This window comes from Nicotiana sylvestris, chromosome 10 (assembly GCF_000393655.2).
Source record: "Nicotiana sylvestris chromosome 10, ASM39365v2, whole genome shotgun sequence".
Taxonomy (NCBI): Eukaryota; Viridiplantae; Streptophyta; class Magnoliopsida; order Solanales; family Solanaceae; genus Nicotiana; species Nicotiana sylvestris.
In genome coordinates this window covers 6,393,457-6,465,545 of record NC_091066.1, presented here as the reverse complement: position 1 = coordinate 6,465,545, position 72,089 = coordinate 6,393,457, and the positions used below count along the sequence as shown (strand labels likewise).

The 72,089-nt window shown below is 37.8% G+C and overlaps 4 protein-coding genes across 4 annotated transcripts; 1 reads left to right on the top strand and 3 right to left on the bottom strand.

Moving 5' to 3' along the window:
• Window positions 1-41,409: 41,409 nt before the first annotated feature.
• Window positions 41,410-41,748, bottom strand: LOC138878960 (uncharacterized). The gene has a single exon (XM_070158527.1). It carries the CDS (start codon window positions 41,746-41,748, stop codon window positions 41,410-41,412), a length of 339 nt encoding a protein of 112 aa, XP_070014628.1.
• A 14,633-nt stretch (window positions 41,749-56,381) lies between these two features.
• Window positions 56,382-58,261, top strand: LOC104228501 (cell wall / vacuolar inhibitor of fructosidase 1-like). The gene is made up of 2 exons (XM_009780971.2): window positions 56,382-56,803; window positions 57,981-58,261. The coding sequence occupies exons 1-2, from the start codon at window positions 56,513-56,515 to the stop codon at window positions 58,188-58,190; spliced, it is 501 nt and encodes a 166-aa protein (XP_009779273.1). The 5' UTR covers window positions 56,382-56,512; the 3' UTR covers window positions 58,191-58,261.
• Window positions 58,262-63,149: 4,888 nt separating this feature from the next.
• Window positions 63,150-64,769, bottom strand: LOC104228502 (scarecrow-like protein 18). The gene has a single exon (XM_009780972.1). It carries the CDS (start codon window positions 64,767-64,769, stop codon window positions 63,150-63,152), a length of 1,620 nt encoding a protein of 539 aa, XP_009779274.1.
• Window positions 64,770-65,553: 784 nt separating this feature from the next.
• On the bottom strand, window positions 65,554-68,310 carry LOC104228499 (putative ubiquitin-conjugating enzyme E2 38). Its single transcript, XM_009780970.2, has 2 exons — window positions 68,158-68,310; window positions 65,554-66,793 (listed from the first exon to the last, which is right to left on the bottom strand). Exons 1-2 carry the CDS (start codon window positions 68,171-68,173, stop codon window positions 65,784-65,786), a joined length of 1,026 nt encoding a protein of 341 aa, XP_009779272.1. The 5' UTR covers window positions 68,174-68,310; the 3' UTR covers window positions 65,554-65,783.
• Window positions 68,311-72,089: the final 3,779 nt, after the last annotated feature.

The following is a 72,089-nucleotide window of genomic DNA, read 5'->3' as shown; positions in this document are numbered from 1 at the left end:
GCTTTTGTTAGAATTGTAGCCGAGGGCCGATAGGTGTTCGTTTGAATGAGGTCGAACATAAGCTTTTGTTAGAATTGCGATCGAGGGCGGATAGGTATTCGTTCGAACGAGGTTGAACATAACCTTAACATGTAGAAGGCGTATTGATAAGCATAAATTTCTTATTGCTTTAATATTGCTGCTTTGGTTACTTACTTGGAGAAATTTACAGATTTTTTGGGTGTTTGCTGGAATTCCAGTCCCAGTCCAAGTCTATCTAGTCCCTTCATTAGTTGACCTGGACAATATTAAGAGGTCAAGCAGTAAAATAGCAATTATGACCCTACCTTCACACGCTTTGACTTGAAGTGTTCCCTTCATCGCCTCGTTAAAAACCTCCTTGAGAAAACCCAACTGGGACAATACTCAAGTAAGGGAAAAAAGAGTACGACTTGGGGGATGCCTTTTCTCTTAGAAGTTGAAGTATTTGAGGTGGTTGATATTCCAGTTGTTTGGTAGTAGCTTTACTTCCATTGTTTGTAGTTTGAATGAACCCTTATTTGCTTTTGCTGTGATTTTGTGCGCACCGTCCCAATTTGTTCCCATCTTGCCTTTCCTGGGATCTTTGCTCTCTTGAGTTTTAGCTTTTAGTACGTCGTCCCCGGCTTTGAGCGGCTTGACATTTCCTTTCTTGTTTTAATAGCGTTCTGCTTGTTATTTTTGGGCAACCATTCTTATATAGGCCATATCTCTTTATTCGTCTACTTCGTCAGGTCCATGCCTCCTGCTCTCGTCGTTACTCGTACCGCTCTCGTGGGAGTAAATTAGGTTAGGTTCTCCGATCTAGATTCGTATTACTACCTAGATCCCATAGACCAAAGAGCAGGGCGTCTCCCCTGTGCTCGTTTTCAGAGTGGTTCTGTAGGCCCAAAATACTTATGGTAGTATTTCCGGCCATAGTCCATTGGCATCTTCGAGCTTCTTTTCATGATGTTTAGTATCGACTTGTTAGAGGAATCTGCTTGTCCATTACCCGCGGGGTGATGCAGGGTCGAGAGTATCCCTTTGACATGCCATTTTTCGAAGAATTCAGTGGTTTTCTTTCCTGTGAACTGGGGTCCATTGTCGCCTGATTTCTTTTTGAAGGCCAAACTAGCAGATGATATTTTTCGATATAAAGGTGATTACATCTTGTTCTCGTATTTGGGCGAATGCCCCTGCTTCCACCCACTTAGAGAAATAGTCAGTTAAAACCAAAAGGAATATTATTACCTTACCTTGTTGAGAGGGGCCCCACGATGTCCATTCCCTATTTGATGAATGGACAAGGTGAGGTGACCGAGTGGAGATGTTCACCTGCTTGGTGAATCATTGGGCATACTTTTGGCATTGTTTGCATCTTTTTCCGAAGTCTGCAGCCTTCTTTTTCATGGTGGGCCAGTAATATCCTTCCCATATGAGGTATCTAACCAGTTCTCGATTGCCGGAATGAGCCCCGCAATGTCCTTCGTGAACTTTTTCAAGGACTCACCGAGTTTGGTTCGGGCCCAGGCACTTCGCTAAAGGGTCACCGTAAGTTCTCTTATATAGGTCGTTGTGGAGGATACTGTATCTGGCCGCTTGCATTCTCAGATTCTTGGCATCTTTTTTATCGCTGGGAGTGTGTCCTCCTGCAAGTATGTGATAATACGATTGCGCCATTCCTAAGACTTTTGGAGCTTCAAGTTTACAGCTCAATGCACTCAAGTTCTGCATATTATTTTGAGAAGTCAAAGATGGGATCCAATGGTATTAGAAGGAATAAGAACTGATGTTATATATGCTTTCTAATATATGTCTTCATTCAGTGGTATTAACACGTTTACATGTCCATCGTGGAGGAGGCACCGCAAAGCAGGCATGTGGTTTATTTTGCAGGATACACTATTTATTACAACTTATCTTGAGCAAATTGTATCATTACTAAGGCTCGTTTATGGTCCAAGGTGCAGGCATATTTGGGTTTGGGAAAGTAGCTTACATCATATATATGGTCTAGGTTTCTCATTGCATTGGTATTCTTCCTGGATTGGTCAACTCCAGAATTTGGTGGTGTTGTTTGGAGTTTCACATTTTCCTTGTCCGTTGGAACGAAAAACTTGGCGCCTGGTGAGAGCATTAAAGATGCTACATTGAGTTTTTGCACTTGGCTTGTGGATATACACATCATCCTATATGGGGAGTTGGCTATAAGATCATGTGTAATAGTTAGCATTTATCTTTTTATTAGATTTAGCTTAGCATTTTTGAGATTTTGTTGGACAAATTGTAAACATTGGATCCTTGTTTCTGATTCTTATTTATATACTCGCCACTAGGAAGTTTTCCTAGTAGTATATTTGCTAAAAAAAAGCTGTCCAAACTTCCCTCCAAACACAAGACCTCTGGGTCCTATACACCGATGGCACATCCAACACGTCGGGGTCTAAACTGGGACTCGTACTCGAAGTACCAACAAGAGAAGTAATTCGTCAGTCCATAAGGTGCCCGAATATGACTAACAACGAGGCTGAGTATGAGGCCGTAATTGCAGGTTTAAGAATGGCACTGAAGTATGGAGCAAAACGATTGAAACGATGTTGTGATTCCTAACTCGTAGTCAACCAAGTCACAGGGACATTCCAAATCAAGGAACAAAGATTGCAAAAATACTAGACCAAAATATGCAAGTTGTTGCCTGAATTCAACAAACGCCAGCTCGACCAAATCTCACGAGCACAGAATGTCGAGGCAAACGACCTCACTAAACTAGCCGCAATTACCAAAAGCATCACAACCGGAGACAAAAAATGTGGTCATCTCCTAAACTCATCACTAGACCAAGTCGAGGTAAGAAGCATAAACTTACTCCTTACAAGCAATATCATATATAAGTGTGTAAAGCACAACCCAACAAATAGCCAACATCATGCTATCCTTCCATTTAACATAGAACCAGTTGCATATTGCCTGCATTACAAACCAATCCCAAGTATTGCCATAGTATCTCCAGGTTGGGCATGTAACCATGCCAATACTACTGGAAAATACCATAACAGCACCTAGATCATCAATAGTAAACAACAAACAGCTGTTGGATTTCTGCTTGACTGTACTATTTGAGTCTTCAAAAACCAGTGTTATAAGAGGGTAAGAATAAAGCTGTAAGTCTGACCTTTTTCCCAGCTTATCACAATGTAACATATACCAGGAGTTTGGATTAAAAGACTGTGAATCCTTATGATTTCATTTATATAAAAACCAACTGCCTGCTTTTATGAATTGTTCTATACACCCCTAGTTCACTACTAGATTGAGCATGATAACATACTAATACCACTGGAAAATGACCTAGTAATATACAGAAACAAATACTAACTAGACATTAAGCAACATCTAACAATGAAATAACATACCTATTCATCAATCTGGAGCTTTCCTTTTAGCAACCCTAATCCTAAGATTATGGACTTGTGACTTGTAAAGATTAATTAGTCTTCTTCCTGCACTAGGCAGTTCAGAGAAGGAATGAAACTGAATTGCACTTACAAAAAAAACACAAGGTTAGCCAAAATATTTGCCACAGTGTTGCCCTCCCTTAACACATGCTGGAATATCACATTGACATGCTCCTTCATCTCCTTAATACTATTCACCTCAGCCACAACACACCATGGAGGATCCCATTCCCCATCTATAATCTTCCACATCAAAAGTGAAGCAGTCTCCATAATAAAAGAATGTAAGTCATGTTCTACAGAGTAATGTAGCCCATCTCTGATTGCCCTAGCCTCAGCTACTATGTTAGTTGTTTCCTCCAATTATTGTGCCCTAGCATACACCAAATCTCCTGCACTATCCCTTACATAAAAACCTAAAGAACTAGGTGATAACTAGGGATTGATACATTTTATACTCCTTCTTACTTAAGTTTTGATTAGAAATGTGTACAAAATAGTCCGAAAGGCTCATAAGTTGTGCTTGATTGCAGGTTTGATCAACAAGGTGACAAGATGTCAAAGATCAGCTCAAAAAGGAGTGAAACTTGCACAAGTACCAAGACAAGATAAAGCTCAGGCAAAATAGGGCCAGTGCGGCCGCACACCATTCTGTGCGGTCCGCACAAGTGAGGTTCAGAGAGGCTGTTATTCAGGAAAAAAGGCAATACGGCCGCACGAGGTTTTGTGCGGTCCGCACTGGGATCAATGCGGTCGCACTAGATTTAGTGCGGTCCGTAGGGAGAAGGATCAGAGAGTTGCCAATTCCAAGATTGAAGCCCAATGTGGTCCGCACTCCATTTCACGCGGACCGCACTAGAAGCCACCGCGACTGCACTCGATTTTGTGCGGTCCGCATTGCCTAAGTTCAGAGCTGGATATTCAAGTTAAGAGCCTTAGTGCGGCCGCACGTGATTTTGAGCGGTCTGCACTAGCCCCGCAGGGGTATTTTTGTCCAGATTTTTTAGCTTAATATAAATAGCTTCTTTTCCCATTTTAGGTCATCAGATAGTTTTGTACACTGGCTGCGCTCGTGACTTCGAATATTTTAGCTATTTTGAGTAATTTTAGCTTCATTTTCAGCATTGAATCTTCAAGTTTAATTTAGCAATTAATTAATATGAGTTTTTCTTTTTCTATTTTTTTTGTTTTCTTCTCTAATTATGAGTAGCTAGACCATAAGCTAGGGTTGTGGCTCAACCCTAGTATGGGTAATTGATGGGTCTTGTGTTTTGATGCTTGATTGTCTATGGGTGTTTGATATTTGGACTAATTTTATGTTTAATTGCTGAATTAGTGGTTGCAAACACTAGTTTGTGTTTAGTTGACTTTGGCTCTTCTTGAGAAAGAGAGCCTAAGTCTCTGAAATTGGTCCAACAAGAAATTGGAGCGTACTCAAGAGATTGATAGCCCCAATTAAAGGGTTAAACCTAGAGATAGTAATACCCGACTTGAACCTTGATTGCTTGTACAAATTTGCATACCCAATTGGTCTTGAAAAAGTCAATTCGAGCAAAATCACTCGAACTACCGAGAGGTGCAGAGTGAGTAGAAGCGTGCAATGGTTATATCATACTCCCCAAATATGAAAATTATATCTTAGACTCAAGTACCCGTCAATTGACCACCTAGGCGAAAGTCACTACCCTAGTGCCTTTTAATCATTTGAATAACTTGCAATAGTTTAATCCTAGCTTATTTTAGTTTAATTGATCATTGTAGTTCTATACAATTAGAAGTAAAACAAAACCCAAAATGTTTAGAAGTGCAATTAAGAGCAAATACACAACTCCACTTTAGATAGACACCCGACTCCAACTTCTAGCTCCCTGTAGAAATCGATCCCAACCTTAATCGGGTAAAAGCTGCTTCAATCTCTCTCGCTACTCAATAGTAGTGTAGGGTTGGTTTTTATCACTACGATCAGGGTTACCTCTTGAAGCCCCATATGTACTGCACTTGTACCAGCCATTGTATGGAAGTTGCCATATTACTCTTTTGGCCACAATAATAGGCTTGTACTCCTCCAAGTATCTGATTATATTCGGCTAAAGAAAAGGCATGTGAGGCAGCCAGTTATACCTAGTCTTGGCTAAGAAGTGCAGTGTCTTATTGATCTCATGAATAACCCTATGAACTGACATTGATACTCCATTCTTGTTGGTGTTTCTCATTTTCCAAAGCTCCTAGGTGATAATTGCAAGAGTTGTTTGATATAGAGGCTTTAACTTTGGACAAAAATTAGGCATTATTTTTGTGCTGAAGTCGACTACGAAGTCAGCGAGCACTTGCGACTTTATCATTGTTTGCGGCTGATATGTGATATCATGCTCACTCAGCTCGATGGCCTATTTGGCCAGCCTTCCCAATAGCTCGGGTTTATATAAAATGCTTCTTATGGGAAAATTTGTGACGACTGAGATGGGGTGACATTGGAAATATGGTCTAAGCTTTCGTGAAGCTACGACTAAGGCCAAAGCAAATTTTTTGAGGTGTGGGTACCTCGTCTCGTCATTGATGAGTGTTTTGCTAATTTAATAGATAGGAGACTGTGTACCTTTGTTTTCTTGAATTAAGTTTACACTTACGTCTACCTCGGATACGACCAGATAGACGAGGAGACACTCCTCCAGCTCAGGTTTTGAAAGCAAAGGCAACGATGATAAGTATGCCTTTAGTTATCGCAGAGCCTAGATGCACTCAGAAGGCATATTTACCGAGGCTACATCGAACACACACTTCTCCGGGTTCGGCTTCATTCCGTACCGTTTAAGTATGTCGAAAGTTTCTTTTAGATGATCAATGTGATCCTCTTCCATTTTTGACTTTACTAGTATGTCGTCTATATATACTTCTATTATTTTACCGAGCTGATCTTTGAACATATTTGTTATCGACCTTTGATAAGTAGCCCATGTATTCATTAGTCCGAAAGGCATGACCCTGTCGCAATATGTTCCTTGGTGGGTGATGAACGTGCTTTTTTTACTGATCTTCCTCTTCCATGAGGATCTGATTATAGCTTGAGTAGGCATTCATGAAACTTAGTAGTTCATGCCCGGCTATTGCGTCGATGAGTTGGTCGATATGAGGCAACGAGAATGAGTCCTTTGGACATGCTTTGTTCAAATATGTGAAATCCACGCAAATCCGCCATTTTCCATTCTTCTTTTTAACCATTGCTATGTTGGCGACCCATTTTGGGTACTTCGATTCCCTGATGGAACCATTTTCTAACAGTTTTTCCACCTCATCGCACACTGCATCATTAATTATGGAGTTGAATTTACGCCTGACCTGTCTCACTGGTGGGTAAATATGTTGACATTTAATTTTTGTGTGGCGATTTCCTTCGATATGCCTGGTATATCTGCATGGCTGAAAACAAATAGATATGCGTCAGCTTTTAAGAATTGACTGAATTTACCTGGTTCTTGATGTTTGCAACCGATATAGGCCTTCTTGCTATGGTCATTGTGGTCCAGTTGGATAGGGTCGAGGTCTTCTATGGTCGATCCTGCAGATTCGATCATGTCGGGGTCTTTGATGCTGCCCCCAGTCTCATTGTGCACCGAACTCGACCCTACTGATTTCTATGCCTCTGTAGCACCCCAAATTTTTTTTGAAGTGCTTAAGCTCTATTAAGAAAGTTGATGTGCACTAATTACATTATTTTGTGTGTAGGCAAGGACTATTAATATGATGAATGTTAATTTGATATGATAATAAGTGTACGAGGCATATTATAAGTGATTTGGGGTCTAAGGAGAGCCCTAAGTCCAAGTCAAGTTGGAAATTACATGATAGACTAAAGTTTCAAATGAGTGCCGCAAGACCTAATTTTGGACAATCATATATATATATATATATATATATATATATATATAGAGAGAGAGAGAGAGAGAGAGAGAGAGAGAGAGAGAGAGAGAAAGAGATATTAGTTATGTGATGGACAACCTATCAAATGAAAGATCTTAGAGTCTAGTTTCTAACTCTTCAAACCATTCGTCAGTAAGACATTCCTACAAGAAGTTATGATCAAATTAGTAAAGGCTGGCAGTGAGGTACTGTCATAGAATCCGAGTCCACATTCGAGCTTGGAGGAGGGGTGAACTGGGTACGCGAAGTGTCCGGGGCAACATCCGAAATCTAGAAATTTGGGCCTATAAGTACAATATCGGGGGAAGAGAATATTTTGAGTATTGGGGGTTAGGGTTCTTGAGGTGAAAAGGCAATTTTAATCTCAAATCAACCCCAACCAACTAAGGTAAGTTGTTAATGATATTTTGGGTTGATTCTTACTCAATATACATGAGTTCTAATATCATTCTTGCATCCAAATACTAGATTTCATCATCAGATCCTCAAAAATACAAAAATCATCAAATTTGTGATTTTTCAAGATTGATCTACTAGAGGTAATTCCAATGCTTCAAACTCGTTTATTATGAGTAGTTAGAAGTATTTGAAGCATTTATTACAAGTTTTAATGGCTGAAAGATTGGATTGTAAAACTCTAGTTCATGGAATGAATAGTACTTTTGAGAAAATAAGAGAGAAGATGACTAGTAATCTTGGTGATGAAGTTGATGAATACAATGAATCTATGGAATTATTTTTTAGCAAAAGTTGGAAGTGATCAACTAAGTAATCACCTGAATTGTATATATTGCAAGTGTTGATCATGGAAGACGATGAATAGTAACTTGGTGACATTGGACAATTGATGTAGTATCATTAATAACTTCGAATGGGTATTAAAATATAAGAATGAAGTTGAATGAGCTAGCATGTGGCTCTATTCGGAGATTTGAGTTGTTGGAGGATTGTAGCCAACTTATGAGCCATAAATGGATATTGATCAATTTTTAGGTCATACTTTGATGTGATTAGGATATCTAATTGTAGATATCGACTTATTGGTGATGCTTAAGCATTTTAATCAACACTGGAACGATAGAAGAGGATTGAAAGCTTGTGAATGTTAATAAAACAAAAGCGAGGTAAGTTGATTAGAACTTACTCTTCTTGAGGGATTTTCCCTAAAAGTATGTTTCGAGTTAATTCTAAAGATGTTTGCAAATGTGCTTTCGTGCTTGTGGGGACAAACAAGTACATATGTCTCCATGTAGTAAAATATTATGTTGCACATGCAGTGTCATATTGTTTTTTTATATAATTTTATTTTAAATCTTGTTGGTAAAATAATTCTCACGGTAAATGTTATAAGTTTTATAAAAATATATGTATTGATAAGAGTATACATACTTGAGTGCTAAAGATAAGTTTTCATGGAAAGTATTTATTTTGAAAATTGATAAGTATAATAGCACTTGTAGTATCTTTTAATGATTGATGTTAAATTGCCAAAGGCTTTAACATGTAAAAGGTTATTTATTTAGTTTTTGTTCAAATGGTTTAGATTTTCTTTTAATGCTATGATTTGATAAACATAGATCCTTTGAGGCTACTATACTATGAATTAAATTTTGAAGTATCAAATATTTTTTGAGTTACTTATGTTAACCGAGATTGACTCCGGATATATTGTATTCGCCGTTATGAAACTACACGTGTTGGTGTAGGCGTAGATGACCACTTTGTGGTATAGACTACGGCAGAGTGCTCTCCTTCAAGAGGGTACTATTTTGTGCTATTGTTAGCATGGATGAGTCAATTCTTACGGCAATACAATGAGACGACCTAAACAAGTAGGGTATATGATACTTGTCTCTAGGTACATAACCTAGTTGACCTTTTTATGTTGGTGATGGTATAGTACTCCCAGTGAAAGGTAAGGATGATTTTCTTATATTTAGGCCTAAGGAGCCGAAAGTGATTTCAATGACTTAAAGCAATTGGAATGATTTTGTATGATTTTATCCAAAATCTTGGGTTGATATAAATATTTTAAAAGTTTATATTGTGGGTTATATTTTACTTGGCTTTTATTTAAAATAAAAAGTATCATGAATTGATAAATTTCTTTATCATTTTATATCAAATATTGGTGTATTATTTTTATAAAGTTTGTCCCAACAACTTAATCTTTAGAGAGTCTATGACACTTATTGAGTACCGTTGTGATGTACTCAGCCCTTAGGGGGCCCTCTCCAGGGCCTCTCTTACTTTACATGTTTCAGGATGAGGTATGATACGTGGCATGCGGACAGGGCTAGGATGACTCTCTTCCTGAGGTATATGGTGAGGTACCACTCCTATTTCGTGGTAGCTTTCATGTTGCTTTCTTAATTTATGCTAGTCGGGTATTAGCCCAAGTATTTAATTCTATTCTTTGGTATAGAGGATATATAGATAGTTGTAAAAAGTTATAGTAATGGGGTTGTACACGACATACATGAATATATATTTATTTTACTTAGTCTCATTGTTATTATCATGAAAGACATTTTATGTAATTTTGAATTGGAAAATATTTTATCATTTAACTTGAAAATGTATATGATTTGAAAGGAGCTTCCACAGAAAAATCGATTTTCATGCATATGATTTGGGTGCATCACATGGTTTGGTTCGCTCGGTACGTTTTTGGGTCGTGATAGCCTCTTTTTTTGTCCTTTCTTTGTTGGGTGGTCGTGCTATCTAAGCCGATGCGGTAGCACTCCTGAGATGTACGTTGCTCTACTCATATGCTGAATATTCCCCATAGAGTTGGTAATTTGATGACTTGGTATAAGCTGGAGGGGACGACTTTCATGGGGTGTATCCATGGTCGTCCCACTCTGGCGTTGTATGCGGTATCCTGGTCCATGATGTGGATTGTTGTTTCTAGATTTACACCGCCGGCCAAATGGGGAGTGTGATTTCCCCGGATATCCGTTCAACTGCATTGTTAAAAATCAGTTAGCGTGATGCATCACGGTAGTATCTTATCTTCGAGTTTATTTAGGTAAGTACTCGGGGATGGATAATGCACACACCTCTCCCTTCATCTACCATAATGCGTTTAACATCGGTATTTAAAATTTGTAAAATAATAACGAGGGCATCATTGTGAGGAAAAGTCAAACCGTTGGCATCTGACTTGTCGAAGATGATACTTTCTTTGAGTTCGTCGTAGCATTCGCGGGTGATAGATCGCTTGAGTTTGTAGGTAGTAGTGAACTTTACATTGTTGATGGAGGCGTCATCATCGCCACCAATGATCATGTTGATGGTACGAGCTGGTGAGGGTGGCATAGGCGGTCCTTGGTGTTTGCATCCTCTAGCGAAATTGGTTCTCCCACTATCGCTTAGTAGCTCTTTAAGGTATCCTTGTCGTAACATGTTCATGATTTCATTACTCAGGGCGATGCAATCTTCAGTTTTGTGCCCTCGTTCCTGGTGGAAATCATAGAGGGCGTCAGATTTTCTAGTGTTTCGATCCGATCTCATCTTTGGCGGCCACTTCACTTTGGCCCGAGCTTCTCTAGGGCGTAGAGTATCTCTGTAGGTGACACACAAAAATTGTGAGCAGATAATGTCATGACCCGGATTCCCCACCTTTGGGAGTCGCGATGGCGCCTACTCGTGAAAGCTAGGAAAGCCAACCATTACGGTTTTACACATTAACATTCAACCTAAACAGTTATAAACAGTAAGTATAGCTAAACAAATGAAAGCGCGGAAGAATTAAAATAAATCCAAATACTTCATTACATGTCTACCCACGAATTTGGTGTCACTAATTCACGAACGATTAAGATTTTTACTATAAATACAAGTCTGGAAAGAAAAGTACAACTGTTCTCGAAATGAAAAGAGACAGTAGAAAAGCTAAACAGTGAAGGGGGACTTTAGGCTTTGCGGACGCCATCAGATCTACCTTGGTCTTTCTGGACAGAAGGCAGCTACCTCAGCTACTCACCGGGTCCGATACCGAAATCTGCACAAAATAGTGCAGAGTGTAGTATCAGTACAACCGACCCCATGTACTGAGTAAGTGTCAAGTCTAACCTCAGCGAAGTAGTGACGAGGCTAGGACACGACTATCAAATAAACCTATGCAGTTAAATCATATACAAACAGAATCATTATAACAGGAATCAACACAATAAAGTGGGAAAGGGACATGCTGCGAGGAATAACAGATTCTAACAATAAGCCAACAAAGAAACATTAATAACGAAGCATAATGAGCATCACATTTAAATCAAGAAGATAATGAAATGGTAACACGTGCATGACATCACCCTTCGTGCTTTTACTCTCATCCTCACCATATGAAACATCACAAATGGCGCGGCATCACCCTTCGTGCATTACCTCACATAATCATGGCATGGCATCACCCTTCATGCATTATTCCTCACAATATCGGCACAACATCAACCTTCATGCATTAACTCTCAAATCATGTCACGGTATCACCCTTCATGCATTAACACTCATAATATCGGCACGACATCACCCTTCGTGCATTACACTCACTCACAATATCATGCACGACATCACCCTTCGTGTTTTACACTCTTCCTCAACCAAATAATAGAACACAATATGTCTAATCAAGGGAATCAACAATATCAACAATAACATCCCGGCAAAGGAATCAACAATATCAACAATTACATCCCGGCAAGGGATTCAACTATACCCAATACCATTTTCGATAATTACTTTACAAAAATGAAACTGAACTTGTGCCAATTCTCAACACTAATCAAATACCAAGAAAACTTTCATAAGCTTTGTTCAACATTAATAGTCATCAATTTAAGCATGATCGATACATAATAGAGTCACAAAAATCATGATATAAGACTCACGGGCATGCTTAAAACCAACGTATAGATACTCGTCACCACACCTATACGCTGTACTCGATACTAACACATAGAAAATAGACCACAACTCTATTCCCTCAAGCTAAGGTTAGTCCAAACACTTACCTCGATTCCACAGACAAATTAAGCCTCAACTACCACTTTACCTCTCGGTTCCACTTCCAATTTGCTTGAATCTAGTCACAATGTACTTAATAACATTAATATATGCTAAATAAACCAATTCTAATGCATGAAAATAGGTTTCCATTATTTTTCCCAAAAAGTCAAAAATCGACCTCGGGCCCGCTTGGTCAAAACCCGAAGTTCGAACCAAATCCCGATCACTCATTCTCTCACGAACCCAAAGTTTGAAAATCCTAAGTTCTACCCAAAAACACCCAATTTCCCATGAAAAACCCTTGATTTTGAAATGAAATTATGTAAAAAGATGTTATAGATTGAAGAAAATAAGTTAGAAATCGTTTACCTATGATTTAGGGAAGAACTCTCGTCAAGAAAATCGCCTATGGGATGTTTAGGTTTGAAAAAGTTGGAAAATGAAGAAGAATCCCATCAAAAATCCCACTTAACTGGTCTTAGATGTCGCAATTGCGAACCCTTTGGAATCCTGTCATCTTTGCAATTGCGAAGGAAAATGTCGCATTTGCGATGGGCTGTCTTCGCAATTCCCACCCAGTGTTCGCATTTACGAAGAAGTCCTGCCCAGGCTTGGTTCGCATTTGCGACACTGTGGTCGCATTTTCCAAACCTGAGAACTTCGCATTTGCGAAGCCTAATCTCACAATTGCGAGATCAGAAGCATGTTACACAGCTACAACATACCAGCAATTCTCCTAAGTCCAAATTCACTCTGTGGCCTATCCAAAACTCACTCGAGCCCTCATGACTCCAAACCAATCATGCACGCAAATCTAAAAACATCATATGGACATGCTCGACGATCAAATCATTAAAATAACATCAACAACTACGAATTTAACCTCAAATTCATGAAATACCTTAAGAACATCAAAATTTTCATTTTCTTAACTATAGGTCCGATTTATATCGAACCAATTCCGATTCTTACTAAATTTCACAGATTCAACTTAATTATTATTTTAAACCTGTACCGGGCTCCGGAACCAACATATTGGCCCAATACAGTAAAGAACATGCATAATTTCATTTCAAAAAGTCTTTATATTTTCTAGCAAACAAGTTTCTTTAAAAAAATCTTTTCTCGAGCTTAGGACCTCGGAATTCGATTTCAGACATACGACCAAGTCCTATATTTTCCTATGGACCCTACGAGACCGTCCGATAACGGGTCCGGGTTCGTTTACCCAGAATGTTGACCAAAGTCAACTTTAACCAATTTTTATGACCAAATTCATTAGTTTTCCTAAAATTTCATATAAAAGCTTTTCGGAAAGGTGCCCGGACTGTGCACACAAATCGAGGTGAGACAAAAAGAGGTTTTCAAGGCCTTGGGACACAGTTTTGACTTCTTAAAAAGAGATAACCTTTAGGGTCATCATATTCTCCACCTCTAAAATAACCATTTGTCCTCGAACGGACATAGAAAAGTACCTGAGTCGGTGAAGAGATGAGTGTGAGCACATGATTTTTTCTTCACGAAAACTACTCCAAAAGAAATCAAAAAATAAAACAAAATTCTCTTGATGTACAATTTTTTTAGGATTTACGTGGCAATTTTGGATAATTATTTGTGTTTTGTCCGTAAATGTTTACCTTGTTGTAGTTAATTGAAAAATACGAAAACAAAAATATAAAAATACATGTTGTATGCATATTTAGGATTTAATTATGCATTTAGGAATTAATTAAAATCGTCAGTTTGCTCTATAAAAGAAAATCACAAAAATATGCGTTTTATTTTATCTGTTGTCATTGTGTGATTTTATTTTAAGGTTTTAATTTGTGTGTTAATTGTGGTAAATATTAATAAATATTTGTGTAGTGTTATTTTTTATTTTTTATTTATTTTTTACAATTTAATTAGGAATTGTTAATTAAAAGAAGAAAATGAAAAGAGTTAAAATATATGGCCAATCAGATCTGGGCCAAAAATTTAGACCCAAAAATCAGGCCCAAACATTCCAAAAGACCCGGTCAAATCCAGTCCACCTGCAATTAATCCAAATGACGCCGTATTGACGTCTCAAATTTGAGCCGTTTATTTGTTTCAATCAAACGGTCCAGTTCAGCCCATGCATAATTGAAACGATGCCGTTTTAGGTGTGTTTGATCAGGACCGTTCAATGCTTTTGATCTGATGGCTCCCAGGCCTTCCTTCATGACCCGACCCACTTCCATCTGAGACCGACCCAAACCCCTAAACAAAACAGCATCGTTCCCTTAAGTGAAGAGATCCTGGCCATCAATCTCACCTGATCCAACGGCCAGGATCCATTCCCCCCTTTTGTATATAAGCCCTCAATCTCACACCATGCCCCAAACCAAACACCCCGCCCCCCGTCTTCCTGTTAATCATCGTCTCTGAAGATGATGCCCCCCCCAAAAAAAACCTAGCCGCCCTAACTCCCCTTCGCCTGAAACCCGGCGGCAACGACGTCGCCGGCCACCAAAATAACACCCCTGAACCTCCTAACCACCCCTAATCCAAATCCAGTATCCGTTTGTTTCGAATCATCACCAACCTTCTCGAATCTTCAATCGAAGAGTTCGTCTGAAAACTCCACCTGTTCCGATGACCACCAAATTAACACCACAGCATCCCCTGACCACCCTCATCATGGATCTGTTAACCTTTTACTTCGAATCACCCTACAACCTCTCGAATCTTCAATCGAAGATTCGAGCATAACCTAAACCTACCCCAACCCATCCCAAATTGATACCTAACACTCCCCTGACCCCCCTTAGGCCTAAACCAACGAAGGGTGAGTTCGAATCTAACCAGAAACCCTCGAATCCCAAAAACACCCGTGTGAACCCTAGAAATCCAAAAGTTGGGGGTTTGTCCGAATTAGCGGGAGATTGAGGTCTAATAGACCTTAATCTAGGTGTTCTCAACTGAGAACACCCTGATTAAGGTCCATTCGACCTAAAATGGTCGAGTCCACTTGAGCCCTTGGTCCTTTATTCATAAGCTTTCAAAGATAAGTTTTTCTTTTCCTTCTATTCATATTTTGTATATTATTTGTTGTTTGTTTGTTAGTTTAATTGATGTGATTTTATATTTTTCTTTCAGTTCTGTTCATCTCCCACATATCTTTTATTTGGTTGGTTTTTTCTGTTTGACTGTTAAACATATCTGTATGATGAACTATGTGTTCAACTGGATTAAAACTCATTAAATGTTCCCTGATAAGTGTCCAAAAAGTTGAAGTCATTTGGTGACCTGTTTAGTCTATGTTGTTTGTTGATTAGTTGTTACATGTAATAGTTCGTATAGTCGATTAAATAAGTGTCGTCAATTAAAATCGATTAAAAAAATAGTGAAGCATGATTTTGTTCGTTTCAGTGTAATTACCAGCATGTTTTTCTTCTCTGTGTTTGTGAGCACGTGATTTTCGCCCTATATGAGAATCACTCCCAAAAATTCAAAATAAAACAATTTTCCTTTGTGTGCAATGTTTGTATTTTTGTGGTATTTTTGTATAATTATTTGTATTTTTGTCTGTGCATGTTTATTTGTTTAAATTAATAAAAATATAAAATATGTCGCATTTTCATTTCGTATTTATTTAAGTTTGTTTTACAAAAATGAGAAAATCATAAAAAAATAATGTACGTTGCATTTTTAGCATTTACGTCTAAATTGTGCGATTTTATCGTTAATTGCTATTTAAATGTGCGATAATAGTTATTTGGAATTAATTAGTATTTTTTATAAGTTAATTTAGAATTTTAGTTTTATTAATTAGAAAGTAGAAGAAAATAAAAAAAAATATAAAGAAAATCGGAATTGGGCCTGTTCTCCAAATTTCAAACCACAGGCCCAAAAAAAAAATACCCAACCTTCCCCATGACCCAGTCCATTTCAACACGGGTCGACCCGGTCCGCCCCATAACTAAACTATCCGCCCAACCCCCTCCCATTTTTCATTTTTTGCTGAAACCCAAACCTAAGAAACCCTAAACTACCCGCCCCCCTCTCTTTTTCTTCTTCCTCTCCACGACAACACCCCAAGCCCCCTTCCATGGCTTCCCATGGTTGCTGCCCTCCCCCCCCCATCCTTCACCTTCAACATACACCACACACACACACACACACAACACAACCACCCTCACCCCCCACGACGTCCCCTCGCTGCCATGGCTGTGTCTTCAAATTCGACGAGCTTCTACTTCAGTCAAGCTCCAAGCTTCTGCTTCAGCTGCTACTGCTTCACTGCTGCGTGGCTGCGTCTTCTGCTTTACCTCCAGCTACTTCAACTGCTTCTGCTTGACCTCGACGATGGAAGCAACGAGACTCAAGCTCGGGACGTAGCAGTAGGCACCAAATACCCTACTGTCCCATTGTTGCGTCTCCTGCTACGTCCAAATAGACCTCGCTGCTTCTGCCTTCATCTTCTTCGTCAAGCTCGAGCTTGAGCTCGACACCCATGGCTGCTGCTGCGTCTTCTTCTCAACCCCATCGCTACTACTTCATCTTCTTCAGTCGACCACCAATGTCCATCGTCAAACGACCACCCCCGTTGCTGCCTTGGCCCGTCCAGCGACTGCTTTTGCTACGTTGTTGCTGCCACGACGAGCAGCTATTTTAAAACCAAATCGTAGCTGCTTCACTTTTGTTTTCGTCGCCCTCAGTCCAAAACCAAAACGAGACCTCACCATTTCGTTTATTCGAGCTTTGGTCGAGGTCGTCATTTGTTGTTTTGAGTTCGTCAAGGTTAAAAGGAAGGTGGGTTTGTCGTTGAATTCAAGATCCGTTAGGTCGTTGGCAGTCTTGGTGCGACAATCGTTTCCGGACAGATTTGTTTTCATCCAAGTTCTTCGTCGTTTCGATCCGGTTAGTGGGTTTGAGTTTCATTTTTGTCCGTATTTTGTTTTGATATTCTCGAATCTAAAATCGGTAAATGTTTGATTCTTGTTTTGTTCGTTGTTCATCGTTTTGTTAATTTTTCAGTTTGTTCATGTGAAAATTGTTAGTTTAATTTTAATGTTGTTAGATTCAAATTGAAATTTAATTAATGTTGTTAGTTTAATTTTAATGTTGTTTCTTCTTCGGTTTGTTTTTATTTGTTTAAAAGAATTTAGTTGTAATATAGAAATATGTTGGTTTAATCATTTGGATCTGTCATGTTTGTTGTTTAATTCATGTTCATTTTGTTTGAAGTTCGTTTTTAATTTAGTGATTTAATGTGAGTTTATGTTTTGGTTTTTATTTTTTTTTATTTAGTTTGAATCATGTATCTTTGTTGTATTTTGTTGTATTTAATTTGAAGATCAATTGATTATTTGAGTTTAGTGATTTGAATCTGTTTATTTATTTTGTTTAAGTTTAATTTGAATTTGAGCTCATGATTTGAATATACTTATTTGTTATTGTTGTTGAATCGGAAAGTAGATTTGTTGTTTAAAGATTGTTCAATCAAAATAATTCTAGTTGTTTCTTTGTTGTTCATCATATAGTTTGAGTTTGTTCATAAAATCTGATTAGGAATTGGTTATAGCTGTTATATTTTGGTTAGAATTGATTAGTTGAACTTGTTATAGCTGACGGGGTAGATTGGTAAATTACAATGTTTTCAGGGTCAAAAATGGTAATTTCAGTAAGGTCAGAGGGGTATTTTTAGAATTAAAATTTTGAACAATTATTTATTTTGAGTGCTCTGTCCATTAAGATTAAAATAATATTAAAATAATCAATAATGGGGGACAAGATATAATGGTGAGGAATAATACAATTGTTTAATATAAGCATGGGGAACAAGATATAATGGGGGAGGATAATGTACTTGTTTAATAAAAAGTGGGGAACAAGACATAGTGGGATATCGGGGCTCAAGAAAAGTTGTTTAAATGAGTAATAATTGTATTTTTTATGTAGTAGTGGGTTTGGTAGGAGAAAGTGGTTGTTTTATTAATTGATTAAAGGGTTTGGGATGGAAGATAAAAAGGGGGACTTGATTAGATTTTAGGGGGGGGGGACAGAAAAAAGATATAGAAAAAAAAAGACAGCAAGAAAGAGAACAAAACTGAAAAAAAATCTTCTACTTTCCTTCATTGTTTGAAATCAGCATTAATTGCTATTGTTTCATCGAAGCTTGAAGCTTCTTTCTTGGGGTTACTACTCCATCGGTTTGTAAACTCTGATACTGGTCTATTACTGTTGCTGGACTGTTGTTACTGTGCTGTATTGTTACTACTGCTGCTGATTCTCATCTTCATCTTCTCTTGTTTCCAATACCAGGTACATGACTGTAATACTAGCTATTGCAAGCTAATAATGTGGAAGCATGAATACATATGAAGAATGGAATTTTGAAGTTTTAATTTCGCTTTTTCTTTGTTCCTTTTATTGATTGTATTTAGGCTCTTTCATGTATTACTGAATAATAATTGGAATAAGAGAAAATAACATAAGTTAGTCTTTAATGAATCGGTTTGGCGTAACGGGTTAATTCACTAGTTATGAAGGTTTTAAGATTATCGACAGTAGGTTAATCGTGAACAAGTAGCTAAATTTAGCTAAGGCATGAATTTAAACTAAATTTCGTGAATTAGGTATTAAGGCATGATTTGAGTTCAAACAAGATTAGAAGAACGTTTAAGTTTAATAAACTTTCTAATAAGCTTTAGTAGTTATGGTTAAATCTAGTTTTCAAATGGTTGTGAATAATTAATCTCAATAGTTTTTTTTATAACAATGCGAGTTTTAATCTAGCTATATTTGATTCCTTTTCGACAATATTTGTATTAATCTAGCAATTAGTACGCCATGCTTTCTTAAATTCTTCTTCTTCAAAAAAAAAAGGCTCGTAATTAATTAGGATTTTCTTTCTTTATTTTAGAGACTAATTTTAATAGAAAAATGTAGTCGCTTTAAGATTTGTCCATTTAAAATAAATAAGATGAGTCTCGCCTAGTAAAATGTATAGAATGCGGGGCCCTCACAAATGTATGCATTAATTATTTAGAACATCGGAGTTGGCCGTCTAGTGAAATTTCACGGCCTTTCCCAGAACAACAATACGCTAGTCGCTCTAGGCGCGTTTTTTAACAATTTATTTTCTTAAATATGGGTGTGCATTTATGTAACCCAAATCCAAATCTCAACGGAGTCGAAATGTGTCGATAACCACGGGTGCATTGATTGCGACGTGCCTTGAAATACGTTTTCACAATGTTGCAATTCTCCGTAAAATAATAACAATAAATAAAAATAATAAAAGCGGCTAAAAGTTAAAACTTGCACATGAGCTCATAATTGTATAAAATCAGATAAACAAGCAGAATATGACAGTTGAGCGACCGTGCTAGAACCACAGAACTCGGGAATGCCTAATACCTTCTACCGGGTTAACAGAATTCCTTATCCGTATTTCTGGTTCGCGGACTGTAATACACAGTCATTCTTTTCCTCGATACGGGATTAAATTGGTGACTTGGGACACCCTAATCTCCCAAGTGGCGACTCTGAATAAATAAATAAATCCCGTTTCGATTGTCCTTTAATTGAAAAAACTCCTTCACCCCTTGCGGGGGCGAAAAAAGGAGGTGTGACAGTGTTTAAAGCTTGTATTGAAAGAAGCTTGCTTCATTGTTTTCTCCCTATTGATCATCTGATATGAGCTGATCAGGATTGGTTTCCAATTTGATCAACTCATGTCATTTGATTGACACCCCTTGTGATCTGATTTTGAGTTGAGCTTAGGATATGAATTGGGATATAACTGTAAACAATTAGGAGATAGTTAGAAATCAGTTTTGGGTTTGAACGTTTTAATTCCAGACTAGTAGACTTAGGGCAATGCAGTAATATCAGGGGTAGTTTGGGAATTAGGATACCTACTAATTAAACTAGGGCTCTATTAGACTAAGTGGAAACATCTCTTAATGGAAATGGCATTTATTGCTGATTTTAAGGGGCTGAAAGGTGCACTAATTGTTAAAATAATTAGCACTAGTATAATGGGTTAATTAAGAAATGAAAAGTAGAATATTAAGTGGAGGATGCACTAACTGAAATGCTTATTTAAGAAGCTGTGAATCTGACATAAAAGGGGGAATAATTTTTTTTGGTTAGAGATTGAGAGGAATAATTTTTTTTGGTTAGAGATTGAGAGTTGAAGTGGAGATATAAGCTGAAATTTTCAGAAGGAAATAGGGGAGAGCAGATTTTCAGAAATAAAACAAAAACAGAAATAGGGGCTTTTTGAACCTTAAAAATTCCAGAGTTCGAGAGTTTAAACTGAGGAGATCTACTTTCTTTCACTATTAAAAGTCAGAATCAGTTTGTTATTGTTTAAATGGAGGGTCTAGTGTCTTTATTTGGGAGCCGAAAGAATAGAAATCAGAAATCTACTGTCATATCTCATTTCTGAATACATTCTGTTTTTGCTTGTGATACTGTCGGGGTTTTGGTATAATTCCTGGGTTTCTAGTATATCTGTTGAGTTTTTCTGAAAATCACAAGTTGGTTTTCCAGTACTACTGAGATTTCTGATTATTGGTTTGGCGATTACTGCTGTGGCTGTTGCGTTGTTGTTTGTTGCACACTTCCTGCTGATCTTCCTCTTTTCTTCTTGTGTCCATACCAGGTACACTTCTACAAACCATTTTGATGTACGCTTTGAAGATGAAATGAGATGGCAGAATTTTAGCATGTTTAGTTATAGAAGATTTGTATCTTAGATAGACTTCAATTATGTGTTTTATGTTAAATGAATGTTAGACATTTGTATAAGTATGACTGTTTCTTTTATAAGATTATTTTATTAGCAATAAGTGATAAGTAACATTAAATTGTGGAACTGAATTCCTTGAAAAGAAATGAGCATCAATTAGTATAATATGTGTGTTCAATTTGAGTAAGATGTAGGTTTTTGAACTTTTAAGTCTTGCGTGAGTTTCATAGTTAAATAATGTCAGTTTTGTTAATGCGTGTTATCAAATACCTTAGTTCGGAATCATTTTGGCACATAATCCATGTAGGATATCAATTTAATATTGGTTGGTTAACAACAATCTAGCTTTGAACTCGCGGACATTAGAATAGAAGTAATTCGCAATTTTGTAATGGTTGAACCTTTAAGTAACAAAGACCCGCAAATTTAGGCAAACGTAGAGACCCTTAACTTGTAGAATTAGCGGGTTTAGTATATTTAAAGAGTGAATCAATATAGCAAGTCTAAGAACATTAATCCAATAGACATGAGTCGAGTACAAAATGAGTTAATGTTGAAGTTCAATATTTTTTCGAAAGAGCATTAGCAATTAAAGTTAATTCTAGTTGTCAATATTTGTAAGTAGTTAATACCCATGGTTTGTTCATTTAACAAAATGGGCTTAGGATAATTATATGATGTTTAGTTTCTTTTGAAAAATACTACTTGTCAATTTTGTACTTTATTTACAATTTCAATTTTGGTGATGTTTACTTTTCAACAATGGTCGTAAGTTGGTAAATAATAAACAACGGCCCGATTAAGCATGTAATTAATTAGGACTTTTTCTCTTTCATCTTTAGAGACGAACTTAATTAGTAGAATGTAGTCACTCTAGGATTACCCTTCAAAATAAATGAGGTGTGCCTCGCCAAAAAAATATATTACAAATTGCGAGGCCCTCACAAATGTATATATTAATTGCTTAGAACTCGGGATCGGCCGCTTAGCGAATTTCATGGCCTTTTTCCCAAAATAATAACACGATAGTCTTTTAGGCGCGTGCTTAATAATCTTACCTTCTTAAAAACGGGTGTGCATTTATGCGACCCAAACCCAAATCTCAACGGAGTCAAAATGTGTCAACAACCACGGGTGCATTGATTGCGACGCGGTTCGAAATGCATTTTCACGACGTTGCAATTCTCTAATAATAAAAGCGGTTTAAAGTTGATAAAAGCACATGAATTATAATATATATTAAAATCGGATATCTAGCCATTACAACAGTTTAAGCGACCGTACTAGAACTACGGGATTCGGGGGTGCATAACACCTTCCCTCGAGTCAACAGAATTCCTTACTCAGAATTTCCAGTTCGCAGACTTCATTTGGAAAGTCGAATATTTTCCTTGATTCGGGATACAATCGGTGACTTGGGACACCACAAATCTCCCAAGTGGCGACTCTGAATTAAATAAATAAATTTCGTTTTGATTGTCCTTTAATTGGAAAAACTCCCTTATACCCTTACGGGGTAGGAAAAAGGAGGTGTGACAGCTCTGGCGACTCTGCTGGGGACGTAAACTTTACCCAGAACCACCGGTTCAGGGTTAGAAATTCGAGCTTGATAGATTGTTGTATTTTGGCTTTATTATCTGATTTCTCATATGATCTGTGCTTAATATGCAAAATGCTGCTTATTACTGCTTTGATATTATTTGAACTGTACATATAAACTGTGCCGAAACCTTCTCTTCTTACCTCCGGGGATGTGCTTACTGGTTGAGACTCCCTATTTTGTTAGTGTCATACCCTAAATAAAAAAGGCTCGAAAAGTTTCTAAGCCGGCTGGCCTTTTTGTTCCCGGAAATGAGCTCCTTCCTCAACTCGAATTGTCCGCTCGGGTACACTGTCTAGAACATATACCCAGGTCGAACCTAGAATAACTTGACTTCATGCCGGATCCCTAGTAGGAACGTTTATTTGCATCATATTGCATTTGGCTTAGGGGACTCAACACAGGGGTTGAGTCCGTCTAGGACAAGCAACCTGAAATGAAAAGGACCATCCTGCTGCATCTTGTTTGTTTTGCACATTTATTTGCTTCAAATCTGCATGCTAACCGGCTTCTAAAATTGGGAATTTTTGAAAATTGTGAAAAGAAAAAAGAAAATAAAAGAAAAGTAGCAGTGTAGGGAGATAACTACTTTTTAGAAAAATAAAACCAATGTCCAAGTAGTGTCAAAACCCTGCCGAAATTTTGAAAAATGAATTTTTTTTTGTTTTTTTTGTTTGATTTATTTGAAAAACAAAAGAAAGGAGTCTTGTTTACAAGTTTAGTTTATGTTGGGCGAACTACGCCGGTTTGATTCTCACAGGGCGTGAGATACGTAGGCAACCCTCGTCGGGTCCAACCGCCCATTTTGCAAAAATAGCCACACAAAAAAAATGTGTCAAAATTTTAATTTTTCGTCATAAAAGTCGGGTGATGCCATTTTTATCAAAAATAGCTGAATGTTCCCAAAAGGAACGCCGGAAGGCTGACTTTGTATAAACGACCACTTCTGTCATTTTTTATTTTTATTATTGATTGGTTAACTCGCACAACCTTAAAATCTTCGTCCCTGAAGTGCTGAAAGGTCGTGTTCGGAAGATCTGTTTTTTTTTAAAAATGATCAAATCATTTTGAGTCAAATAAATTTTCTTTTGTTTAATCATATTAATAAATGTGCAGAATGAGCACGACTCAAAATGAACCTTTTTCAATCATGAATAAAATCTCCCTCCAGTTGCGGCTATGGTGGAATGATTTAGGCAAAGAAGGGCATGACGAAATCAAGAGACATCTGAAAGGTCTCACAAGTTTGTTGGGTGTCAAGCCTCGAGGGGATATTATAAGGGCACTGGTCCCTTACTGGGACCCTGCGCACAATGTCTTCCACTTCTCGGACTTCAAACTCACCCCAACTTTAGAAGAAATAGCAGGGTACATCGGCAGTGCTGAGGTTCCGTTAAGGCATAAATACCTGGTTGCTCCAAAAGCCGTAGCAGTGCATCAATTTTTAGACTCGTTAAAGATAGTCAGAACAATCCATAACCCTGACTTGGCAAAAGGTTTTTGCACTCTGAGCTTCATATACCAAAGATACGGCCACATAGGAGGATTCGACAAGCCAGAAAATAAGTTGTGCAGCAAAAGTAACCGTCGAAAGTGGGATGAACATAGACGGGTTGCTTTCATGATAACCTTATTAGGGCTTTTAGTGTTCCCAAGAAAATACGGGAATATTGACATAAAGATAGTTGGGGTCGTCAGTACTTTGCTCACTCAAAAGGACAACACGCTTGCGCCCATGATTGTATCTGATATGTTCCGAGATCTCACGGCCTGCAAAGCCGGAGGAAACTTTTTCGAAGGGTGTAACTTGTTATTGCAAATGTGGATGACTAAACACCTATGTCACCGAGCCCAGTTCCTAAGCCATGGATCTTCTGAAAAGACCTGCATAGAGGAGTTCTACACCAAAATTAATGAGGTCCGCCTACCTGAAGGAGTCTCGGCATGGACCTCATATTTCCGGACCCTCAACGCCAGTCAAATACAGTGGATGCTGGGATGGTTACCAATCGACGAAGTCATATACATGCCAGCAGCTAGGTCCCATTTTCTCTTGATGGGACTTAAGGGCATTCAACCTTATGCGCCGTATTGGGTTTTGAGGCAACTTGGGAGGTGTCAGATAGTGCCGAAAGATGAGGATCTAAGCACCCAGGTGATTGAGATCAGTTCCGATGGCCAGTTTCCTGAAGCAAGGGTCCGCCAGATTTGGGGCCAATGTCAATACTTAGGGGCAAATACTTGTGTATTGAATCAGATAAAGGGGGAAGTTTCACCCGGATATCAGGCTTGGTACAAAAGGGAAATGTCGTCCGCAAGGCCGGCTAAAAGACCTCACCTTCAAGAATTTTCCAAGTCCTCACAAGAGCATTGGGACTGGTTGGCCAAAGAGCGGGAATATCTTGCCGAAATAGGCAAGCTGAAACAGCAGATTAAGGATCTGAAATTTGAGAACAAAGTGCAGGTTGCTGTCGACGAAGGAGAAGAGAGCAAACTAGCCAGAGAAAACGAGATCCTCAAAGCTCAGATCCGGAAGATGAAAATGGATGCCGACAACTAACGGAGAAGCCGGGCCGATAAAAGGTTGATAGCAGGGTTAAGGAATCAGGTCGCTGAAAGCCGAAAAGACTTGGAAAGATCCAAGGCTAGCATAGCAAGAATACGGGCCAGATGGGCAAAAGGTACAACAGCGCGAAAAAAGCACCTATGGCAAGTGAGAAGGGATTATGAAGGGAGCGTTACAATATTAAGAGAAATAAATTCCACTCTCAGTGATCGGGTCCTTAAACAAGCCCGAGATGCTAGAACAGACAGGGAACGCTGCTATGATTCAATAGCCCAAATGGAAGAATAAATGGAGAGGTTCCAAGATCAGCTCATTGACAACACTCGAGTATTGGGACTAAATAATCAACGAATAGAACAGATGTGCATAGAAAGGGATAGAATCAGGGGTAGGATCAATGAGATTGGGCGCTACATCACCACGAAGTGCCTAGCATGTGAAGAAATGCCCTGTGATATCCTTTTTGCCTCAGTCATGGGTTATGTCCACCGGATCATGGAGGAATTAAAAAGCTTGCAAAGAGTCCTGGCACAAAAGCCCGCGGAAAGGCCGAACGATACCTCGCGGGCACCAAAATTTAAGGCTTTAATGTATCCCTAGTTCAAGTCTGCACTTGTTTGTTTTTAAGAGTCTGTTGTCTACCCCTCTGTTCTCTTTTCATATCAAACATTGTTAATAGTGTGGAGTCTGTATTTCGTTTGTTTTCCTTTCAAATAATAGCTTGTAATAGCATATTTTGGTAATAGAATGCAAAATTGTGTCTTTATTTTTGCTTATGGCAGAACTACGCCCGGTCTGATTCATGCGGGGACATGATACGTAGGCAATCTACATAAGATTCGACCACCACTAAAAGATAAAAAGAAAGGGTAAAGTGATTAAATATAGGACATAAGCCGGAATAACGCATGCGATCGAAGCAAAAACATGTTAGAAACGGTTAAACTACCTAGGAACATTGCATTCCCCAATGTGAAATTACAATATGTGTTAAACTCTAACGCTAACAAGTTTGTTGTTTATACCAGAGAAAGAGATTTCAAAACAGTTAGCTTGTTAGAATGTTCTGGTAGATTACCATTACCACACAAGATCAAAAAGGCCCATTCCGGAAAGTATGTCTGGTTCGGACAAAAGTGTTGAGGAGGAAAAGACAGAGATACAAGTGATGAAGGAGGAAATGGACAGGTTGAGACAAGAGATTGTTGGGATGCACCTAGCCTGGGCTAAGGGACAAACACCACCAATGCTTCCCCCTACTTCAACCCTTTCACCAGCTCGAACTCCGGAGCACCCTTCCACTGGTCCATCAACGAGCTTCCCCATTGCCCAATACTATCAGGGGGAAACTTCCTATAATCCCCAAACTTCACCACCTAAACAAAACCCTCCTCCACCAGCTGTTCCTATTTTCGTGGCACCTCCACCCGCCACGTTGCAAAAATCACCTGATGAACTAGTGTTTCAGGTTCAAGATAATCAATACTATCCTCCTGAACTCACCTTCAAACCACCCGAGCCATACACTTACACCCCTCACCTTCAGTTCCCTACAGAAACTGAGAGGCCAACTAAGAATCCGGAGCAGGATGAAGTGCTCCATAAAGTAAAAAGCCTGGAGCAATCCTTCAGGAATATGCATGGATTGGGCAGCCAAGTTAGTGTAGCCTACAAAGATCTGTGTCCCTTCCCCGATGTTCAATTGTCGGCAGGTTTTAAGATGCCAAAGTTTGACTTATATGAGGGACATGGTGATCCCATGGCACATCTACGAGTTTTTTGCAGTAAAATGAGAGGGGCAGGTGGAAAGGATGAGTTGCTGATTGCTTATTTCGGTCAAAGTTTAAGCGTGTCCGCATTAGAATGGTACACGAGGCAGGATCCTAGCAGGTGGTATACCTGGGACGATCTGGCACAAGCATTTGCAGGTCATTTCCAGTATAACCTTGAGATCGTCCCCGACCGTCTCACACTGTTAAAACTTGAGAAAAAGCCAGGAGAGAGCTTCAGGGAATTCGGATTCCGTTGGAGAGAACAAGCGGCAAGAGTCAATCCGCCAATGAGGGAAGGTAAAATGGTGGACTACTTCTTACAAACGTTGGAGCCAACCTACTTTGGTCACCTGGTGACGTCGGTTGGTAAATCTTTCAATGAATTAGTAAAAATGGGCCGCATGGTTGAAGAGGGACTCGGGTCCAACAAGATAATGATTTATTCGGCGATCAAGGCCACAACTCAGGCTATCCAAAGTGGCACGGGAGGTGCGCTTGGGAAAAAGAAGAGAGAGGAGGTCGCAACAGTCAAAGCAGGTACTTGGTCTAAATCAAGAAGTCCAGACCCTCGCTATCAAACCAGACCCCATTACCCAAACTATCCACACAATCCATACAACCCTCCACAACCATATTATCCACCACAAGAGCCACATTTCTCCATCCATCACACCCAAACTTACACCCAGCCTCCGGCTCGTCCGCAATGGCGTGTGCCGACTCCCCAACATACATATCCACCTCCACAAAACACATATCCCCCTCCACAAAACACATATCCACCACTAAGGGCCTACAGGAATCCTTCAGGGCCAAGCTTCCACGGAAATCAGGCTTTCAGAAATGAAAGGATGCAGAAGCCGAGAACATTCACTCCGTTAGGAGAAACCTATACTACTCTGTTCCACAAGTTGAGACAGATAGGCTTAATAAATTCTGTTGAACCCAAATTTCCAAATCCCCTTCCCAGAAATCTGGACCATTTAGTAAGCTGTGAATATTGTTCAGGAGCTCCGGGGCATGATACTGAGAAGTGTTGGAAATTGAAGACTGCCATACAAGATATTATTGACACAAATAGGATCGAAGTTCAGGCACCAGAGGCACCCAACATCAATGAAAACCCATTACCGGTGCACCATGAGGCCCACATGAACGAGATTGTGCCCGAAGGAGGGAAGCTTAAAACATCCTCACAAACGGTAATGATGATTCGTGCCAGTCCGAACGAAAATTTGACAAGTGGAAAGGCAGTGGTACGGTTGGGAAAGGCAGATGATAAGCCATTCGTGGTAGTAGGGAAAGGTTCGTCTGTTGCTGCGAAGAAGCCAGAGTCAGCCAAAGCAGTACTGCAGGGAGTATCCAGCACACCATTGTTGGTGGTAAAAGGGGTCCATATAGAACCAGTTGTTATCAGGCCAGTCATGCAGTTGCCGGTAACAAGTGAGAAAGCTGTGTCGTGGAGCTACAGTCAAGTGACAGTGATGCATAAGGGAAAGGAGGTGGTGGAAGAAGTATGCGAAACTCAGGGACTAACTCATTCGGGAAGGTGTTTTGTTCCCGCAAAATTAAAAAGGGTCAATCCTGTAACAATAAAGAAGCCAGTAATGGAGGAAGAAGTAGAGGAGTTTTTAAAGAAGATGAAGGCACAAGACTACTCAATTATAGAGCAGTTGAGGAAGACCCCGGCCCAGATTTCGTTGCTATCTTTATTAATCCATTCAAGCGATCATTGTCAGGCTTTAATGAAGATTCTGAACGAAGCCTATGTCCCGGACAAGCTCTCAGTGAACCATTTGGAGAAAATAGCGCACAAAATCTTCGAAGTAAACCGAGTGACATTCTCTGACGATGAGTTACCGATAGAGGGTACTGAACACAACATATCACTCTACCTAACGGTAAAATGCGAAGAATTGGTGGTCACTCGAGCACTAATTGATAATGGGTCAAGTGCCAATATCTGTCCTTTGGCCACTCTGAACAAACTAAAGGTTGCTAATGATAGGATCCACAAGAACAATGTCTGTGTCCGAGGTTTTGATGGGGGCGGTACTAACACAGTGGGTGATATCGTACTGGAATTAACATTGGTCCAGTCGAGTTCACCATGGAATTTCAAGTGATAGACGTGGCGGTGTCTTACAATCTTTTGTTGGGACGACCCTGGATCCACGTAGCTAAAGCAGTGCCTTCTACACTGCATCAAATGATCAAATTTGAATGGGATAGACAAGAGATTGTGGTACATGGGGATGACGGCACACATGCCGTCAGCGATGCTATTGTGCCCTTCATAGAAACCGACGATGACAAGGGCCCATGGGTTTATCAGGTTTTCGATGCAGTCTCAGTAGACAAAATTCCTGAGGGTGGGGGCCTTCCACTTCCCAGAATCACAGCTGCAACCTTCATGATAGCCTCAGAGATGTTGAACAGTGGGTTTATACCAGGGAAAGGTCTGGGGATTGATCTGCAGGGAATGATCCAGCCAGTTTCCTTGCCTAAGAACTTGGATACTTTTGGGTTGGGATTCAAACCTACCGCAACGGATGTAAAACGGGCCCGTAAATTGAAGAAAAGAGTCTGGGTCCTTCCTAAGCCAATCCCACGCCTGTCCAGATCATTTGTCAAAGCAGGGTGCAGAAAGTTGCCAGTCCCGGAAGTCCTTGGACCCTTGACAGGGCCAGATGGAGATTTAAATGAGGGCTTTGAAAGAATATTCGCAGATGTCAACATGATAGAAGCTGGAGAGGGTTCCAGTAAGGCAGACATACAGTTTGTGGGTCCTAAGGCCAAGGTCAACAATTGGATAGCTACTTCTCTTCCTACTCGGAGGGAGTCCTGGTAGTTGGCTCTGATTTTCCTTTTTGTTTTCTGGATTATTCTACGGTTGTAATCCAGATTCCTTTTTATTGTGTTCAATAAAGTGTGAAACCTTTTTATCCTATAATTCAATAAAACGAAAAGTTTCTTCTTTATTTCTTATTTTATATGTTATTTTTAATTTTGTTTCCTTCGTTTCTTTTTCTGAACAGTTCTTTTCATACTGGTTCTAACGACATGGCATGCACAACGGATCTTCAACCTAGTCTAAAAGATCAATCTGATTCCGAACTAACTATACAAGAGGTCGATTATGATAATGAATCGGAATACGATGAGGATGAAGCCTTCGAGGAGATAAATAGGGAGTTAAGCCAGTTTGAAGAAAAATCCAAGCCCAACTTAAATGACACAGAAGCCATCAATTTAGGGGATGTCGGCGATATCCGAAAAACTAAAATAAGCATCCACATTGCACCAAATATCAGGGAGGAATTGATCAAAACACTTATTGAGTTCAAAGATGTTTTTGCATGGTCATATGATGACATGCCGGGGTTAAGCACAGATTTAGTGGTTCATAAATTGCCCACTGACCCGGCATGCCCTCCCGTCAAGCAGAAATTGGGGAAGTTCAAAACGGATATGAGTGTGAAGATTAAAGACGAAATAACCAAGCATCTGCAAGCAAAGGTTATCCGTGTCACTCGATATCCTGATTGGTTGGCTAATGTGGTGCCGGGGCCAAAGAAAGATGGAAAGATCAGGGTGTGTATCGATTACCGCAATCTGAACAGGGCAAGCCCAAAGGACAACTTTCCTTTACCCAACATTCATATCTTGATCGACAATTGCGCCGGACATGAGATTGGATCCTTTGTAGATTGCTATGCTGGGTACCATCAGATTCTGATGGATGAAGAAAATGCGGAAAAGACAGCATTTATCATGCCATAGGGAACTTATTGCTACCGGGTGATGCCATTTGGTTTGCAGAATGCTGGGGAAACGTACATGAGAGCAATGACTACTGTGTTTCATGACATGATCCACAAAGAATTCGAGGTGTACGTGGACGATGTGATCATAAAGTCTAAGCGTCAGGAAAACATGTAGCAGACCTAAGGAAGTTTTTTCAAAGACTTCGAAGGTATGATATTAAGCTCAACCCGACCAAATGTGCATTCGGTGTTCCATCTGGAAAGCTGTTGGGATTCATCGTCAGTCGGCGAGGTATTGAACTGGACCCGTCAAAGATCAAATCTATCCAAGATTTGCCCCCGCCGAAGAACAAGACAGAAGTAATAAGTCTGTTGGGAAGGTTGAATTACATCAGCAAATTTATTGCACAACTCACAGCAACCTGTGAACCCATCTTTCGGCTTTTGAAGAAGGATGCCGCAGTAGAATGGACGGCGGAATGCCAGGAGGCATTTGACCAGATCAAAGGATATTTATCAAATCCACCTGTATTGGTTCCACCTGAGCTAGGGAGACCGTTAATTATTTATCTAACGGTCCTGGAGAATTCGTTTGGCTGTGTGTTGGGGCAACACGACATTACAGGAAGGAAGGAGCAAGCCATATATTATCTTAGCAAGAAATTTACAGTATATGAGGTTAAGTACACTTAACTCGAGAAGACATGTTGCGCCCTAACTTGGGTGGCCCAGAAATTAAAGCATTATTTGTCTTCATATACTACTTATCTCATTTCCCGCTTGGATCCGTTAAAGTATATTTTTCAGAAGCTTATACCCACAGGGAGGTTAGCGAAATGGCAAATATTACTAACGGAGTTTGACATCGTCTATGTGACGAGGACAGCCATGAAGGCCCAAGCGCTGGCGGATCACTTGGCTGAGAATCCTATTGATGAAGAATACGAGCCATTGAGGACGTATTTTCCTGATGAGGAAGTAATGAATATAGATGAGTTGGAATTACTTGAGGAACCAGGTTGGAAGCTTTTCTTTGATGGGGCCGCAAATGCGAAGGGTGTTGGAATAGGAGCGGTACTTATTTCTGAAACAGGACGTCATTATCCTGTTACAGCTCAGCTGCGTTTCTATTGTACCAACAACATGGCTGAGTATGAGGCATGCATTTTGGGTCTACGACTGGCTGCAGACATGGATGTCCAGGATGTTTTGGTCTTGGGAGACTCGGACCTCCTGGTGCATCAGATTCAGGGTGAATGGGAAACACGGAATTTGAAACTCATACCATAGCATCTGAGCAAGCGATTTCGGTCAGTGGAGTTCAGACACATCCCTAGAATTCACAATGAGGTTGCTGATGCATTGGCCACTCTAGCATCAATGTTGCACCACCCAGACATAATTTATGTTGACCCGTTGCACATCCAGGTTCGTGATCAACATGCTTATTGCAATATGATAGAGGAAGAAGTGGATGGCGAGCCATGGTTTTATGACATTAAGGAGTACCTCAGGACGGGGATATACCCGGAGCAGGCCACCGGAGATCAAAAAAGAGCCATTCGGTTATTGTCAAATGGATTCTTCCTTAGTGGAGGAGTGTTGTACAAAAGAACCCCAGATTTGGGATTGCTGAGATGTATAGATGCCAGTCAAGCCACGACAGTTATGACAGAGGTACATGTTGGAGTTTGTGGGCCACATATGAGCGGATATGTATTGGCGAAGAATATTCTTAGAGCAGGGTATTATTGGCTCACTGTGGAGCGTGATTGTATCAATTACATGCGGAAATGCCATCAATGTCAGATACACGGAGATTTAATTCATTCTCTGCTGACAGAATTGCATACAATGTCAGCGCCATGGCCATTTGTTGCGTGGGGCATGGATGTCATTGGACCTATTGAGCCGGCAGCTACCAACGGTCATAGGTTCATTCTGGTGGCCATCGACTATTTTACTAAGTGGGTTGAAGCTAAAATTTTCTAATCAGTAACCAAGAAGGCAGTGGTGGAATTTGTTCACTCCCATATCATCTGTAGATTTAGGGTCCCAAAATTGATCATCACGGATAATGGTGCTAATCTTAACAGCAATTTGATGAAATAAGTATGTCAACAGTTTAAGATTACACACCGCAATTCCACCCCATATCGTCCCAAGGCGAATGGAGCAGTTAAGCAGCCAACAAGAACATCAAGAAGATACTGAGGAAGATAGTAGAAGGGTCCAGACAATGGCATGAAAAATTATCATTTGCATTGTTGGGTTATCGCACCACTGTCCGGACTTCAGTAGGGGTAACCCCTTATTTGTTGGTATATGGAACTGAAGCAGTAATACCGGCAGAAGTTGAAATTCCATCCCTTCGGATTGTCGCTGAGGCTGAGATTGATGATGACGAGTGGGTCAAAACCCATTTGGAACAGTTAAACTTGATTGATGAAAAGAGATTGGCAGTTGTGTGTCATGGCTAGTTATATCAAAAGAGGATGGCGAGAGCCTACAACAAGAAGGTGCGCCCCAGAAAATTTGAGGTGGGGCAGCAGGTGTTGAAACGAATCCTGCCACATCAGGCCGAAGCAAAAGGCAAGTTCTCCCCGAATTGGCAAGGACCGTTCATTATAACCAGAGTATTGTCCAATGGCGCTTTATGTTTAACAGATATCGACGGGAAATGCGTCGACATGGCCATCAATTCCGACCCAGTTAAGAGATATTATGTATGATTTCTTTTGATTGTAATTGTTGTTTGTTTGTGGTTGGCATTTATCGGAGAATGAAATGACGGAGGCAATTCTTTCATATATCCAAACACTTTATCCTTTGCTTCCCTTTTTGAGCCTTATTTATTCTTTCATATCCCTCTTTTGGAATCAGTAATTAAAATAAAAGAAAAAGAAAAAGAGAAAAACAATGATAATAAAGACAAAAGAAAAGTCACAAGAAAACAAAGGAATTAGGAATTACGTTTGACCTGATTCCTCAAAGAAGGATACGTAGGCACCTCACGGCTCGGTCATAGTGTAACAAAAAATAAAAATCCCCCAAGCAAGAAAACTGGGGCAGAAGTTATGTTTTAAAGTTTCAAAAGAGGTTTGATTCCAAGAGTTGTAATGTTTCACCCATCAAAGATATTTTTGAATTTTGATAGCCTTTTCTTTTAGCCAGACACGAAAACCCATATTGATGTCTAAAAAAGACCTTCCGATCAGTATCCGAGAAGTTCCAAGTCATGCAAACGGAAGTCGGGAACAAGACTCTCATACCCAGCAAAGAAGAGGATCATAAACCGGAAATGAATTGATAGCCGAAAGAATCCCCAACAGAGAGAGTCATATCGGCAGCGCTCCAATCCCCAGCTGAAAAAAAATAAAATAAAATGAGAGAGTCTTATCGGTGAAAACCTTCACAGGCACCATAAGGCGATGGGAGTTGAGAGAAACGAGAGAGTCTTATTAGTGAAAACCCCTCGAAGGGCACTATGAGGCGACAAGACAAGATTGGCGGAAAGGATCCGCATTTGGCAAAAAGTTGAATGCCTGTTTATCCCCAGCAAAATGAGGCCATCCGAAAGATTGACTAATACAAATAGACTGGATTGATCAATCCGAAATGCATGACATGATCATTAGGATCGGTTATATCATTCAGATAAGTTTTTTTCTTTCTTTTTTCCCAGCATTTGTTCAGAAAGACTTCTTCTTTTTCTATTTTGAAATCATCACTTTTTCATTTCTTGGTTTAAAGACTTTACCTCCCCAGCAGTTTGTTTTTGAAAAGGATTTTCAGAGCTTACTACCAGTTGCCAAAATGGCGCAAAGCAAAATACAAATAGGACATGCCAAAGATAAGGCGACAAAGCAAAAAGAAGTTGGTCGCAAGACCAAATGATGAATAAGTCTAGATCCCAAGAGGACCAAATTTCCAGGGAAAGTTGGAGAAAAACGGAAAAGCAACAGTTAAAAGGTTATGAGGATCCCCAGCAGATTTGCGAGATACAGGAACAACTCTGACAGATTCTCGACAAAGTTCCGCAATGGTCGGACAACACAGAGCGGGGAAGGAAGAGAAAAGAAAAACCATCCCCAGCAGGAGTATTATCCCCAGCAAATACATGTCCCCAGCAAGTTTTGTAGCAAAAGCAGGAAAAGAAAAAAAAAGGAAAAACCATCCCCAGCAGAAGTGGCACGACCACTTGCCCCGTTTTAAACTAACAAATTTTTCTTGATTTAAAACAGGGAAAGGAAATATTATTGACAACAGGAAGCCGGGTCACAAAGAAGATTATTAAACTGGGGCAGAAAATTTTCTCTCCTCACGAAAATTTTCTTGAAATCAGATAACCATTTGGAAAAAGAGAAGATAACACAATTTTCGAAGGAAATAAAATCCCCAGCAGTATACAAGAAGGGAGATACAAGTTTTGAAAGGAGAACAATCTTGGAAGAATCAAGACAACCCAAAGTTGTAAAAGCAATGACTTGTGAATCAATATCATCCCCACCATTATTAAAAGGAGGAAGATAATTCCCCAGCAGTGTTATTCCCGGCAGGGTTCAGGGAAGTGGAAGCACTAATCTTTAAAGAAAATAGTCTTTGAAGAAGGAAGATGACATATTTGTGAAATAAAATATCGGTGTTATTCCCAGCAGTTTTCAGAGGAACAAAACACCAGTTTGGAAGGAAGCAGTTGAAGAAGTCAGGAGCCCGCCTGGAGAATGGAGGTGTTAAAATTTAAGCAATTGTTGAAGTCAGGAGCCCGCCTGGAGAATGGAGGCTGAATTATTTTGAGGAGATTGAAGAAATCAGGAGCCCGCCTGGAGAATGGAGGTGTTACATTTAAAAAGTTGGAGAAATCAGGGGCCCGCCTAGAGAATGGAGATTGAATTATTTTGAAAAGGTTGTCGAAGTCAGGAGCCCGCCTGGAGAATGGAGGCTGAATTATTTTAAGTTGTGGTTAAAGTCAGGAGCCCGCCTGGAGAATGGAGGCTGAATTATTTTAAGTTGAAGAAGGTCAGGAGCCCGCCTGGAGAATGGAGGTTGAATTATTTTTAAGTTAAAGAAGTCAGGAGCCCGCCTGTAGAACGGAGGTTGTTATATTTTTAAGTTGTTGAAGTCAGGAGCCCGCCTGTACAACGGAGGTTGTTATATTTTAAAGTTGAAGAAGTCAGGAGCCCGCCTGGAGAATGGGGGCTGAATTATTTTTAAGTTGAAGAAATCAGGAGCCCGCCTGGAGAATGAAGGTGTTATATTTTTAAGTTGTTGAAGTCAGGAGCCCGCCTGGAGAATGGAGGCTGAATTATTTTCAAGAAGTTATTAAGGTTAGGAGCCCGCCTGTAGAATGGAGGTTGTATCATCTTTCAAAAGTTAAGATTAAAGTCAGGAGCCCGTCTGCAGAACAGAGGAATACATTTCAAGATCAAACAGAAGTCAGTAATGAGGAGGGGTACAACAAAAATCCCCAGCATAACAAGCTTTAATGTAGGAAGCAATATCCCAGCAGACAGAACAGAATAATAAAACTTGTACTCAGAAAGGCAAAAGGCCAGTGTCATCCCCAACAGTTTTCGAAAGAAAAGTACCAGAGGAGACACAAGCCGACAAGAAAGCAAGGCAACCAGAGCAAGTGGAAGATAGATAAGATTTTGTACTTCCTAGCTTAGTCTAGCTTCTTATTTTCTTTTGGCACGGTGTAATAAGGAGATCGGTAAGCAGTAGCAACAGTGTGCAATAGCAGTAACAGCAAAAAAGCAATCCCATGGTAGTCCCAGCTACCAAAACTTCCCGAACTACATTAACCCGATTCCCTTTTAGCCAGGGATATGTAGGAAACTTTTGAAGCAAAGGTTCGGTTAAGTCATTTTCAAAAAAATGCTTCACACGGAGTATTCCAACGGGCAAAAATCGCTCGTATCTGCTCACTTTATCTTTGCCCAAAAACCCTTCGTATTTTCGGACAAAGAGGGGCAGCTGTGAGCACATGATTTTTGCTTCACGAAAACTACTCCAAAAGAAACCAAAAAATAAAACAAAATTCTCTTGATGTACAATTGTTTTAGGATTTACGTGGCAATTTTGGATAATTATTTGTGTTTTGTCCGTAAATATTTACCTTGTTGTAGTTAATTGAAAAATACGAAAACAAAAATATAAAAATACATGTTGTATGCATATTTAGGATTTAATTATGCATTTAGGAATTAATTAAAATCGTCAGTTTGCTCTATAAAAGAAAATCACAAAAATATGCGTTTTATTTTATCTGTTGTCATTGTGTGATTTTATTTTAAGGTTTTAATTTGTGTGTTAATTGTGGTAAATATTAATAAATATTTGTGTAGTGTTATTTTTTATTTTTTATTTATTTTTTACAATTTAATTAGGAATTGTTAATTAAAAGAAGAAAATGAAAAGAGTTAAAATATATGGCCAATCAGATCTGGGCCAAAAATTTAGACCCAAAAATCAGGCCCAAACATTCCAAAAGACCTGGTCAAATCCAGTCCACCTGCAATTAATCCAAACGACGTCGTATTGACGTCTCAAATCTGAGCCGTTTATTTGTTTCAATCAAACGGTCCAGTTCAGCCCCTGCATAATTGAAACGACGCCGTTTTAGGTGTGTTTGATCAGGACCGTTCAATGCTTTTGATCTGATGGCTCCCAGGCCTTCCTTCATGACCCGACCCACTTCCATCTGAGACCGACCCAAACCCCCTGTTTAAACAAAACGGCACTGTTCCCTTAAGTGAAGAGATCCTGGCCATCAATCTCACCTGATCCAACGGCCAGGATCCATTCCCCCCTTTTATATATAAGCCCTCAATCTCACCCCACGCCCCAAACCAAACACCCCCCCGGTCTTCCTGTTCATCATCGTCTCTGAAGACGATGCCCCCCCCAAAAAACCCTACCCGCCCTAACTCCCCTTTGCCTGAAACCCGGCGGCAACGACACCGCCGGCCACCAAAATAACACCTCTGAACCTCCTAACCACCCCCAATCCAAATCCAGTATCCGTTTGTTTCGAATCATCACCAACCTTCTCGAATCTTCAATCGAAGAGTTCGTCTGAAAACTCCACATGTTCCGATGACCACCAAATTAACACCACAGCATCCCCTGACCACCCTCATCATGGATCTGTTAACCTTTTACTTCGAATCTCCCTACAACCTCTCGAATCTTCAATCGAAGATTCGAGCATAACCTAAACCTACCCCAACCCACCCCAAATTGATACCTAACACTCCCCTGACCCCCCTTAGGCCTAAACCAACGAAGGTTGGGTTCGAATCTAACCAGAAACCCTCGAATCCCAAAAACACCTGTGTGAACCCTAGAAATCCAAAAGTTGGGGGTTTGTCCGAATTAGCGGGAGATTGAGGTCTAATAGACCTTAATATAGGTGTTCTCAACTGAGAACACCCTGATTAATGTCCATTCGGCCTAAAATGGTCGAGTCCACTTGAGCCCTAGGTCCTTTATTCATAAGCTTTCAAATATAAGTTTTTCTTTTCCTTCTATTCATATTTTATATATTATTTGTTGTTTGTTTGTTAGTTTAATTGATGTGATTTTATATTTTTCTTTCAGTTTTGTTCATCTCCCACAGATCTTTTATTTGGTCGATTTTTCTGTTTGACTGTTAAACATATCTGTATGATGAACTATGTGTTCAACTGGATTAAAACTCATTAAATGTTCCATGCTAAGTGTCCAAAAAGTTGAAGTCATTTGGTGACTTGTTTAGTCTATGTTGTTTGTTGATTAGTTGTTACATGTAATAGTTCGTATAGTCGATTAAATAAGTGTCGTCAATTAAAATCGATTAAAAAAATTAGTGAAGCATGATTTTGTTCGTTTCAGTGTAATTACCAGCATGTTTTTCTTCTCTGTGTTTAGAGCTTGTATTGAAAGAAGCTTGCTTCATTGTTTTCTCCCTCTTGATCATCTGATATGAGCTGATCAGGATTGGTTTCCAATTTGATCAACTCATGTCATTTGATTGACACCCCTTATGATCTGATTTTGAGTTGAGCTTAGGATATGAATTGGGATATAACTGTAAACAATTAGGAGATAGTTAGAAATCAGTTTTGGGTTTGAACTTTTTAATTCCAGACTAGTAAACTTAGGGCAATGCAGTAATATCAGGGGTAGTTTGGGAATTAGGATACCTACTAATTAAACTAGGGCTCTATTAGACTAAGTGGAAACATCTCTTAATGGGAATGACATTTATTGCTGATTTTAAGGGGCTGAAAGGTGCACTAATTGTTAAAATAATTAGCACTAGTATAATGGGTTAATTAAGAAATGAAAAGTAGAATATTAAGTGGAGGATGCACTAACTGAAATGCTTATTGAAGAAGCTGTGAATCTGACATAAAAGGGGGAATAATTTTTTTTGGTTAGAGATTGAGAGGAATAATTTTTTTTGGTTAGAGATTGAGAGTTGAAGTGGAGATATAAGCTGAAATTTTCAGAAGGAAATAGGGGAGAGCAGATTTTCAGAAATAAAACAAAAACAGAAATAGGGGCTTTTTGAACCTTAAAAATTCCAGAGTTCGAGAGTTTAAACTGAGGAGATCTACTTTCTTTCACTATTGAAAGTCAAAATCAGTTTGTTATTGTTTAAATTGAGGGTCTAGTGTCTTTATTTGGGAGCTGAAAGAACAGAAATCAGAAAATCTACTGTCATATCTCATTTCTGAATACATTCTGTTTTTGCTTGTGATACTGTCGGGGTTTTGGTATCATTCCTGGGTTTCTGGTATATCTGTTGGGTTTTTCTGAAAATCACAAGTTGGTTTTCCAGTACTACTGAGATTTCTGATTATTGGTTTAGCGATTACTGTTGTGGCTGTTGCGTTGTTGTTTGTTGCACACTTCCTGCTGATCTTCCTCTTTTCTTCTTGTGTCCATACCAGGTACACTTCTACAAACCATTTTGATGTACGCTTTGAAGATGAAATGAGATGGCAGAATTTTAGCATGTTTAGTTATAGAAGTTTTGTATCTTAGATAGACTTCAATTATGTGTTTTATGTTAAATGAATGTTAGACATTTGTATAAGTATGACTGTTTCTTTTATAAGATCATTTTATTAGCAATAAGTGATAAGTAACATTAAATTGTGGACTGAATTCCTTGAAAAGATATGAGCATCAATTAGTATAATATGTGTGTTCAATTTGAGTAAGATGTAGGTTTTTGAACTTTTAAGTCTCGCGTGAGTTTCATAGTTAAATAATGTCAGTTTTGTTAATGCGTGTTATCAAATACCTTAGTTCGGAATCATTTTGGCACATAATCCATGTAGGATATCAATTTAATATTGGTTAGCTAACAAAAATCTAGCTTTGAACTCACGAACATTAGAATAGAAGTAATTCGCAATTTTGTAATGGTTGAATCTTTAAGTAACAAAGACCCGCAAATTTAGGCAAACATAGGGACCCTTAACTTGTAGAATTAGCGGGTTTAGTATATTTGAAGAGTGAATCAATATAGCAAGGCTAAGAACATTAATACAATAGACATGAGTCGAGTACAAAATGAGTTAATATTGAAGTTCAATATTTTTTCGAGAGAGCATTAGCAATTAAAGTTAATTCTAGTTGCCAATATTTGTAAGTAGTTAATACCCATGGTTTGTTCATTTAACAAAATGGGCTTAGGATAGTTATAAGATGTTTAGTTTCTTTTGAAAAATACTACTTGTCAATTTTGTACTTTATTTACAATTTCAATTTTGGTGATGTTTACTTTTCAACAGTGGTCGTAAGTTGGTAAATAATAAACAACGGCCCGATTAAGCATGTAATTAATTAGGACTTTTTCTCTTTCATCTTTAGAGACGAACTTAATTAGTAGAATGTAGTCACTCTAGGATTACCCTTCAAAATAAATGAGGCGTGCCTCGCCAAAAAAATAAATTACAAATTGCGGGGCCCTCACAAATGTATATATTAATTGCTTAGAACTCGGGATCAGCCGCTTAGCGAATTTCATGGCCTTTTTCCCAAAATAATAACACGATAGTCTTTTAGGCGCGTGCTTAATAATCTTACCTTCTTAAAATCGGGTGTGCATTTATGCGACCCAAACCCAAATCTCAACGGAGTCAAAATGTGTCAACAACCACGGGTGCATTGATTGCGACATGGTTCGAAATGCATTTTCACGACGTAGCAATTCTCTAATAATAAAAGCGGTTTAAAGTTGATAAAAGCACATGAATTATAATATGTATTAAAATCGGATATCTAGCCATTACAACAGTTTAAGCGACCGTGCTAGAACCACGGGATTCGGGGGTGCCTAACACCTTCCCTCGGGTCAACAGAATTCCTTACTTAGAATTTCTGGTTCGCAGACTTCATTTGGAAAGTCGAATATTTTCCTTGATTCGGGATACAATCGGTGACTTGGGACACCACAAATCTCCCAAGTGGCGACTCTGAATTAAATAAACAAATCCCGTTTCGATTGTCCTTTAATTGAAAAAACTCCCATATACCCTTACTGGGTAGGAAAAAGGAGGTGTAACAATGAGGATAACGGTTTCGCATATTGGACTCAGACTCCTAGGTCACTGCCTCAATAGGCTGACCTCTCCACTGCACACAAACTGAAGGGAAATTCTTCGATCTCAACTGACGAACCTGCCGTTCTAGAATAGTTACCGGCTCTTCCTCATAGGTCAAGTCCTTGTCCAACTGGACAGTGCTGAAGTCTAACACATGAGATGGATCACCGTGATACTTCCGAAGCATGGACACATGAAACACTGGGTGCACAGCTAATAAACTCGGCAGCAATGCAAGTCTGTAAGCCACCTCTCCCACTCGATCAAGAATTTCAAAAGGACCGATGAATCTAGGGCTTAGCTTGCCCTTCTTCCCAAATCTTATCACGCCCTTCATGGGTGACACCCGAAGCAACACTCGCTCTCCGACCATGAATGACACATCACGAACCTTGCGATCGGCATAACTCTTCTGCCTGGATTGAGCTATATGAAGCCTATCCTGAATGATCTTAACCTTGTCCAAGGCATCATGTTCTAGATCTATACCCAACAACCGAGCCTCACCCGGCTCAAACCATCCAACCACCAACCGACACTGCCTACCATAAAAAGGCCTCATAGGGAGCTATCTAGATGCTCGACTAGTAACTGTTGTTGTAGGCAAACTCTGCTAATGGAAAGAACTAATCCCAAGAACCTCCAAAGTCGATAACACATGCTCAGAGCATATCCTCCAAAATCTGAATAGTACGCTCGGACTGCCCGTCCATCTGAGGATGAAATGTTATGCTCAACTCGACCCGTATACACAATTCACGCTGTAATGCGCTCCAGAAATGCGAGGTAAACCACGTATCTCAGTGAGAAATAATAGACACGAGCATACCATGAAGATAAATAATCTCCCGTATATAGATCTCGGCTAACCTCTATGAAGAATAGGAAACTTCCACAAGAATGAAATGCGCCGACTTGGTTAGCCTATCCACAATAACCCATACTGCATCGAACTTCCTCTGAGTCCGTGGGAGTCCAACAATAAAATCCATAGTGATACGCTCCCACTTCCACTGAGGAATCTTGATCTTCTGAAACAAACCACCAGGTCTCTGATGCTCGTACTTTACCTGCTGACAATTCAAACACCCGAGCTACATACGCAACAATATCCTTCTTCATTCTTCTCCACTAATAATGCTGTTGCAAGTCCTGATACATCTTAGCGGCGTGCGGATGAATGGAATACCGAGAACTATGGGCCTCCTCTAGAATCAACTCACGAAGTCCATCCACATTATGCACACAAATATGACCCTGCATCCTCAAAACTCCATCATCTCCAACTGTAACCTGCTTGGTACCCCCCTGCTGCACCGTGTCCCTAAGGACAAGCAAATGAGGATCATCATATTGCCAATCTTGGATACACTCAAATAATAAAGAGCGAGCGACTGTGCAAGCTAGCACATGACTGGGCTTAGAAACATCCAACCTCATGAACTGATTGGCTAGGGCTTGAACATCCAAAGCAAGCGATCTCTCACCGACCAGAATATACGCAAGACTACCCATACTAGCTGACTTTCTACTCAAAGCATTGACCACTAAATTGGCCATCCCTGAATGATACAAGATGGTGATATCATAGTCTTTCAATAGCTCCAACCACCTCCTTTTCCTCAAATTGAGCTCCTTTTTCTTGAACAAATATTGCAAACTCTTGTGATCTGTGAACACATCACATGACACGTCATATAAATGATGCCTCCAAATCTTCAGCGCGTGAACAATGGTTGCTAGCTCCAAATCATGAACTGGATAATTCTTCTCGTGGATCTTCAACTGTCGCAAAGCATATGCAATAACCTTGCCATTTTGCACCAACACTGCACTAAGTCCAATATGAGATGCATCAGAATATACTGTATATGGCCCTGAACCTGTGGGCAAAACCAAAACCAGCGCCGTAGTCAAAGTTGTCTTGAGCTTCTGAAAGCTCGCCTAACACTCGTCTGACCATCTGAATCGGGCGCCCTTCTGGGTCAACCTGGTTATTGGGGTTGCAATAAATGAAAGCCCATCCACAAACCGGGGGTAATAACCCGCCAAACCCAAGAAACTCTGGATCTCTATAGTTGTCGTGGGTCTAGGCCAGTCCTTGACTACCGCATTCTTTTTAGGATCCATCTGAATACCCTCTACTGATACAACATGATCCAAGAATGCAATTGAACTCAACCAAAACTCACATTTTGAAAACTTAACATATAACTGACTGTCCCTCAGAGTCTGGAGAACGACTCAAAGATGTTGCTCGTGCTCCTTCCGATTACGGGAATAGATCAAAATATCATCAATGAAGACAATCACGAAGGAATCCAAATAAGGCTTGAACACTCGGTTCATCAAATCCATGAAAGTTGCTGGGGCATTTGTCAACCCAAATGACATTACTAAGAACTCATAATGCTCGTACCGAGTGTGAAAAGCTGTCTTAGAGATATCGGATGCCCTAATCCTCAATTGATGGTAGCCAGATCTCAAATCAATCTTCGAAAACACTTTGGCACCCTGAAGCTAATCAAACAAATCATCAATCCTCGGCAATGGATACTTATTCTTGATTGTGGCCTTCTTCAACTGCCGATAGTCTATGCATATCCTCATCGATCCATCCTTCTTATTAACAAACAACACCGGCGTACCCCAAGGCGAGACACTAGACCTAATAAAGCCTTTATCAAGTAGGTCTTGCAACTGTTCTTTCAATTCTTTCAACTCTGGCAAGGCCATATGATATGGCAGAATAGAAATGGGCTGAGTGCCTGGAGCCAAACCAATGCAAAAGTCAATATTCCTGTCGGGTGGCATCCCCGACAGGTCTGAAGGAAATACCTCTGGAAACTCACGAACAACAGCTACAAAATCCATAGAAGGAACCTCAACACTAAAATCACGAACATACGCCAAATAAGCCAAACACCCTTTGTCAATCATACGCCGAGCCTTTATATAAGAAACAACCCTGCTGATAGAATGATTGGTAGTCACTCTCCACTTCAATCGAGGAAAACCCGGCAAGCGCAAAGTCACAGTCTTGGCGTGATAGTCCAATATAGCATGATAAGGGGATAACCAGTCCATCCTTAAAATGACATCGAAGTCTACCATATCGAGAAGTAGGAGATCTACACGGGTATCAAGACCCCCAATAATAACCACACACGAGCGATAGACTCGATATAAAATAATAGAATCACCCACCAGTGTAGACACATATAATGTGCACTCAAAGAATTATGAGGCACAACCAGATAAGGGGCAAAATAAGATGATACATAGGAATATGTAGACCCTGAATAAAACAGAACTGAGGCCTCTCTACTGCAAACTGAAACTATACCTGTGATAACTGCATCGGAAGCCTCAGCCTCAAGTCTGGCTGGAATAGCATAACATCGGGGTTGGGCACCACCACTCTGAATTATATTCCAAGGATGGCCTCCTGCTGGCTGGCCTCCACCTCTAGCTGTCTGACCTCCACCTCTAATGGTCTGACCTCCACCTCTAACACCTCGACCCCTACCTCTGGCTGGCTGAGCGGGTAGTGGAACACTCGGTGCCTGAACCATGGCACAGGAACCCTGATGCTGTGAACTGCTCGGTGATCGAGGGCAAAATCTAGCAATATGCCTCGTATCGCCACAAGTATAACAAACCCTCAGCTATTGAGACTACTGACCCTGACGACCTGAGTAACCACCCTGAAAACTCTGGAGCAGCGGTGTATTGATAGGAGATGGTGGTTCACTGTAGGGAAACTGATTAGAATACTGCATATGAGAACCACGGCCACCTGGAGCACCATAAGAAGCCTGAAGTGCTGAATGAAACGGCCCGGAAAGATGGCCCCTACCAAAAGAATCCCTGCCTCCAGATGAGGAACCACTGAACCTGCCCGAATGACGGGGCCTCTTATCAGACCCCTGACCACTCCCCTATGATAGAACCATATCAACTCTCCTAGCCACATTGGCCGCATCCTGAAAAGAAATCTCGCTTCCTGTTTCATTAGCCATCTGCAATCGAATCGGTTGAGTGAGTCCCTCAATGAACCTCCTCACCCTCTCTATCTAGGTGGAAAGTATGATAAGAGCATGACGGGCCAAGGTGATAAATCTGGTCTCGTACTGCGTGACGGTCATAGAACCCTGCTGGAGGCGCTCAAACTGCCTCCGATAGTCCTCCCTCTGAGTGATAGGTAGAAAATTCTCTAGAAAGAGCTGAGAGAACTGATCCCAAGTCAAAGCCGGTGACCTAGCTGGTCTAGCCAAACAATAATCCCTTCACCAAGTCTTGGCAGAACCTGACAGACGAAAAATAACAAAGTCAACCCCATTGGTCTCTACTATCCCCATGTTCCGAAAAATCTCATGACAGTTGTCCAAATAGTCTTGGGGATCCTCTGAAGATGTACCGCCATAAGTAGTAGTGAAGAGCTTGGTGAACCTATCCAACCTCCATAAAGCATCAGCAGACATAGCTGCTCCATCACCGATCTGAGCCATAACACCCGACTGAACTACCCTAACTGGCTGAGCTGCTGGAGTCTGAAATTGGGGAGCCATTTGCTCCAGAGTGCGATTAGCGGGAATATGTGCTCCTCCCCCAGCCTGAGAGACGACTGGTGCTACAGGAAGTAAGCCTGCCTAGGCAACACTCTCCATAAGGCCCACTAGATGGACAAAAGCATCCTGGAGTACCAGAGTGGCGATGAACCCCTCTAGGACCTGAGCTGGCCCCGTTGGAACGTTTTGGGCTGGAACCTCCTCCTCGAACTCTACCTAAGGCTCCGTCGATGGTGTTGCTGCTCTAGGCTGAGTCCTGTCCCTGCCTCGGCCTCTGGCACGGCCTCGACCTCATCCTCTGCCCATCGTAGGAGCTGCCACTGGGGGCTCGGGCTACTGATCATCGGATGAAGAAGAACGTGTTCTCGCCATTTGCGAAAAAATAGAGTAGAAGTTCAATTAGCATTGAGAAGTCAAATCGCACAACAGAGAAGAATAGATGTGAAATTATTCCTAGACTCTGTAGCCTCTAGGGTATAAGCACAAACGTCTCCGTACCGATCTCTCAAACGCTACCCAGCTTGTTCGTGAATTGTGAGACCTAAGAAACCTAGATCTCTAATACCAACTTGTCAAGACATGTATTCTCCACCCCCGGGAGTCGTGATGGCGCCTACTCGTGAAAGCTAGGCAAGCCAACCATTACAGTTATACACATTAACATTCAACCCAAGTTGAGGTGAGACAAAAATTTCACATAAAAACTTTCTGGAAACATGCCCGAACTACGCACGCAAATTGAGGTGAGACAAAAATAGGTTTCAAGGCATCGGAATACAGTTTTGACTTCTAAAACAAGAGATGACCTTTAGGGTCATCACAGATAATAAGGGGCATACCTCTATCGTTCTGATGAGTTCCTATCCTTGGTCTGGATGGACCTTCTTTATAGCGGGGGGAGGGCGCGGCGACCAACCTGATATATGGTTGATGCCATTCCCTGTTAGGTCGCGAAATTGAATGATCTTTTCTGGCGTTGTCTTTTAGATCCTTTGTTGATTCGGCTTGTACCAAAGTCAGTTGGTGAGTTGGCCTGTTGAGTTTGTCCCAAGTCGTTGGGAGATACTTCATAAACCGACTCAACAACTTTCTAGTTTCTCTTGAACTATCTCTACTCAGCCGGTTCTGAAAGACTGCCACTGTCATCCCTTCTGATACGTTTGGCAGAGTCATCCTTATTTGGTTGAACCGCGCGAGAAAGTCCCTCAATCCTTCTCCTAGAGACTGTTTAATAGCAAATATGTCAATCGTTCTCGCCTCGGCCTTCTTGGCTCCGGCATGAGCCGTTACGAACTTGTCGGCCATTTCTTCAAAAGTTTCTATGGAACGGGCTGGTAGCTGCGAATACCATGTTAATGCCACTCCAGTGAGGGTTTCACCAAACTTCTTCAGCAAGAAGGAAGACATTTGTTCTTTGGAGAGGTTATTGCCTTTCACGACAGTGACATAATGAATCATATGATCTTCAGGGTCAGTTGTGCCTATGTATATCTTGAGGTAGGGCGGCATTTTGAAAGTTTTTGGTATAGCATGCAGGGTTACACCGTCACTGCATGGCCGTTCTACGAACCTACTGGCGTCCCTTTTCGGCAGCAACTTAGGAGCTCCCAGTACCTTGCCAACCTATTCTTAGTGTTCTTTCATCTAATTTCGGAGCGTCTTGTTTTTATTCTCCATTTCGTCCATCCTTTTCAAGATAGTTGCGAGGGCATTGTCATCTGCATTATCGACGACATTGTGAGTTATACCTGTAGTTGAAGGAGAGGGTTGGTTGCACTGCTCGTCTATTTGTTGTGTTGTGCCAGTCCTTGTGATTTCTGCAGTCGAGCCTGGAGCGGGTTTGTTGAGGATGCTTGTTAGTGTGTCAGTCAGCCATGCCTCGAGGAGTTTTTGTACAGCTAGAGGTGCCACTTCCTCTACAAACATGGAGGCTCCTTTACTATGGGGTTTCATTATGCTACAGTGTGTGGGTGGTGACCCATCCCACCTAGGGGACGCACTGGGCGTCGTGTCCTCACCCATCGTTTCATAGGTTTCTTTGATGACATTCATGAGATTGGTTAGGAGGTCACTTGTTATTCTCGTCCTTTCTTCTCGGTTACCTGCGATGTAGGGTTTTGTATATGCAAAAAAAAAAGATCTTGGGTTTTGTGACGTTAGTGACCTGTTTAATTGTAGATCTAGAGAAAACTAAAATTTTAACTAGGAAAACTCCACATACAGCGCCAAATTATTTGACCAAAAATTATAAATCTTGGTTCAAATAATTAAATTTCTATAAATAAGAGTTAATCTTAGCTTACAATAATATCCTTAGATCTTAGTTTTGAAAAGAGCAACTGATGTCATACAGATTTGGACGAACAGTGGTAATATTGTGTAATAAATGTTCTAGAAATTAGTGGCAATAATGTAGCATTCAATAATAATGAACAATAATAAATGACATTCAAGTAAATAAGAGGAATTTTAACCCAATAAAGGATGGAATACGTGGATCTTTCTCTTGATAGCGAATGATAGACAGATCTTTGAATATTCGAGTTATTTTTGGATATGATGGAATAATCTCGACCAAAATCATAGAGTAAAAGGTAATGTTTGTATGCTAGTAAGTGAGTGCCGAATCTTTTAGTCAAAGTGTCTTTTTTACAATGAATCTCACATGCCCCTCTAATTGTCTTTTTTTCTATTTATATTGGACATATTCCTAAAAAAACCCTAATAGTACAAATGCAGAGAATATCTACTAGAATATTCTCTTTAGTATCCTATCTTGAAAACCAGCCGTTACAGCTCTGTTAACGGTATCCGACCTCGACCTCGGCCTCAACCCTTGCTGACATCTCAACTACGGCTCACGTGGACTTTTCGACCACAAATTCGCTGCTTCTTGGGATATCTCGTCCAAAGACGACTTGGGAACATACTCTAATGACATATTTTGACCCATACAGGGATCAAAATCATAATTTATCAACAATTAAGGGATTAAAAGTGAAAACATACTCATAATAATATGGGCAAAATATAAAATTTGTTGGTCGGACGAAACTAATTACATTCGCTAACAAAGAAGTGTGTGTGGATATATATATAGAGAGAGAGAGAGTCGTTTAACCCATAACAAGTATAATGAGTTACGTAAGTTGAACAGTTCGGGGTATTATTACTTTTAGCTCACATCAGAAACTATATGTTTGGTAGTCAAAAAATATATATAAAATTTATATAATTTTTGTGTATATATATATTTGTTATTATTTTGAGATCGGCTATATAATGTCATTTTCTCTTAACAATATGTAATGATTAATGAATACTCATACAATACAATCATACTTTGGGATAATCATGTAAGATTAGATACTAATTCCTTTAATCTTTACCTAATTATTAGCATAAAATATGCTTATTTTAAGTTAACGAGTAACAATCGAAGAGGTTTTGCTTACTAATATTCAATTAGGGAAATAAAAAACGTTTTCCACCTGTAACAATGCATCTTTTGAAATGATGGTTAACAATCAAATTATGTAAAAGTACTTAAAATCAACTTACTTAAGTGTCTAATAAACGTGAATCTATGATCTAGAAGATTTGATATATTATCTATTATCTACTATATATAAGCCACTAAACACTAGTATTATATAAATTATTTATCTGGTTTGTATATAGTTTAAATTTTTCTAATTGTAAATAAAATTAGAATACTAAAGTTTGTGGTTAATTAGTAAATACATCTTCATACTAACCAGATGTTTTATATTCGTACCTCGGAAATGAAATTTCTTTTAGTACGAAGCATTTTACCTCCAAAGTAAAGTGAGACTTTCCGATGTAAAATTAAATTAATCAGACCCTCCGAGAACATTGAATGACCCAGAATTATCTAAAACTTAATTTGTTTCAAGTCCAAAAACGTTCAAGGAATGTACGCTAAAGAGATGCAGGATCTTCAACGATTAACTAGAAGGTGTTTGGAGAGTCAATTTGAGGATTCGTACGAAGAATATCATATTCTGATGCTTGGGAAGGATGTTGCGAGCGAAGCAGTTCGAGAACGCACTTGAGTGCGCGCCCAAAGGGTAGAACCACTGAAGTCATGGCTTCACGGTGCGCGAAGCGCGCAAGATATTGGAACTTTGCTTATTTTACGTATTTCTAAGTCTAGGGTTATTTTATTAAGCAGTTAGCGTATTTTGACATACGAAAACTCCTCGAGGGAGAATTAGACCTCTTGGTTTGTGTTCGGGAATTACGTACTTTCAAGAATTAGGTTCTTGAGGATAATCTTTTTCTCATTTTCTTTATATTTAGGATTGTAGTTCATCGTTCTTTGGAAGCGGTTGGATTAGCCTTGATTGTTGTCTAAAATGTTCAACAATAACAATAATAACCCAGAAAAATCTTACAAGTGAAGTCGGGCAGAGTGTATGTAGACTTTACCCATATCTCAAGAGCTAGAGAGGCCGTTTCCGATAGACCCTCGACTCAAGAAGACGGGTATTTAAGTTTTCTTTTCTACTTGATTATTCAGACTACCTTCGATTATGTTGATTAATTTTATTTTATTTTTAGTTATCGTTCTCTATTATTTTCGCTGCTTGTTTATTTTGAACCGTAACAAATAACAATGCATAGATAAATTTCATTTCCAGCAACCACAAAATCGAGAGAATTCATCTTTCAAATCAAACAGTTATTTGTTACTCTTAATTGGAACAGATGTGAGAGATTGGAGGAACAGGTGTCACTTATGGTGCTCTGCTAGGTATGCTGACACTGACTTTTCTATACAATGTAAACGTTGATTCAATTACTTTGGTGGATAAGACATGTCCACTTGGCCTATTTTCTTATGTCCCAGCGCCGATATGGGAGTATTATGTGAATCTCAGGGGCGAAGTTAGAGTCGGGTTCCGCTGAACTTAATAATTTTTATTTAGATTTTATATTTATTTTAATAAATTTATTAAATATATATAAAATTATTAATTTATAATTTATTAATTTAAAAGAATTACAGTCCCGAACTTATAATGTTCAAATTTTTGTTCCGCCAGAGGCATATCTAGCACAATGACGGACCTAGAATTTTATGCAAGCGGGTTCAATCTTAAAAGTATATAAATTTAATTATAAAATAGTAGTTGTCAAGTGGGTTCAAATAAAATATTTATACAAAACTTACGCTGCTTTAATCGTAATTTATACATATATACAGTATTATTTTTCGGTAAAGCGGGTTCAGTTGAACCCGCTTGCCACCACGTGCGTCTGCCACTGATCTAGCATTATAGTTACGGGTTCAACTAAACTCATAACTTTCGAGACGGGGCATAAATTTCTACGATTGGAAATAATTTAATTTTAAATTCTTTATTTTACTCATTTTACCTTTAATGAGAAATTTTTTAAGCAAAATGTCATGGCGTAACAAAGATTTTACCTTTAACCTTTTAAGATCATAAATTTCAAAAAAAAAAAAAATTTAAATTCCGTACCGAATCAAACTACATCACCTAAATAGAAGCGGAGGGAGTATTAGATTTCTTCTCTTAAACCAAAACCAGCGGCCGCTTTAGACAAATTGCGCAGCTCTCAGCACATGGGTGTGGGGCACGATAACAGATTATTGTTATTTATTGAGTAATATTTGTATTTTTCCATCCTGAAAACGACACTAGTTTCACATTGGTGTATTTTGAAATTTGCTAGATAGTAAATTATTACTAGTTACTAGTAGATAATAAAAGATATAACGCAAAATGTCAAAAAAGTATGTATAGTGCAAAACGCTTTTTAATCAAAATTGGGCCACGACAACTTCAAGGTCCTGATATGATCATGCATGAAAGGGAAATGTGTTAGTTCCCATTTATGTGATGATTTTTTAATGTAAATAAGAAATTTAACTTTAAATATTTTGAAACTTATTTCATCAAAAGTTTTAAAAATATTCCATTCTTTTCTAAATTCCATGCCTGGTCAAAAAAAAATATGATACAATTGAGAACATTTGTTGTTTTCCATTACAAGAGGAGCCTTGACATAATTGGTAAAGTTATTGTCATCTTACCAAGGGATTACTGGTTCGAGTCATGAAAACAACATTTTACAGAAATGCAGAGTAGAGTGCGGAGTATTAGATCATTTCGAAAAATAAAGACAAATGCCATGTAACTAAACCCGACAAAATCGAACCAATCCAAACTGATATATTTGGTTTGGTTTGATTTTGATAAAATTCGAACCTACTCGGTCCATGTATACCCCTAATTCCAGGAGAAATTTTTGATAATATGTTTAGTAAAAATTAGAAAAATTGACAATATATGAGCTATTTAAATATCTTATGGAAGAATTTTCTTAGTAACACATGATAGGTATTTTTTTAGTCTTTTGACAATAATATTACATTGATGTACACTTTTAAGGCTAACCGAATTAATAATTAAACATAAAAATAGATACGAACCTATATAGTGATATGTTCTATTTAATTTTAAATTATTGAAATACCTTTTCAAATTCAAAAAAGATAGAAGAATTTAATAGATCTTGACATATGAATATGGAAGAACAAAAAGATTGACGCATTTCACTAACACTTAATAAAAAAGTGATATACAACCCATTATTTAAAGCTAAGAAATATGGAGCACTTCATATTTAACTAAATATTACATCTCATAAGAGGATCACAAATATTTCTAGACATTTTTAAAGAAATACTATAAATAGTGTTAAAAGTATATATAAAATTATATATTTATATGGCGGTTTGGTTCGATTTTTTTTACTCAATACCAAACCAAATCAAACCAAATATAATCGATATTTTTGTATAGCCGTTGTAAAAATTATAACCAAAAAAATGTATAAACTTTGTATATTTTTGCATATATATACATTCTGTAGGTGTTATATACAAAAATTATATAAATTTTATACACTTTTTTGATTATCAGATATATATAATTTTTGATGCAGGCTAAAAATAATAATATCTCTTTTTTAATCGAGTTGGTTCGACTTTTCGATTTGATGATCTGGTTTAGTTTGTACACTTCTGCCTAAAAAGGTAATAGAACTCAATATACTTCCCCATGTGCGTGTTTTCAGAAGTTTTAATTGGCCGTCTTACGTTCTATATACGTTTCATGTTAAAGATCTAGCATGTTGCAAATACAAGAAATTTGAAAAAAAAAAGAGAATAAAATATACATGAGAAATTTACCTCGTACGATTGAATAAGTTTGACGAACAATCTACAAAAAAAAAAACAGAAATTTCCGATGAACAAATTTTGTCGTTAAACAAGAAAAATCTAATTAATTTTAGAGCAACGATAAAGTAGTTTTCATGTGACCTATATGTTGCAGGTTCAAGATGTAAAAGCAGTCACTAATACTTGCATTAGAGTAGTCTATCTACATTACATCCTTTAGGGTGCGGCTCTTTCCTGAAGCCTTCGTGCATCAGAATGCGCTGTGCACCGATCTGTTCATTTTAAGCAATGAAAATTTGGTTAATCTTATTCAAAGACGGATTAGCAAAAAAAATGTTGCTATCCCTAAATCCTTTTTTTTTTTTTTTTGTATTGTCATCTTTAGAAAACAGATAGTGAAGGATAATACGCAAGCATTGCAAAGAAAGAAATGCATTGCACAAAGAAATGCATCGCCAATAATATTACGCAATTTTATCGACCACTAGATGTATTGCATCACTCCATTATCTAATTATGTCATTCAATCAAACAACAAGAGAAAATAATTCAGAGCTTCCAATAAATCAACCCAAAAAGAAGAGATAAGAAAAAGGCAATAAAATGATGCATCCCACTATCATGATCACGATAACGAAAGGAATCATGCATTATCTCTATTTCTATGTTCTATATTATATGATTTTAGCCTTAATACTATGTTCTTATAACTTTAAAAATATCAAATTTAATATCACACCTTTCAAGTTTCAAGAGTATTTTTAGTATTTTTCAAGAATCTTTCTTTTATTTCTTAAAAAACCTAATGTCTAGTTAAATATTATCGTATGCATAAACAACAATGGATATCTCCACTCTTGCATCAATGAAGAACATAGCGAAATAGGATATTTGGTTTGAATTGCATAATCAAGTAAATTATCGAGTCTTTAAGCATAAGTTGCGCTCGAAATCATTAGGCTGAGGGCACATCAACCTGGACGTCACACATCACTATATATACAGGTACGTATGTAGAAATTTTTATAAGTGGTGCCGAAAGTTTTAAAAGAACGAAAATAAATAACTTTAGTTATCATATTTTTAAACAAAAAATAACCCTAGACCATTGATTTTAATCTTAAGTTAGAAAAGGTCCTAGTTCAATTCTACATAATCAGTTGAGGTTTGAACCTCTGACCTATTAGAGCAAAATCAAATACTTAACCAACATGCCAAGAGGCAATTTGTATTAAGTGGTGTCATTTTTTTTTACTTATTCGTTTTCTCACGGTATTGATGCATATATTTAGCCGACGAAGCGGTGTCGCGTGACACCACTTCGTTGAAGGTGCATCTGCCCTATATATATATATATATATATATATATATATATATATATATATATATATATATGTCGAATAATAAAATGGGATAGAAGGGGAATAACATTCTACACTTCACTAACTTTAAATTATTGGATCCACACCTTTTGAAATAGAAGGGCAAGTGATATGTTTTTGGTTTGTGTACAAGTGATATGCTTTTTGGTTTGTGTACACTTTGGTAGTTCCAAGTCTTATCATATAGAGTCTGATTTAATGATCCAAAGATGTTCAGAAGCAGCGTGTCTTCTTTAGAAACTATCTCTCCCCACAAGCCCCACCGAAAAGGAGAAACAGATATGCACACAACGAGGCAGACCTAAGATTTAATTAACGCGTCAGAGGTACCAATATTCTGTTCAATCAGTATTATTTAAAGATTTTTAGTGTTTAGAATGCCGAGTAATTTGAATTAACCATTTTTAAGGTATACAAATATATATACAATCAAACATTTTTATAGCAGCCTCGTTTGTTCTGATATTTTTTGATTGCTATAGTAAACAGGGCCGGGTGGATGCAGCGTAGAGCTACCTTGTACAACTGAATCCAATACTTTTGATGCGGGGCATAAATTTATATGTAAAAATCACTAAAATTGTAATAAATAGTAGATATGAACCCATAACTTTAAAATATAATGCGTTCAATGTTAAAAACTTTAAATGTTTAATCCATAGAATGAAAATATAGATACGCCTCTGATAGTGAAATGTTGTTATAGAGAACATATATTATAACATAATATTTAACAGTTATAGTAAAGTGTTATTATTAATATGATTGTTCTATAGAGGTTTGAATGTATAAGATTTCTTCTGAAGTTTACGGATCCGGTGACCCTTCATGATTACACGTAGGTCTGCCTCTGCACGCAATAGAATGGAGCTGAAGCAACGTCATATCTTGCCTAATCACTTCTCCTTAATACTTATTTGGCCTACCTTACCTCTCCGATTATATAGTGCGACAGAAACTTGACCGTTAGGGGTGTTCGTAAAAATCCGAAAAATCAAACCAAACCGACCAAAAAAATCGATACTTTTTTGTTTGGTTTGGTTTTGGTTTTGAAATTTAAAAACCGATCAAATTTGGTTTGGTTTTGGTTTTAATAAAAAAAACGAACCAAACCGAATATAGGAGTAGCTATTTTAAATTTATTATTACACCTATATATATGTATACTTTTATACAAAGTTTCAATAATTTATATATATATATATACTTTTATACAAAGTTTCAAAAGTTTTATAGTAAATGTTAATCATTTGCACTTTTAGTACAGTTTTTTACATTTAAATTCTAGTTTGATTGGTAATTTTCTTTTGTTATGTGCAAGAATCTATTTCACGTTAAAAATAATATATTTTTAATTGAGTTCTTAAATTATTCATCACTATTTGATTCAATTATCATCAATATATCTTGTTAAATAATAGATCTCTCAAAGGGCAATTGATTTGATAGTGTTACGTTAAAAATGTGGTCGCCGAAATATGTATTTGGTAGTGTATGTCTTATATTTAAGAAAAAACCCGACAAATAATCCGAAAAACCGAAAAACCGACATAAACCGAATCGAGAAAAAACTGACTTAATTTGTTTTGTTTGATTTTAATATTTGAAAACTAACTTACTTGATTTGTTTTTTTTAGGAAAAAACAGATCAAAACCGAACTATAAACACTCATATTGACCGTTATAGTAAAATGCTATTACAAAATATGACTATTATAGATAGGTCTGAATATACAAAAGTTTTATCGAAGTTTACGAATCCGGTGAACCCTTCGTGATTACACATAGGTCTGCCTCCGTAAGCTGATCTATATAAAAACCAAACCCCTCTACAAAACACACTCCAACCTCAAATTTCTCCATAAAAAAAATCCAACTTTGGTTCTCTCTCTTCTCTTTTCCAACTTCAAAATGAAGAATTTGATTGTCCTAATGATGTTGCTGACAATACTACTACAAACAAACGCCAATAATCTAGTAGAAACTACATGCAAGAACACACCAAATTACCAACTTTGTCTGAAAACTCTGCTTTCGGACAAACGAAGTGAAACAGGGGATATTACAACGTTGGCACTAATTATGGTCGATGCTATAAAATCTAAGGCTAATCAGGCTGCAGTCACAATTTCAAAACTCCGGCATTCGAATCCTCCGGCAGCTTGGAAAGGTCCTTTGAAAAACTGTGCCTTTTCATATAAGGTAATATAAGAAATTTATATAGTACTCCCTTCGCCCCAAAATATATTTTTATATTTAGTAATAATTTAACTTTAAACTTGTCATTTTATTTAATTTTTGTTATTTTACTTAAATGACATAATTTATAATTATACAAGTATTTTCCCTTGTTTTGGACCACAAATTTTAATTTTTTAAGAACTCCATGCTGAGCAAAACATAATTGAAACGAAGAGTGCACCTTTCAGCTCAATTATTTAATAGTGGCAGCAAATTGTGGACAAAAACTACGTATCATGTACTCAAGGAAACATAATACGTTATGGTTATTTCTAGAATAATTAAGAACCGGGATTGTCATCTATTTATAGAAAATATTTAATCATAACATGTTATTACGACAGTCAAACCTCTCTATAACAGCCTCGTTTGTTTCAAATATTTTTGGATATTATAACAAATTCTTGTCATAGAAAAGATATATTATAACAAAACATGAAATTTGGTTCCGAAAAAACTTCGCTTTTTTAGTGAGGTCTTCTTATATAAGAATGCCGTTATAGAGAGGTTTAACTGTAGTTAAAGAAAGAAAGAACCAAACATATACTCAAGAAACAGATTATGTAAGCGTTATTCTTATACTAGAGTCACATGTATTCAAGGGGTGTCAAGCGAAAAATTACACTGTATAGCTCTATAATTTTTTTACTTATATATATAGATTGATTCCTCTTGGCTTTTTTATAAATTTACTTTTTCATATTTTAATTTTCTTAGTCAAATTTTGGCTCCGTCTGTGTGAGAATGTTTAACTGGGCACGAAAAGTTTAAGAAAAAAAACTTTGAAATTTATGATCTAAATATGTCATAAATATTTATGTGGCTACAAATCTATCTCATTAATTCTATCTAATTATATAAACAATATCTTTTTTAAAATAAATTAAAAGAAAATATTAGGAGTTGTCTCTATTTATAGAGAACGTCAGTCATCACACATCAATAGTTACTGGAGCTTATTTATTCCACATATAACCTAAGTATCATCTTTATTTATTCCTTATATTTTATTTACAACTAAGATTAAGCCACGCTCACCTCAACTTTTATGTGACTGAGGCATAATTATTGCTTTTAAATCAAAGTCAGTAATTTTTTCAAGTTATAATCAATTAACGTAATGTTTAAATTTCAACAGGTAATTTTAACAGCAAGTTTGCCTGAAGCAATTGAAGCTTTAACCAAAGGGGATCCAAAATTTGCTGAAGATGGAATGGTAGGTTCATCTGGAGATGCACAAGAATGTGAAGAGTATTTTAAGGGTAGTAAATCACCATTTTCTGCATTAAACGTCGCCGTTCATGAACTTTCTGATGTTGGTAGAGCTATTGTGAGAAATCTATTGTGATATGTATGTACTGCTCTTATACAAGTGTAACAATATTATCGATCAGGAATTTATTATGAGGTACCTCTGTATTCACACGTGTAACACTCTTATTCAGTTAGTAGTCCACGTCATATAAGCAAATTCGAATTAATCGAAACTTCGGACATAGACAAAGATGGCCGACACGAATGCAGATTTAGAGATTGGATAATTCAAAATATAAATTTTAAAATTTGGGGATACGGATCTTAGTACGGATAGGGATGCAGGGATCCGACTAAAATAATTCAAAAATATAAAAATATCTCTAAATTATAAGAAATTTTACTAAATACTTACGTATAGCTTGTAAAGTGTGAATTTCTTTTTTATTCTCAAGTTGTAAATAAGTAATAAGTAAATGATTGATTTCCTATGTAATATATGCTCTTTTCTTCAAATTTACCCTAGTTTTGGTTCTGGTTTCGGGAATCAAATTGTATTTCGTCTCGAATTTTTCTGTCAGCCATAATCAAAGTATCCAAAATTATTTGATCAAATTATCCAAAATTATTTGATCAAATTTGGTACGGATCTCATACTCATACCGCTTTGTCAGTAAAAATTGCACGGAGCGCCCTATTTGGTCGCCCCCGTTTAACCTAAACTCATTTTTTTAAATTTTTTTAACTTGTACCCACTTTTTTAAAAAAACTTCAGCCCTTTCTCCTTTTCCTTCTCCTAGTGATCTCCATATCTCTCCGGAACTTAATATTGATGTAACAATATCTCTCCTTCTGTGGCTTCACTCAATTTATTAGAAGTCATCTTACTATACATAATTAAAATAATTGTAACGTAAGAAAACCTTTTTGTGAAATGAATATTTTATAGACCGAGGCGATTCGAAATCTTTATTTTCAATCTGCTTCTTCAATGTTTGTCAAAAGAAAAGTCAATTGTATTACCGGAATCCCAATTTAAAGTGTTGCATCTAAAAAGAATCTAATCTTCTTGACATTTATGGAGCTATAATATCCCCAACAGCTAAAATAGTACTAAGTTATCAGATCTCAAACTCTCGCATGCAGAAAGATCATGTGGATAAAGGGTAGTTAATCAATGATTTTTCTGCAGTACTGGTCATGTATATAAGGTATGGTTCCTCCCCCAAAGATAGAAACTTCAGCATTACATACTCAAGGATTTTAAAAACTTCAGCTCTAGAGCTTAAGTTCGCCAGTTACAAATAAAAACTTCAGCTCTAAAGCTGAAGTTCGCCAGTTACAAACAAAAATTTCAGTTCTAGAGCTGAAGTTCGACAGTTACAAAACAAAAACTTCAGCTCTAGAGCTGAAGCTTACAAACAAAAAGTTCAGCTCTATAGCTCAAGTTCGCTAGTTAAAAATAAAAAACTTCAGCTCTAGAGCTGAAGTTCGACAGTTATTAAACAAAAACTTCAACTCTAGAGCTGAAGTTCGCCAGTTACAAACAAAGACTTCTGCTCTAGAGCTGAAGTTCGATAGTTACAAAACAATAACTTCAGCTCTAGAGCTGAACTTCAGGCCCGGCTACTAGAATGCTGAAGTTTTGCGTGATTGTCTTTGCTACTTCAGCCCCGTATGCTGAAATTATGCGAAAAAGCGGATACGCTTGCAATTTTTTTTATAAAACGAACACAAGTTAAAACGTGACACAAAAAGCGGGTATAGATGCAAATGCCCCGTTGTGTCAGAGCAACTTAGGATATCGGACATTTAATTCTGATTACATGGTGGGGATTCGAGTTAATCAAACGCTGATTGGATGTCGGACACTGAATGGACAAACAAAAAAGATAAGTCTCTATTAGAAATTTTATAATTTTTTTCCCTCTCTTTTTTTGTCCTTGGGTTTTCTTATTTTTCTTCAATTTAAACCTTAATAACCTAAAAAGTAATTACTCAGATCGTTCACTTAAAAGTCTACTGCAAATATAGTTGTACAAAATTATTAATTGGTAACATAAAGAAGAGGTTGGGTACAAGCGACTGCAGCTAGTCAAATTATACGAATATTATACTAGTGTAGTAATTTTTACTTTGAGATTAGCAACACTAAAGTCTAAAAGTAAATACGGGAATTTTTTTTTAAATTTAAATATGATCTAACGAGGATCTAATGTTTTAATGAGGACAATGCAACAAATTGAAATTCAGAAAAAAAAAAAAAAAAGATACAGAGAGAAATGTTAGCTAAGTTTTTTGCTCAATGCTAGAACGACTGCAAGTTTAATTGATGGGTGAAGTTTCTTTCTTGAAAATGAAATGACATAGAATTAACAGTTGTACGTGTCACCATCTTATTCGTCCTCTTGATTGAGCCTCATCTAGTCGATCAAGTATTTTTTTGGTTTTCCATCCGGTGTCCGGTACACACATTGGGGCCAGATTAAATTCGGATTCGCACCGGAAAGTCTCACATTGGGAGTAAAGCGCTCCCTAACAAAGGCGACTCCATACCCAGGGGCTCGAATATAAGACCTCTGATTAAGGATAAAGAAGTATTTACCATTCCATCACAACCCTTATTGGTTAGTAGATCAAGTTACTAGTTAGCCTAATACTCTTTTATTTATTTTTATATAATTTAAGTTATATACATAGAATATAATAAATTTTTACATTATTAGTTTAATTTAATTTGTTATCGCTGATTATTTATTAATAATTAAAAATTATCAATTAATGTCATTTAAAAGACTTAGCTGTAATTATTTTTGAATGACGTAATTTTATAAATATATTTTACATCGTCAATATTAACAAAAATTATTGGTGTGTTAAACAACGGGCGGGTATCAATCTATTAATCCACCACCAGTACAATCTACCCACCACAAACCACATATTTTCAAATTAATTTTGTCCATTAAAATTTAAACAAATAGGTTCACACAAAGTTTTATAATATTCGAAATGAAATCCTCACTCATGTCTCTGTCACTAAACAATCACTTGAACATTAATTAAAATCTCAGACAATGAAATAAGACATATGTCTGTATGTAGTGGCGAAGGAAAGATTTTCGCTAAGGGGTTCAAAAAACAAAAGTTAAAAATAATTGTAGTTAGTGAGGATTGAACCAATGACCTTATAAAGGTTTTGAACTCTCTTGATTACTAAGCTATGCTTTTGGATTATGTCAAGGGGATTCAAAATATCAGAGGCGGATGTAGAGTATGTCCGACGGGTTCATCTGAATCCAGTATTTTTGCTGCGCAGCATAAATTTATGTGTAAAAATCTATTAAAATTGCAGAAAATGGTAGGTATGAACCCATAACTTTAAAAATACAATGGGTTCAATGCAAAAACTTTAAAAGTTGAACCCATAAAATCTAATTCCTGAATCCGCCTCTGCAAAACATAACATATACAGGCAAACAATAAATTTTGTCGCCCCCTAAATCCGCCCCTGGTTGTACATACGTTCTCCATTAACCATGCAAATAAGCTTTCATTAGTTATGTCTCAGCACAATTCTCAGCGATCAGCTTTATCCAAATAGCTGGTCAGAAAAATAATTTATTTTTCCTAGTCAGTATACATAAATTATATACAATTATATATATATATATATATATTACCTCTGTCGACTATTTTTAGCTTAAACAATTGGGTGTTGGTTGTTTAGGTTATTTCTTCAAATCTTCAATGGTCAACTCATAATTGCAGAATCCTTACCCGGAAGGAAATATTACGGGTAACAAATGAATTGGGGTGAAGTACACAAATAGCCCTTAAAGTGGATGGTCTTGAATTTTATCACGTCGCATGCAAACAAGTGTTACCCCTCGCTTGCCTCATTGACAACATTTTTAATTTTTGACCTTAAAATTCTATCCATAGAGCAAGTGGGGTTCAAAATTTAATTTAAAACCACCTCAAAAAGTGTCATATTTTGCAATTTTTCGAATGGATTGTACTTATAAGCCCATGGAAAAACAGAATATAGAGGCCGGCCCAGGAGGTCGTCGGGTCACAGCCCAGTCCATTGAGTGGCGGAAACGAAAAGGGATCTTTATACAAATAGCCGACCAAATTCATTGGTTACTTTTTCTAACCATATACATAGATTATACATTAACTTTATACACATAAATATATAAATTATACATATATTATACATCCACCAATTATTTTTAGTTTAAATAGCTGGGTGGGCGGCTATTTTGTTTAATTCTTCAATTAGGAACCCCGAAAATGTTGGAACCCACTCGTCAAATTAATTCGAATTTGGATCGCGTATGACATATTAAAGGGGAAGGCACTACCTACCAAGAGTTTTTCATCTTAGGGCTCGAACACGAGACTCTGTTTAAGAGTAGAGAAATCTCATCTATCCCCAAATGGAGGATTAAGAAAAACACAAGAATCACAATGGAACATATGACCATTAGCTGTAATAGAAGTTATTTTTAGTTGCTGCAAATACAAGCATAAAAATTATCACATTAAATGGTGTCAAAAAGGATTATGCCATTAGAAATAATAATATAACCACAATGTTTACAAAAATTGATTCATTAAATTCTACAATCTGTGTCACTAAAAACTTGACAAACAGGTATGACAAATATAATTATACTTCATTTTTAGAACAATAAAGCAATTAAAGAACATTAAAATTAAGGAGCAGACATGAACAGAACTTGGACCAGTTCTTATACAGGGGGGGGGGGGAGGGGGGAGGAAAGACAAAGAAAAATCTATATAGCTTTCATTACAAGTAGGCCTTTTTAAACTGTTAGAAGAAAATAAAGGAGTTGAACAAAACATCTATTTGATCAAACATAATAAGTAGTACATTAACTATATGTTACGAGTTCGAGCCATGAAAGCAACAACTAGTGTTTGTATTAGGTTTGGCTGTCTGCATAACACCTCTTGGGATGCGGCCCTTCTTCGGACCCTACGTGAACGCGAAATGCTTTATGCATCGGGGTGCCCGTTAATGTTAAAGAGTGAAGAAGCAAGCACCATGAGAAATACTTCTTTTACGAAATTTCCAAGCAGAAAGTGTATTCAGAGGAGTTTCCTTCCACCCAATAACTAGAAAATTTCCATTCATTTCAAGCGTAAAAGAATTCCGAGTACTGAATTTTTCGAGCAGCATTTTCGCTTGATACGACGACGAATTACTCAATTTCATTTCCTCCATTCCAAATCGCTTAAAATACTCTCTCCATAATTCAATTGTTACATGTCTAATAGTCCTTTCCTCTCCTTCAGCTGCTACAATATTCCTTATTCCTTGCCACATAAACTCTGATTCCATAGTCGTTCTGTTTGATTCATTATTTTTCATACAATCTTCAAATAAATCGAAGAAAGCACCGTGGTAGAATAATGCTTCAATAAAACGGTTAACAAAAACTGGAGAATTATGATTTGCCTCAACTTCAGCAATGACCATTATACGCTGATTTATACCTTTAATAAATCCCATCAAGAAATCAAGCTTTTCTTGTTGCATTATCATGTTAGCCAGAAAATGTTGCGCGTAAACTGCAATCGTTTCCTCAGGATCTATATCTAGGTCATTTTTCTTGAGATCCATGATATCTTCTATTATAACGCTCTTGAAATAAAATAGTAAGTTTAAAGACTCAGCAAAACTCATCAGTCGTTTACCTGTCTCCTCGAGTTTAGTCCTTGATTGAGTATTTCCTATAGCAGTTATTTTGAGATATTCAAAGGGAGATTGAGATTCTTGTTGATGAGTTACAAGTGCTTGTATCAAGATTGTCCATTGTACCCCCATTTTAATTTCAAGATCAATTATATGAATCTTTTTCGAGTTTCTTACATTTTCTACTATCGCTTGAATTCCAACAAATTTTATCACTTGACAAAGAGGCATGTCTTGAACTGCAATCGTACATTGATTTATACTCCTTAACGCGTTCTCAAGATCTTGCATTCCATATATCTCCAAACCTTTCGTGCTATTTTTTCCGATTTCTTTATCAACTCGTTCACGTAGGGCACGGGAAAAATAGTAAACAAGTCTTTGAACAGGATTTCCTGTTTTGGAACTAAACTTGTCACATTCATTTAAAAGGTTAATCGCGCGATCATATTGCTTTTGCCACACTTTCTCCGCGCAAAATAAAAGGCATTCGACGAGTTCAACACTTCTAGAATCTTCCTCTGAAATACTTAACAAGGAACTAACAAATGGATGATCAACTGAAGATTCAAAAGATTGAATAAAATTTTGTCCGCCTAAACGAAGAATTGAATCTGTAGACAATTTACCATTATTTGCACATTCAATTTCACTAGTTTGAATAGTGATTTTTTGCCCCTTTAATTTTCTGAATCCATTTCCAAAGTCTTTCAATATGTTAAGTGAAGAAATCGACGAAGTTCTTGACTTCTTGTTATGTATTAAACTCTCAGGTGTGACATAAAGATGATTTTTTGTTTCGTTTTCGACGTCGAAATCCCAATCATCAACTGTATCAAAATCTGAATCAGAAGGAAGTAATTTCTTACTTGTTATGTCTTGTTCATCTTCTTGATTCAATACAATGCCAGTGGAAAACCAACTGATTTCTTGGGCTGGTTCCATAACAATAAAATGATGATAAACTCAGTGTAATCTCACACGTGAGGTCTGCGGAGGATAGTGTGTATACAGACTGATAGTCGATAGACCTCCGGCTTAAGGAATGGCTGGTTCCAAATTACTATGATTTCAATTGCAAAGATTTGGTATCAGTTTTAGATTACTAACGTACTGATAGAAACATAGATTTTTATATGATTTTTTATATTTTATAGTATGATTAAAAAAAAATTGTAGGAACTTTAATGTTATCGATAATCGATGTTTTCTATTTCAAGAAAGACAAATTAAGTCGTATTTATTTCGGTGATAACATTAGATGTTTTCATTGGTGCATGTGTAGGAGTATGAGCATAGTGTATCTTTGTTTTAATAGTAAGGGTTGAATAACTGTATGATTCATTTAAACAATGGAATGAAAAAAAGCTTTGTACGAAACTACTCTTTTTTTTATATATAAAAAGAATGATTAATTCCTCTGTATGCATAGAGATGAATTCAGAATCTAGAGCCAGGTGTCTTTAAAATGAGTATGATATGTATACATTTGAATTTTTTATGCATATGTTTCGAACCAAAAACAATAAATTCAGCTGAACTCACATAGCCAACCATAAATTCGTGCCAACATACACTTTGTATAGTAATTAATTACTGATGGATCCTTAAGAATTATATAAATCACAGCTAAAAAACTTCGAAAAATAACACTCTCTCTATATATATATATAGTGAGTCAACACCACTTAAAAAGATAATACGATTAAAAGCTTTAAAACCCCACAACTCTTGACCTAAACTCATAACCAATAATTTCTTGACCCCATTTAAGAAATTCTCTAACAAGGAAAGAAAATAACTAAGAAAACAACACAAATTCAGACTTCATAACCAATAATTAATCTACCAAAAACAAGGGAAATCTTGAGTATGAGACAGACAATAACAACTAAATCTAAGTCAATGTTCCATTTGGTGCAAACTGTTTCCAGTATATTGAAATCTAAAAACATAATTCTAATTCTCAAATTCAAAAATGTGCTTAATAAAACCTACTATCTTCTGCATAATTCCACCTTTAGACTTTTCCTCTGTTACTTTTGGCTTAACACCACTTGAGTTTTCTTTATTTTTCCTTTTCTTCTTCTTAGCTTGTTCCTTTGGTTTCATCTCCACCTGATTTGGACTTGAAATGCTAAATTTCTTGAATGCTTTTTGTAACTCAACATACATTTTCTTTGAATTTCTCTGAAACTCAGCAGACACATTAACTCGAGACGATGTCTGGTTATCTCCTTGATAACAACCAACAATCGCCTTACCATCACTATAAGCATTAACAGCTGCCAATATAAATTCACCACGTTCACGAAAATGCTCATAGACAAAGGCTTCAAAATTCTTTGGAGGAGTACGAATATGACATAACATTGTCTTGCAAGATAAAATGAACACTTTCTCATTGTAAGCTAACGACGTGTTCTTCCACCTCTCAGACGTGGTATAGTTTTCGTGTCCAGGCTCGTTGAAGTAAGGTCTAGAATTGAGTACTAGCCCCTGAATCGAAACGAGAAGCTGAAGGATTGTAGAATTTTTAGGTGTCCACATTTCCTGATTGCTACCATTCCAAGTATTAATAAGACTCAAACAAACTGTACCATTAGGATACAGATTAGGATTCATATGATAGCCGCGTGAATGATAGTAAACTTTGGGAGGATGCCTCGGGTAATCGGAAGGAAACACGATATCAAAGAAGAAGAGCCCGTCGTGGTAAGGAGTACCAGGAGCACCGATAATTACTGCTCGTAGCAGATCCATTCGTAACTCATAAGCGCGAACATAAATGGATTCAGGAAGATTTTTCTCAAGGATTTTCCATTCTTTCATAATGTTTCTGCAGGTAGAAGTGTTTGCATCTTTGAAACTATTTTTATCCTTTCTGGATTGGTTTGATTTGAGGTAATAGTGGTCTGATTCATCTGAAACTACATCAAAATGTGGGAATTGGATCTTTTGTCCCTCACCTGCTTAACAAATACTTACTATTGAGTTCTCAAAAGAGAGATATTGTAACATGAGCACAAACAGAGTTTTTCAAAAGCAAGCATATCAATCTGGCTTATAAAACAAAAGCAACAACAACATATCCGGTGTGATCGCACAAGTGGGGTCTGAGGAGGGTAGTGAGTATGCAGCTTTATCCCCACCTTTGTGCATGTAGAAAGACTATTTTCGATAGACCCTAGGCTTAAAACTTGCATGCATAATCACATCAGTGTAGAGCAGGGGTGGATTTAGGGGGCAGAAGCAGGATTTCCGCTAAAGGGGTTCAAAAAAAGAAAAAACTTCAAAAATTAAAAAAGATTGTAGTTAGTAGGAATTGAACCAATGACCTACTTATGGGCTATGTCAAGGGGTTCAAAACATAATATATGGAGGGTAAAAATATATTTTGTCATATATATATACAACATAATTTTCCAGCGAAATCTGCCCCGGGGCGGAAGGGGGTTCACCCGAACCTCTTCGCCGGATAATTATACTGCAAATTCTGTTTTGTGCCTCTATATATATATATATATATATATTATATTTTGAATCCAATTAGCATTGTAGCCCAAAAGCGTAGCTCAGTGGTCAAAGGGGTTCAAAACCTTTTTGAGATTGCTAGCTACTGATGTAGTGGAAATAACAACAACAAGATAATAGTAAAATCGAATCATAAATAAATCAGGTAGTAAAAAAAATCTAAGAATCAGGAAATACAAAAATATGGCTACCATTACTAAAACAAAACAAAAAAAGATATCTTATTTATATTCATTAAAGAAAGAAAAGACATATTATTCACTCTATCAATTATAACCTAGCCTCTCTATCATAGAACACTAGAAAATCATCAACAAAATTTTTCTCCACAAACAACAAAGAAAAGTAAACTTCCTGTTAAAAAGATAGCTGCAGGGAGAAAACAGCATATACATAAAAAATTTTTATTTATCATCCGTCGGTGTCCAATACCCATTTCAGGTCCCGACTAATTAAGATGCACGTCACATTAGGCTCACTAAAGAGGAAACACTCTCTACTAGGATTTTTTCTATTCTGGCTCGAACTGAGACCCCTTGTTAAAGGCGAATATTACTATGTTCATGTCTTAAGAACAAATGTAGAGGATTCATATCGACCCCAATTAGTTTGAAATTGAGTCACATATTTTTTTGGCTTTCCGCCCGTTATCCGGTATATCTACATTATACCTGACTAATTCAGAGTGTTACTGTTTCCAGGACCCCAACCCGAAACCTCTAGTTTAAGGCCGGTGAGTCATAGTTGATTGAGTTTGAATATGATATTAAAAACTAAAAAGGAAGAAAAGAAAAGGTACCTGAAGCAGTAGCCATGCTTGTTCTTTCTCTTCTTATTCGTCTTCAGTAATCTGATATTAAAGACTGATAATTAAAAAGTATTAATGAGTTAATATTGAGTTATTGTAATTATTGTGTTCCATCTCCATAAAGAGTTCTTGTTCTTCTAGGTAAATTATCGTGTAGCTTTAGAAATCCTAATACACATAAAACTCTACTACGAGTCAAAGTATTAGCTAGGGTTTGTTTAGTTCAAAAGCTTACTCCAAGATTATAATTTTGGGATTAAAATTTGAATAACTTATCCACATTTTATTTGAGACAAATTATACCAAGATTTTGGTATAATAAATATTAATTTAGCTAATAAGCATAACCAAACATGGTATATATTTAATCTCAAAATTTATATCAAAATAGCCCACCTAATACCTTGAACTACAGGGCCACCAAGAGCCCGTTTGGATTGACTTAAAAAGGTAATTTTTCAGTTGAAATAATTTTTAATCTAAAAAATAATAATAAGTTAGGGTTGCCCAACTTATTGCTTTTGGCTTGTTTTAAGCAGTTTTTAACTTATTTTAAGTATTTTTTAACTGTCAAACATTGAAAAGCTAAAAGGAATTTAAAAGTTGATTTGACCAGCTTAAAAGCCAATCCAAACACCCTCTAAGTACAATGTCTTATTATTCTGATTTTAGACTCTCTTTTTGGTCCTAAAAAAAGGAAAAAATAATGGAAAAGGAAAAAGTGGAACAAAAGAAAAGGCAAAAAAGGACCCAAAAAAAAATTGACCTGCTTCATTGACAAGTCTCTCCATAATTCATCGTCATTATTTAAAGAAATTAAATACTTACCTTTTTATTGCCTTTTTTAGATTTCTAAAATTGATTTCTAGCAATTATTAAGAATTTACGAGTCTTTTAAGAAGCAATTGGTTGAAATAAATACGGTTATGCAGTGTCGTGTAAGCTGAGCTTGACCAAAATCACACGCTTTATTTTTGTGCTCAAAATGTGCACATTCAATGAGCATGGATTAGAATCACATAATCTGTTATAGGGCGTGTCACACCTCCTTTTTACATACCCGAGAGGGTGCAAGGGAGTTTTTTCCAATTAAAGGACAATCGAAACGGGATTGGTTTATTTATTTCAGAGTCGCCACTTGGAAGATTTAGGGTGTCCCAAGTCACCAATTTTAATCCCGAATCGAGGAAAAGAATGACTCTATATTACAGTCTGCGTACCAGAAATCCGGATAAGGAATTCTGTTAACCCGGGAGAAGGTGTTAGGCATTCCCGAGTTCCGTGGTTCTAGCACGGTCGCTCAACTGTTATATTTGGCTTATTTATCTGATTTTAAATACAATATGAACACCTATGTGCGAGTTTTAAACTCTTGACCGCTTTTATTATTATTTTTTACGAGAATTGCAACGTCGTGAAAATATATCTCAAACCACGTTACATCAATGCACCCGTGGTTATTGACATATCTCGACTCGGTTGAGATTTGGATTTGGGTCACATAAATGTGCACCCGAATTAAGAAAAATACGTTATTAAGACGCACCTAAAGCAACTAACGTATTGTTATTTTGGAGAAGACCGCAAAATTTGCTAAACGGCATGTCCCGAATTCTAAGTATTTTTAATATATATACATTTAGAGGGCCCGCAGCTTGTATTTTTTATTTGGCGAGGCTCGTCTCATTTTTATTTATTTATTTATTCTTTTTTTCTCTTTTTTTTTAGAAAAAAGGACAAGGCTAAAATGACTACATTTCTTTGCTACTTTGCGGGGTCATGGGTTGTAGATTAAACTTATTTGATGAAACGAGTATTTTTTCGCGGGATTAAATTACTACTATGATTTTAACATTACTACTACATGTACAAACAACCATTAAGACAAACATTTAGATAACAATAATCTGAACATGGAGAAACAAAATGCCGAATAACTACTTAACATGACGAAACAAAGGAAATACATTCACGACCAAATTTCGATATCATACGGAGTTAATTAACAAGAAATAGCAATTTGCAAACATCATATGAATATGTCTCGCTCATTTGCATACTATTCGCATGAACTAGGATTGTATTTCAAGAAAACACATGTACATGTTACTAAACAGCAAATATGAAGGACGCGACAGAGATGACCTACTTGATATTATCGTCCGATGCATTGGACCTGCGACGAAACCTCGGACAACAACCTCGACGGAACTCAAGCCGGACCTCACTGAACGAGGAACAACGACGAAACCTCGGAACAAACTTGACGAACCGGACCTCGACTCAACTTTTGGGCTTTGGACTGGAACTCGACTTCGACACCGCAGGGCTGCTTGGCGTGAAGCTGACGGACTGTTTGGTCGACGACTGTGGGGTCGACAGGCAGTCTTTAATGGCCGGAGGCGTCGCTGGACATGGGGGCGACGGACAACAGTGGTCGTCGGAGCAGTGACGCCGTGAGGGAGTAGTGGTGCGACTGGTTTTTGAGGTTACGATAGGGAGGTGACGGAAAGGTTTTGGAAGGGCGACGGGCAAGCAACAACAGTTGCTGTTTGACAGAGGCGGAGGCGCGGGTGTCGACGGGTCTGTTAGTGAGGAGGGAGCAGCTATGGAGGTTTAGGGTTTAATTGGTTTGGAGGGGAGGAACTTGACGCAGCAGCAGCAGCGACAGCTGCTCGTCGGGGCTCCGGTGGTTGCGATGGAGTTTGGGTGGGTTGTTTGGGCAGTGGTTGACGCGGGGAGCTTAGAGGTGGTAGGCTATGTAGCGGGGTCTGTTTATGGTGGTTTCACTGGAGGGGTCGTGACGGAGAGGGTTAGCTAGGGTAACGACGTGAGGGAGTGGGTTCCGACGTCGGGGACTGCTGGAAGGGTCGTTGACGGAGAGGGTTAGCTAGGGTTTCTTCTTCTTCTTCTTGAGGAAGAAGAAGCGTGAACAGTGGCCTCTTCTTAATTTTTTGAAAATTTTTTTTTCTTCAAAATGTTTCATCCGTGTTTTGTAATGGGTTTGCCCAAAAAAAATGAGCCCACGCGTGGTGGGGTTCGAGATTTATGTCCCCCACGCGTGGTGGGGTTCCCCATGTGTCCTGGACTCGGTTTATTATGGGCTAGGTCCGAAAGTAGGCCTAAAATCGGGTAGTTTGAACCCGAATATTATTCTTTTGCCCAGACCCGAGAAATAGGAAAACGTTGCTTAACTAGTCCTATGTAAGCAAAATAACTACCAAAAATAAGACTAGTATTTAAACAAAACTATATCTTTTTAAATATTTTTCAAGATTTAAAATAGCTACAAAATATTAATAAACTATTTTTTTGTAATTTTCGTTTTTTTTATATATAAAGATAACATATGAAGTAATATTTTGTATTTTTTCAAAATTATAATGACTGCAAACATTAATAGAACTATATATTTTTTTGTAATTTTCGAATTTATATAAATTACAAAATAAAGTGCATTTTTTGTATTTTTTCAAGTTTATGAGAAATACATAAACTAAAATTTATATATGTATTTTTTGTGATTTTTCTTTTTGCAACGAAATAAAGTAAAAATAGTTAAAATGGCTATATTAGACCCAATTACATATTTATGCTAAAAAAAATGTGAAAATCCTCGGGGAGGGTCAAAAATCACGTGCTTACAGCTGCCCCTCTTTGACTGGAAACACGAAGAGTTTTCCGACAAAGAACGACTAGACGTGTTTTTGACCCGACCATTATTTTGAGGGATTACACTGAGGAAAGGAAGGGAATGTGACCGAGCCCTGGTATCTGAGCTGCCTACATATCCTTGGTTATACAGGAATCAGGCCACGTGTAGTTCGGAAATGAGAGAGATGGTGAAGTGTATCGAGGTGGAGAGCCGATCGAGGTGCCGTTCCGTTGAGGTTCCGGTCCGCGGTCCTGTCGTTACATCAAAA

Excerpts from the sequence above, each read along its gene's own strand:
- LOC138878960 (XM_070158527.1), bottom strand. The coding sequence starts at position 41,748 with ATGAAGGGCGTGATAAGATTTGGGAAGAAGGGCAAGCTAAGCCCTAGA.
- LOC104228502 (XM_009780972.1), bottom strand. The coding sequence starts at position 64,769 with ATGGAACCAGCCCAAGAAATCAGTTGGTTTTCCACTGGCATTGTATTG.
- LOC104228501 (XM_009780971.2), top strand. The coding sequence starts at position 56,513 with ATGAAGAATTTGATTGTCCTAATGATGTTGCTGACAATACTACTACAA. Across the intron at positions 56,804-57,980 it reads ACTGTGCCTTTTCATATAAG|GTAATTTTAACAGCAAGTTT; the intron begins GTAATATAAGAA and ends AAATTTCAACAG.